We start from the raw sequence: 72089 nt of genomic DNA, 5'->3' as shown, positions 1-72089 counted from the left end.
AAGGCACTGACCGTAGATTACTATTCAAACTCACATGAGAAGCCAAAGAGCTAAAGACGTTCATGAACGTAAAAACAAAATAGAACAATCACACACATCCTTGCTTTTCTCTTCTGAACTCTGTTTTAAAATCATTTGTTTCACAGGCACACACACACAGACACAGAGAAAGAGACAGAGAGAGCCAGGTGTTCCACGTAGATGGCAGAGCCCCTACCATTTGAGGCAATACCTGCTGCCTCTCACAGTGCACATGCGCATCAAGAAGGAATTAGGAATGGAGGCAGGTCTCAAATTCAATAACACTCATAGAGGATGCATTTGTTCCAATTAGCATATTAACACTAGGCCAAATGACGGGCATCTTCTCTGAATTGATTTTAAAAAATTAATAAAATAATATACATACAAATGTGTTGTGGTGACAATGATAAATATGTATTTATTTACATATCAACTATAGCAGTATTAGAGTGAGACTATTAGATGATTATTCAGATACAGAGGAACTAATGTCGGCAGTCAAAGATAATAAAGACATTAATATGTATTTATTAAACTGTCTACAAATACACTCATGTTTTCCTGTCTTCTCTTGGTTTCTCTGAATGAAATATAATCACAAAGCAGTAATTATATAGCACGATAGCTTAATTTACTGCATAAGCAGATTTGAGCATATGCACAAAAGTGAGAGAACAAAAGGTAGTATGTAGGAATAAAGTTCCCATTCCTTACTGGAATTAAATTGGTATACATCCAGAACAAATTCTAATAGGCTCAAATAATACTATAAGTCTGAAAACTATGTCAGAAAACAAATGAAATGTAAAGCCAGAAAACCTTAACAATGCTTAACTTCATTTATTAAAGTACATTTTAAAACAGCCAGGAATCATTAAAAATATAGTAGCACACAACAATTAAAAATTTGCTTGACAAAGATTTAAAATATAGTTTGAAAAAATAGTATATTGGCTGCAAACCTGAAGTTGAACATTATTTGATCGTTGTTTATAGCCCTTGTCCTAATGGTCTTGTTATATTTTATTTGTTGATATCTTTATTTAAAGGAACAGTAAGCCTTTGACTATCATGCAAATCAGAAACTTGTTATTTTAACAATAATAGGGGTTGGCGCCATGGTGTAGTGGGCTCTTCCCTCCACCAGTGGAAACCAGCATCCCCTATGGGCTCTATTTCAAGTCCCTGCTTCCCCAGTGGTGATCTAGCTCCATGCTAAAGGCCTGGGAAAGCAGCACAGGATGAGCTAAGTTCTTGAGATCCTTTAAAAAAATAAAATCGCTAAAAACATAAAACAAGTCTGTAATTAAAATGATGCACTGGAAAATGTTCACTTGATTTGGAAAAGGAAAAAAAAAAGGTAGTAATAAAAGAATGGAAAAAAGAACACAAAAGAAAGAAAATGTAGGAAATGCAAAAATTTGCCAAACATTTGGCCAAGAAGTTAAGATGTCATTTTAGACACCCTCGTATCAGAGGGCATGGATTAGAGTTATGGCTTCCCTCTTGCTTCTATATCCTGCTAATGCTCACTTTGGAAGGTCACAGGCACTGCCTCACTTGGCTATGTTCTTGGAATCCACGTGGATTAGAACCAGCTCTCATATGGGATCCCAGCACATTCAAGGCGAGGACTTTAGTGACTAGGCCACCATTTCAGTTCCAAGAGAACATCTTAAAGTATCATTTGTAGGGCACTGGACAAAATGGCACCCAATGTGGCACTGGTGGAGTTTGGGATCTGCTGACTGGTCTGGTGGCTACCTGGACCTATTTTGGGTGAACATGTAGCATGCAACATTGGTACTGTTTTCCCTGTGGGGCTAGTGCAACAGATGGATCCATAAATGATTTAGCTCCTGACTTAGTGGATGTTCAGCTTGCTGTTGTCCTTCTAGTCCCACAGCCTTTGTCTTTGACACAATGGTACCTGATGTGATACTGGTGGGGGGTCTGACCTGTGAAATCCACTCTGTTCTTGCACTGTCTGCTTGGGGTCTGCTGCTCTGTCTCTGCTTCTGATAAGCTCAAATAAATCAGCAGGATGGGCAGTTCTTTGCCTGGGTTCACCTCCTAAGCTGCCAGTGAACACTCCTTGCCACCTGACTGCCAAGGAAGCTTGAATTGCCACTCACTTACTGCCAGTGTGGTATCTGGTCACTGCAAAACCACTCCATTGTTGCTGTTGCTTCCCCATGTCAGTCAGGTTCCAGGTACCCCTTTGTGGTTGGCCTGCCCTCTTCTATATCCTGGAATCTGCCCTTTCTGCTTCACCCTTGCTTACGATCCTCTGTCTGTTTAAACATGTCCTTATCCTATTCTGCCATCTTGATTCTCCTGGAGTAGAGACTGTCATTCTTCAATTATGCAAGTCAAGAGGTATATAAGGAAAGACTAGGAATATGTCAATAGATTAGAAAGTGAATAAAATGAGAAACAAAATTGTGGCAAGACATAAATCACTGAACTCACATGGAAAAATCTAACTGATTTATATGCAAATTTTAGAGGTAAATTAATATATCATCATTATAATTATCATCAACAAAGACAAAAATAACTGCTAAGTGAATGTGCTAGATTAAAGACACTGATAAAATGAGACACATATATAGAGAAGAATTGATAGCAATTGTTTTGAACCTCTTCTGAAAAATATAAGAGGAGAAAATGCTTTCTAGCTTATTCTATAAGGAGATTACCCTGTATATGATGCTACATAAAGACACTACAAAAAACACAATGAACTAAAAGCCTATAAGGGCATAAATGTGAGATGAATGCATCAAAATATAAAATAGATATCTGACAGATATGATTTATCTCAGAATGCAATGTTTTTTAGCATTCCCTTAATTAATCCAGGCTATATATAATACAAATCAAAGGAAAGATACATGATTATTTTAATAGTTGAAAGAATACTTTGAAAAAAATCTAAAACTCTCTAATGATCAAAAAGGCCCAATAAAATATTAAAACAAGAAATTTCCTCAACTTGTTATTAAACGGTGTCAATGAAAAATTCATAGAAAATGCCATATATATGATGAAAATATTGAGCAGTGTGCCCCTAAGTTAGAGGACAAAGCATGGATGAGAGCTCTCACGACTTCTGGAAGTATGAAATAAAGCAAATATGAAAAAAGAGAAGTAATCAGAATTAGAAAGCTGAATTTAAGAGTATATTCACTCTAAAGGATCAAACATAAAGTATCAGAACAAACAACAGCTGTAATAGGTGGAGCTAACAACCACAACAAAAAATGTTCAACAGGCTTGAAGTATATAAGGGGAATATACAAAAATACATTACATACCATAGCAATGAGAATTCTGAAACATAACTTTAGAAACATAAATATGACAAGATGGAATGAAGTGGTAACTAAGATGCTTCTCCAATTTTTTTCACCAAAGAGCAATAAATTTGAATGTCTAATCAAACCAAATCAACAACCGCAGTACCTTTCACTAACATAATAATAAGAAAAGACAGGTTGAAAATGGCAGGAAGAAAAGAGAAATGCACTATCACTCCTGCTTCAAGTAAAACAGCACAGACTCTTATCTGGGGCCAGGAGAAACAGCTGCCTTTATATCAGGCCAAGTATCAGGTTTAATGTAGTGAAATTCAGTGCCAAGCAATATTAAGCATAACTTCATGTCTCCTGACCCCAAAAATATACCCGCAATCTTGAGCCTCTGTAACTGCATTAGCCAAGTGGCTACGTATGACACTGCCTTCACTATTGCTCCTACAAGTTTGTTTTATTTATTTATTTATTTATTTTTTATTGGAAAGTCAGATTTACAGAGAGAAGGAGAGACAGAGAAAGGTCTTCCCTCTCCTGGTTCACTCCCAAAGTGGCCACAACATCTAGAGCTGAGTTGATCCAAGTCCAGGAACTAGGAGCTTCTTCTGGGTCTCCCATGTGGGTACAGGGTCATCCTCTACTACTTTCCCAGGCCACAAGGAGGGAGGTGGATGGGAAGTGGAACAGCCAGGATACAAACTGGGGCTCCTATGGGATCCCAGTGTGTGCAAGGCGAGGCCTTTGCTCCTAGGCTGTCATCCCAGGCCCTCTCCTACAGTTTTATCAGTACTGAGGAGACAGTTCAGGAAGCTTAATTTTGGTCTAGATGTTGGTCTAGATGTCTATGTGTTTCTCTTACAAAGATGCTGAGTACAAAGCATTTCCTTTCCATCTCTTAAGACCAACCCTGAATCAAAAGAAACTTTGCTGAGTGGGTTTAAACAAGGAAGAAGACTCGAATAATTCCCATTCTAGTATCAAGCCATGAGAAAGTACAAATTGTTTGACACTTCAAAATAATGATATTTTAAAAGACTATTTATTTGTAATTCAGCTACACAAACAGGAGAAGGAGAGAGAAAAGGGGAAGGGCTTTATCTGCTGATTTAATCCCCAAACTGTCATAAACCACAAAAGGAGCTTCATGAGGATCTCTCATATGGGTAGTGGTGTTGTGGTTTAAGTTTGAGCCAAATATTTATTTCACAGGTTCTTACTCTTGCTTAAAAAGCATTCAAAACACATGCAATGATACAGCTTATGCAAGTGGTAAAGTTTATTTATAGGTAAGGAATATAGACACACATGTGCCATTTTCAGGGAGAGTGACCCAGAAAGTAAAAGGGTAAGGGAGAAAGATCGCTGCCTTCTGTCCTTATAGTAAGCCTGCAGGAATCCAGTTAGCAAGTGGGTATGTGCGATGCTGAGAGTCTGAGCCATAAAGAATGCACTGAGAGTTAGAGAATGACCCCTCTCAACCCCCATTCGGGCTTTAAGGGGCTTGGGAGTGTAGTGGTTATGCAACAACACAAATATCACCCCACATCAGGTTCCAGGTAGTGATAAGTGAGTGTCATTTGACTCACAGGTGGGCAGAAAGAGGTACATAGGTGGAAGGGGTGTGACGTCCAAACTCCTGACCCTGAACTAGCTGCTTAATACCATAGCAGAAGAAAGAATTTCTAAGTTTGAAGCTAAATCTTTAGTAATAATCCACTCAAATAGGAAAAAAAGAAAGTCACAAGGAATAAACAGAAGCTTCTGAATGTATGGGGCATTGTTAATTGAGCAAATATTTACATTATGGGTACTTTAGAAGGAGAAGATAAGGGAAATGCATAGAAAATCTTTTCAATGACATAATTGCTGAAAATTTTCTAAATATTTGGAAAGATATAATAAGCATCAAAATCCAGGAAACCCATAGATTTCAGTTAGCCCCATAGATTTCACCAAAAATAAAAACTTCTGTGGCCTATTATATTCAAATGATCAAACATATAAAATAAAAAACTAAAGCAGCAAGAGAAAATAAAATCACTTGTAAGATAATCATTATAAGAATGGCTCAGCTGGCCAGGTCAAGGGTGAATAGAACAAAACATTCCAAGTCTTAAATGAAAACAATTGTCCTTCAAAACTACCACAGCCTGAAAAATCTATCCTTCCATTTTCTATTTTTTTCTTTTTGAAGAAGCATGTACATTATAGAGAAGTTGCCAAATTTGTCATAAAAATTTAACACTCTCAAAATGAAAACAGTTCACTTTTTGGTCTCACAATTGTATTATTGGGTATATAGCCAAAAGAGATGAAATAAATCTGTCAAAGAAATAACTGAAGTCCCATGTTTATTTCGGCACTATTCACATTAGCCAAAATATAGAACCAACATATGTGTTTATTAATAAATGGAGGGTATTACACAACATTCCTTCCATAACCATCCAATTTCAGGTCCTTTTCATATTCCAAATATATGCATTTTATCCTGACAGCCCCCAAAGCTTAACTCATTATAGCATCAACACAAAGTATGTCTCATCTAAATATAATTTAACTCAGAAATGAATGAGACATCCCAAATTCTCCAGCTCTAAACATGTTAAATCTATTACATGTTACATGTCTAAAATATGATGGTAGAACCGGCACAGCATAGTAGAGAAAAACATTCAAGTAGAGAATTAAATTCCAATAAAGAAAAATAGAAAGAAAAAAAAATAATAAAAAGGAAGGCTATGTCCCTGGCAAGTTGAAAACTGATGAGACAAATTCCATTAGATCTTCCAGCATGGGAACAAATTTTTTTTTTTTTTTTGGTTAGAAGCTTCATTTTCTGGCTACACCTGTGTTCTAGTTTCATTCCTGAAGATACACTAGAAAGGGGATTCATAACCTAAAACTTGACAGACCTGGAATTCCAGATACAAAGCTCTAGGCAGCCTTCCTCATTCCCCATAGCTCTGGTTAAGTGATGTTTAGAGCCAAAAAGACAAGTCTGATGTATTTGAGAAAAGGTTCATCCTTCCCTTTTCTTGAACATAAGTGTATATTTACAGCCCCATAGTTCTAAGCAATAGTTCTGTAGTATCTAAAACATCTGACAACTTTCCTTCTTTTATCTCATTTTTTCCTATCTTGTTTAGTCCAGAAATGTTCCTGCTGGTTTAGGTTTATATTTGCAATGTTTGTTATCTTGTTTATACCAGCAATTTTCTGGTATAAACCAATATTCATTCCTGGCTTCTCTTGAGATGGTTAAGTCCATGAGTTGCACCCATGATTTTGTCATCAAATAGTTGTTCAGCTGCACACTTAGCATTCTTTTCAAAATCTTTTCAAAAAAATTTTATAATGATTTTGTGCTTTGTTTTAAAGATTTATTTATTTTTTATTGAAAAGGCAGATACACAAAGAGAAGGGGATACAGAGAGAAAGATCTTCCATCTGTTGGCCCATTCTCTAAATGGCCACAAGGCTGGAGCTGAGCCAATCTGAAGCCAGAAGCCAGGAGCTTCTTGCAAGTCTCCCACATAGACACAGGGTCTCAAGGCCTTTGGGCCATCCTCCATTGCCGTCCCAGCCCACAACATGGGAGCTGGAAAGAAAGTGAAGCAGCCAGGACACTACAAACCGGTGCCTGTATGGGATCCCGGCTATGTATTCAAGGCAAGGATTTTAGTCATTAGGTTATCACACCGAGCACAATAGTTGAGCTAGTTTTAATCCCCATCAACAGTGAAACCGCCACATCCTTGTCCAAACGAATGGATTTTGATATTTGGGTGGTGGATATCGACCTAGATATGCAGATAGAACAATCCATAAGTCATTTACAGAAATCTTTAACATCCTTATCTGAGGTTGTCCTTCAGAATAGATGAAGCCTCGATCTTTTTTCTCTAACAAGGCGGACTTTACCCTGCTCTCAGAGAGGAATGTTGTTTTTGTACTGATAGGTCAGAAATAGTTAAAGATTCTATGGCCAAGTTTAGAGAAAGTTTAGCAAAAAGAAGTAGAGAATGCTATCAAGACCAGGGGTGATCCGAGTCATGGTTTAATTCCTCTCCGTGGCTCAACCACCTTGATTTCCACTCTTGCTGACCCTTTGATTATCTTATTAGTTCTACTCGCCCCCTGGTCCCTACATTTTAAATAAACGTGTTCAGCTTATTGAACAGCACTTTAGGACTGTGACCTTATTGGCTGAAGTGTTTGAATTCTTGGCCGCAATCACTGCCTGCCCAATGCCTGGGTTCATGCCGCCCTTCAATAAATCACCAAAATGGCCTAGCACCCCATAAGCCCTTAAAGCCCATCTCATCGGCTTGGCCAGCTAGCCAATGATGGGTAAGACCCACAGAGGAAGGCAACCTAAGCCAGGCACAGCCGCTGTGGATCCCAGCCCCATTTAACAAAGAAAGGGGGAGATGTGAGGCTCAGGGGCAAAGAGGTCACTAACCCAATAAGATGGTGACTAACAGTCAAGGTCACTGGGTTACCTGTGGCGAGCAAGATGGTGGCCAAGGACAGAGCCCTGAGCATGAACCAAGGCAGGGGGCACATTGTTTCAAAGAAAGACTGATTGGCCAGGACCATTTCATTCACCTACCCCTGGCCTATGGGAGGTGGCTTCTGCAGTCATGCTCCTAGCAATTGGCTCCTAGTTTCTCCCCTCCTGGAAGTCCTGAAATTCCTGGCCTGAGGCTATCCCTTACCCTATATAAGAAATTGAATTTCCCCAATAAATCGGAACTGCTTAGACAGAACCCCTGTCTGTCTGTTTGTCTCTCGCGGGCCGGGAGGCTGGGTGGCGGGCAGCAGGCTCATCCCCTCCCGCAGTGGGGTACTAGAGGAATCTGTGGGGAGACCCTGCAGGGATGAGCAAAAACCTCTTCATGGTTTTGATTTACATTTACCTATGACAAGCGATCCTGAACATTTTTTTTTTCATCTTTCTGTTGGCTACTTGTATTTCTTTTTTAAAAATTGCCTTTGTTGGCATCCAACAGCATGCGTGTGGGCTAGATAGTGGAGCTGGTTAGGTTAAACTATGCTTCAATGCCCATCAACATGTATGAGAGCTGAATGGGATGTGGGACAGACTGGACTAGTCTGCTGCACATACTGGCAAGCACGGGAACCAGGGGGCGGGCTTAGTGGGGGACAAGTCAGTCAACTACCTCAGCTACATGTTGGCAATGAAAAACTGGGCAAACGGAGACTCTAAGATGGATTATGTCAATCAGTGGATTCTTCAGCAACCTCATCGTGCTTGGAATGGCAAGATTGACAGCAATTCATAACTATTGAACTATCAAAACCACTTGAGCAAGAATCTCGGAGCATGCCCCACATCAGGGACCTGGCATGAGTGGGAGACTCGGTGAGGCTTCCTCCTCTTATCTCCCCCTTTACCACAGATACATGAAAAAACAGTGTGGAAATAATGGTCTCACCCACTTTCCTGTAGCCCTTGAACCTTTTTTGCCCTAATCCACGATGTAAGGATTGCCAAAAATAAAGAAAAAAATGAAAAAAAAATTGGCCTTTGTTATTTTCTTAACTGGATTTTTAAAATAGGTCAGCTTATAACTCTTTGCAGATCATGGGTATTAATCCGCTATTATTTTCATAGTTTGTAAATATTATCTCCCATTCCATCAGTTGTCTCTTCACCTTTGCTCAGTGTTTTCTTTGCAGCGCAGAAAGCTTTAGAACTTGATTTAACATCATTGTTGCTTTTAACCATAATTGCCTGTGCTTCTGGAGTCTTTTTCAAGAAGGCATTGCCTACATTTATGTCTTGCAGAATTTCCATGGTGTGTTCCTCTAGTCATTTTGTGAAATGAAATAAGGTCATAGATTTCGATCCTTGATCCATTTTGAGGATTTTTTGTTTGTTTGTTTAAGGTGTAAGTTAAGGGTCTTATTTTGTACTTCTATTCGTGTAGACCCAACTTTCCCAGTACCTGAGACGTATAGGACTCAAAGGGGAAAAAACAGCCATAGGATGCGACGAAGCTCCAGAAAGGGACAAATCTTTTGGGACTCCCTTATTGGGAGTCTGATTAATTACTTCAAGGAGGATTGCCTTTTGCAATGGGAGACCAGAGACTCAGCCTATTTATATATATATGCACAACTGAAACATATTAGTCATTACTGTCACTTTCATCTTGTATGGCAATAGAGTTGGTGCAATGCCTGTTCAGTTGAGGCTTTTTGTGACCTTGAGAAATCTTTGTTTAATAAATAATGACAAGCAGAAATAAAGACAATAACTGATGATGATTTTGTGTATTTGATTTATTACAAACAAGAAAGCAGGTGAAAATCAAAGATGTGATTTCATGTTGAATATAATTTGCACACCTAAACAACTAGGAAAACGAGCCTAAAATACATAAGTCCTTTCCAGATTTAAAAATGGTGATAGGTGGAGTAGCACATGAAATCTGAACAGCTTAATCAACAAGAAGTATAAATGCCCAATTTGAGAATATATATTCTATTCTGCCAGAGTTTTAAATTTTTCTAATATGTAGCCCAAAGGGGTTTCAGTAGCAAGGTACAATGGAACCAGTTTAGGCCAGCTCTCTGAGCCAAGGGATACTTTTTCCTTATTGAACATTCTTTGTTTTATATAACACAAGTGCTCACATAGTATATGAAGACTATACCTATAATAGAATATTTTACCTCCAGTGTCCCCAAAAATAAAAGTTGTATAATTTGCTTCTCTTTGTAAGATTCAGGGTACTGACTGAACAGGAGCATCAATATATAGCGACTTACAGTTGCTTAGCCTTCCCAAACTATTCATCTCATTTCGGAGTTCTGTGAAGATCTGAAGAATACTACCTATTCCAGTTCTTCACTCTCACCAAAACCACCATGCTTACTATCTCCACCTTTAATCAGATGTTCTTTACCACTGAACTATCAGACTTGGTATTCTTTTTATAAGTAGCATTTAATTATCTTCATTATTTTTTCCTCTGGTAATTTTTTTTTGTCTCCCCCCAAAAATATATAATGCCAGGGATCAGGTATCAATGTTGAGTTGACAGTTTCCCATCAGAAGCAGATACAATTCCAAAAAATACAGGTAATTCAAAATTAGTGCTGCAGTTGTGGCTTTGCAGGAATTCGTATTTTATGAGTATTCATATTCAAAGTTTTGTTTGAATTAGAGTTTTCTATCAGATTAATTCACTATGAAGTTAGATGGCTTTCCAGTATCCTAAGAAGTATCAGCAAGTGATTTCTAATTTTACATCGTACCTTGAATGGGTCCCTTATTTCTTACCAAAGCCAACATCCTTTATAAGCTATAATATAAAAGAAGTAACCAATCTTTGCTTCCACTAAAAATCTTCTAAACTGAGCCACCCAATATCTAGCATAACCCCTTCCAGGCAGCTTCTGTACTACTACATCCAGAAATTGAAATCTCTCTTTCTGTTTCTCCTCTGTCATCTTTCTTTTCTTTCTTTCTTTCCTTCCTCCCTTCCTTCCTTCCTTCCTTCCTTCCTCTCTGTCTCTCTCTCTCTCTCTCTCTCTCTCTGTCTCTCTTTATCTCTATCATCTATCCATCTATGCTCAATCTGCTCTACCTGGTATACAGATCTATAACTCCAGGTTAAGTCATCCAGCTAATTTTCATTAAATGTACCAGAAAACAATAAGAGACTTGAATCAGGCAGGAAGCTTAGACTTTCTGCAACAAAGCCTGAAGTATCTGTGATAATCTAAAGTCATATGTATTGGGAGTTGGATGGAAACCACACCATTGCTTTTGTTGGAATATTCCCATGGTGTAACTGGGCATTGCTTTTAGCTGAATTGTCCCTGTCTGTGTGGCATCTAGGCTTACATACTTATTTTCTCTAGGAAATTCAGTGATTTATCTAAGTAATCATTTTGATTAGTCTTAAGATAATGCAAATAATTTGAATAAAAATTGAGAATTTTTATTCCAGTCTTGGCTTTTCTCTTTACTAGCTATGAGAATATGAGCAATTTCCCTGTATTCTCCGGACCATTATTATATTAACTGGAAAATTAAGATAATGACTTCTCAGTTTTTTTGCAAAATACCTTATTAAGAAGCTTATGACAGGTAAGGACTATTTTCCTAGTAAAATGCACCCAGAAAATTAACATAAATACATGCACTTTACATAAATCGATGTATAAAAATTGTGTAATTTCAGAAGTTCTTTAAGCTGAAGGATCTCTACTTTAAAATTATTTTCAACATCATGGCCACAGCCCTGATGATCCACATTTTCTTTCCCCTTTTACCTCCTTTTTTCTGCCTTAGCCCAGATCTGAAAATATCAGCATGCACCTATATCCAACACATTGAACATTTACTTCATCACCAATAATGACCCCCAGGATAAACCAAGGAAAAATACATGATAAGGGCAAATCATCCTCCAGAATAATTTCCATTGAGCTTGTCTTGCTTACCTAAACCATATTTAACCGAATTGTAACTCACTGGCCTTCAATTTCATTGCATGTAAATGAGGAAGTTGGACAGATCAGTGGTTTGTAACTATTTGGGGGAATTATCATCTGAAAACCCTTACTACTGGCTTCTTCCTGTCAGGTTGCACTTCCTGGTTGCAGACAAAGGTAGCAATGCTTGTTAGCTCAATTGTTATTTTTGTCTCGACTATAAAAGTTCTCCTAAAGATGTACAGATGAGACACATAGAAAATTCTATAAACGTTTCCAGAGATTTGAAGACATGAAGTCCACGAATGACCCTTAATAAAAAATATCCATGTTCAACATGTCCAAGAATTCTTTTACTTCCATCATTCCATGAATTTCCAATGTGTTGAACATTTTTGACTCAGGGAAAAATTGTATTGGGAATGAATCTGTACACTTTTTCTATTCCTATTCAGCATTTCTTTCCTACTAATTTACCTGAAATTTCCAGAAGTTTTACTAAAAGTTTATTTACTTGATAAATCCAAACTAATTAAAGAATTTGAGGCCATACATCATTTCTTTGAAACAGAGTTTATTCATATGAGAAGGAAATAAAAAGGGAAGAGCCAAAAGGAAAGAACACACATGGCATGGGGGGAAATGGTTGTTCAGATGGCAGCATGTGTATGGATGGGCTTTGGGGAGGTATAAAACTTGCATTGAGAATTACACTGTGTGCATTAGACAACCTTTAGATCTGTGTCTGGATAAGGGGCTTTCTTTTACTGTATGACTATGGCCATACCTGTATCCCTGAATATCAGTTGTGTAATGTGACAGTTCTAGGTACCAGTCAACTGAATATCCTGTTACCAAAGGTATAGATTCATTAATGGGTTGTTAATGACTGTAAGGACTCAATGTCAATAACAATAAGACAACTGCTGACTTGAATACTGTTTTGATCGTCTAAACACAAATAGCACTCCTTTGCTCTGACATTCAATATCATTGTCATTGTGAAAGCTAGTGTTGATTTGTACTTCATACTTGTGATTTTCAGTGTAATGCTCTCTGGATATTTTTCTATAAAATTTAGCTTCCTTTTATACATCAAACTTGCAATGACATGACGACACCATCATTCTAATATTTTAATTTTGCGTACTTCAGACCATTTTTTTTTTCTTTTAAAGGAAATTGAACTTACAGACACACTTTGCTGTCTTCGTTTGGAAAGTGAATGCAATCCTGAGTGAACCAGAACTTTGTATTTTGTTTCTGCACTATTTTTCAGGGATAGAAACAACTCTCCACCCATTCTCCTCAACAGTCTTCCTGGACTCAGTGAATTTCTATAAAATGAATTTCCATAATCAGTTCAGAGACTAGGTGTTAAGGTAAGAGAAAATACACAGACTCAGAATTGAAAATTTTTGACAAGGAAAAAACTGAGTAGGTGGTATCATTTGTAGATGCTTATAATCATGGTGGTGAGGATTATTTAATATTATGTTATGGGAGTTCCCTAAATACGGGATATCCCTACGGGCACTATAACTTCGGTATCTCAAAATCTGGAATTTTTCCATCATCCCATTCACTACCCAAATTCCTGCATCAGTCAGGCTAGGATAGGCTGAAGCCATAGGCCCAAAGATCGATTTAGATCTCTCATGTGAAGCTGCCTCCCAGGGTACACATTAGCAGGAAGCTGGAGCTGGAAGCAGAACAGGACTTTGAACCCAGGTAGTCATTTTGTAATAAAGACATCTCAAGTGGCAACTTAATCACCTTGGCACATTACTGTCCTTGAAGTTCCACGTTATTTAGGACGATTGATAGAATTAAACTTTTTTTTTTTTTAAAGACTTGCTTATTTGATCAGCAGAGTTATAGAAGGGAGGAGAGAGAAAAAGTACTACAATGATCAGGGTTTTTCCAGGCCAAAGACAGGAGCTTGGAACTCCATCTGGCTCTGCCAGATGAGTGTGGGGGCCCATCTTCTGCTTTTCTCCAAGGTACCTTAACAGGAAGATGGATTAGAAGTGGCGCACACATACTCAAATTGGTGCCCATATGGAATGTCAGCACTGCAAGCTATGGTTTAACCTTCTGAGCAACAATACTGGCCCCACAATTATATTTTAATGTTACAGTTTACTAGTAGGTACTAGAACCTGTATTGTTAGTATGGCCTAAACATCGGCAAGGATGTTCTCTGGCTTGAATCATTTTTAATTACAAAACAGAAGTCAATACTCAGTGTTTCTTGATTTTCAAGTTTCCACAACAGTGAAGAAATTATTTAACATTATGAACATGCTTTCTCAAGCATAAAATGTAAAGAAAACATTTTTTAAAACAATTCTTTTGCTGAGTAAATTAGATAATAAAGAAAATACCTAGCACAATGCCTGGCTAATTGCCAACTTTAAGCTATAAAATATTGTAAAATACCTTCCCCTTCATAAACAAACAAACTGTTTTAATTACACAAAGAACAAGTAGAGTTAGCATTTAAACAACTGATGCTAAAATAATTAGGGTAACCATTTCAAAAAATGCATTTTAATGCATTCAATGAAGCACTATCATTAACTGGGCCAGTGTATGTCAAGGCATAAAGTACTTTTCAGTCCATAGAGTGTTAAACAAAATTTAATTGTGACTAAGTAATATCCAGTATGAAAGTTAAATAGGACATTTTTAAAACGAAAGAACCTCTTAAATTGCAGATTGGGTAGTGTGGATATGCTTTAAAAACATATCTTAATCACTATCTCTATCATAACATTCAATGTTCTATATGCAGCATGGCCAGTAAGCTAAGTGAAAACAGTAATTTTAGCATCATGAGGTAAGCATTAGATGAATTCTTTTTTTAAAGAGATAATGCATAACAATAATAATAATACTTCACTTCTATTTTAGTATATTTTATATTTCTGAAATAAATCTGAGAAAAAAATTTCAAATTGTTTGTGTCTCTGTTCTTAATTTGAGTGAGCTTGACCTTTTTCTTTTCTCAAGTACATGTAAATCAGTCAGAATATCTATTCTTTAAGGAAGAGCCAATAGAGCTCAGAGTCCATTTGATATGTGACTTTTCCTCTGTAACCAAACAAAACAAAGCTTTGTCACAGATAATGTAACTGCAAATAAATCACCCATTTCATAGATGCCACTTGGTGTTGGTGCATGGAAATGATTTTGGTGAGGACATTGTCTTCAGAGTTTAGAAAACAGATTTCAGTTCCCAGTTTTGTAATTAATTTATTGTGAGATTGAATTCACTTCCTTCTGTTGTTTCATTTTCAAAATGAGAATATGATCTAACTCATCACTGACACCCCTTTCAGCTCTGACATGCTATGAGAGGGACAGTCCTTTAATTTTCATCAGTTCTTTGACCTAAACACGAAACGTAAGCGCAGTGTAGTTCAATTTCATCATTGAGTGTTTTATTTAAAACTACATAAAGATTGACTCCTGTATGTTTTATCTGAGGCTGAACATTCGAAAGATGTGCGTTCTACATAAAATGACTGATATACCTGCATTCAAAGCTTATTTAGTGAAGACAACTCAGAGGAAAATAAGCGTTTTAAGAAATGACCCTTTCAATGCATCAAAATTTGTAGTTTAAAGAAATCCACATTTGTCCACGTCTAACAGACTCAGCTCAAAATTTATTCTTCCTGGAAGACTTGCCAGCCTGCCATACTGAAGTTATAGCCTTACACCACTCCTCTATCGTGCTTCACTTCCTCTTTGAGATCTTACAGCATTAGATGTGACACTCTTACCTTCAAATCCAAAGCCACTGCAGACTATCTTATCTGCTTAACTGATGTCAGCAAAATAAAAAGAAAGAGAAGAAAAGGGGAAAACGTTTGGGGTGGTGCTTTATCAGCTCTTTTCTACTCTTGTCTCCCATTCTTCTTTCCCTAGGTGTGTAAGACCCACTGCTTTGCCAGTAGCAGTTATTCAATAAGTACTTACTGACAGAGGTAAGGCAGTTTGACGAGGAAAAGCACCAAAATAAACACTGGACACAGCAAAACCAAGTAGAAATGATTACCTAAGTGAAGGATTACCCATGTAATCTTCCAGGGCTCAGTGGCATAGTTAGAAAGACAAAGTAGGAACACTGTTTTCATAGGCAATCAATATGTCTGGCCCCCTCAACATCTAGATCCTTTAGCCTGCTTCTCCTTTAATCGTAGCCCACATTCTCCAGATCAGCCTTACCTCAGTTATCCTAGAGCAAAAGTTCTGTCTGCTTTTGGCAGTTCAGTTCCCATCTTTGGATATTTTCAGTTTTCTTCTATATCCTGCCTTTCCAGTTATTATAGTAAACTCCTTCATTCTGAAGTTTTTAAACCGGTATGCTATTTTCTGGGAACATCCATATTTTAAAAATCAAAAGTTCAGGGTGAAGATAAGGTTTCCCTCCAGAAGACTAGTGTTTCTGAAACAATGGAAGAGGTAGTTTGGTGTTTTTTTTTTTTGTCTATTTGTTTGTTTTGTTGTTTGTTTGCTTTGTTTTTTTTAGACAAAAGTGTTTTCAACCACTGGTTATGCCCTGTTATCGATCTGGACCCGCACCAGTGCCTTTTCCCCAAACATCTCATCTGAAGGTGGCTTTGTTCTAATCTAGAGCTACTCCTCAAATCCTGGGGTTTTTCTCCACCTACCCCCTGTTAATTTTCTTGTGATTTTCTGGAGGGGCATGCTGGGTGCCTAACATACTGTGTTTTTCCTCTCCAGGGCTTCTGCATCCAGAGGCTCTAAATTTAAAACTTCTGCTTTAAGAATTCTCTACTGAACCTGGGGAACAGGATATATCAGTCTTCTTTCACCCAACCCACCCTACCCACAAGCAGGAAACACAGTCTTACCTATACTTCCTGGTTACAGGGACCCTTAGGGCAATGCGAAGTAGGGAAACAAAAAGTGCAAAATGTGTTACAGCACCAAATTCGTTTAAAGGGGTAGGGTATTTATTTCAATGTTAACATTTCAGGAGTTTGTGTGTTCAAGATGTGTTCAAGAATAAACAGAGGTTATCCCTACCCTCACCTATCCTATTTTGAGCTAGCAAAAGGTGAGTAGAGAAAAATCCACTCTCACAAAACAAAACTGAAGACTGCATAAAATAATCATACTGAAGACTGAAGTGTTCCACTGTGGAAGGAGCCAGAGAGCATCTGACATCAGCAAAGGACCTCAAAAGCAAGTAGGCTGTGTGTTAACACAAACTCAAAGCTGAGTGCAACCACAAAATTGGAAGACAATGCTCTGTGGCCCTATAAATAGAAAGAAGAGTTTCTTTTGCTAAATGAGAAGCTTTGTCGACTCTATGTACAGCCTATAGTGTAACTCTGCATCATTAATCAGACAGAGAGAGAGAGAACGCTGCCCCCTGGAATACGGAAATATTCAGTGTGCACAGAGTGTCTCACATATTTCACTCTGACATCTTACTACCATGTTTTTCAACATGGTAGTGGTTAGGTAATCCGCAAAAATTAAGTTCCTTCTTTTTAATTTATTTTTGCTTTCATCATTCTTTTTTATTTATTGCTTTTACTGTTTTCTTCCTTCCTACCTCCCTTCTTCCCCTTTATTTTTTTTTTTTATTTTTTGTTTTCTTTTTTCTTTCTCCTCTCTTTCTGACAGTGAAGAGAGATTGGATTGGTTGTTCTCAGAACAGAGTGCTGGAATTGATGCACACATCACTGGCGTCCTTGTTGGAGTGGCTGTCGCATGAATTCTTTGGAGATCCCTGGAGGAAACAGAAAGAAAGTGAAACGGTATGCTCCAAATTTTAAAAGCATAATTAGTTCTCACTTGTACATTTCAGTGTTATTGTCCTGAATTGGACTCTTTATGCCAGGTTCTGGGTAACGTGTCAGATTTAAGGGTAATTGTGGACCATCCTCACATGTCATTTCCTTGGTATTTGCACAAACAAAAATGATTATATGGTTGACTGATTGAGGTGGGAGGGGGAGGTAACTTAAAACTTGGGGAAATGCAAGTTTGACATGGAGAGATTTTTTAAAACGTGCTTTGCTCCATTTATATTCAATTGAATAGTCCTGTGAGCCTTTGTAATTTAACTTACTGCATTAGGGTATTTACCTGAATGTGCAAGGTGAATTTTATCCTTTACCATAAATCTTCGGGGATGCTATTTTTGTCTATCAAGGGTTTAAAATGGCTAATATTGCCTCCTTCTTAAATCATCTATAACCTTAAAGCTGAGAACTAGAATATATGAGAATTTGTGCCACTGTAAAAGCATCTTCCTGTCTTCCTGTGTAAATTACATATTTTCATTCTAAAGGTGAATTTATTGTTGTAGCTAGTGATAGCCTGAAAAAACCCTGCTTTCAAAGAAGGTGGTCCAGAAAATAATGATTATGAAAGTCAGGAAAAATAAGATAGAAGACAGGCACAGTTATTCTGCTTCTGATGGATAAGCTGTGACTATCAGAGTAAGTAATCAGTACATTAAAAATGAGCTAAATGATTGCAAATCAAATTTACATTTCTAGATACTCATAATTGCCTTACATTATTTTGGTGAAATGTAAGGAAATTTGTTTTCTGGTTGGTGTCATATTTCTTTTTTGTGCTCAAAAGGAAGGTATTTAGAAAAGGTGCTTTCTAACTCTAAATTGAATGATGAGATTATCAGAGGCGTGCAACTGCCCGGAGGTGTATTGAGAGTGTGAGAGAAAGGAAAAGATGGCTTTTCATTTGTGATAATAGCAACAAGAGGGATGCAGTACACCATGACCCAGGATTAAATCTCAAATAAATTTCCTGCTGTTTTCTTTGCTGTTAACTGCAGTGCACACACATCTTACCTTTACTGTTCTAATTCTTCTAGGAAAGAGAAAGCCGTAATTGTTTGCAATAAGGACTAGATATTTTAGAGATCTTCAGAGTACTTAACATGGAGTATTATTTTCTTCTAGCTGTTGTAAATATCATATATGAAGCAAAGATATATATTTTATGAATAGAACTTGTGTTTCTTAGCCAAGGAAAGTTTCTACCAGCCAAAATGGCAGATTATTTGGGTCACACAAACACCATTCTCTGAAAAACTGATGTCTGAGGGAGAATGTATTTTTAATGATAGAAAATGTGCTTTGAACTTGTAAACACATGTGCTGTTCCATCTTCTTATATGTTTGTAGTCATGTTTTCTTGTGATTGGAACTACCCAGTATATCTACTGCTTTGAGGCCAGTGTGATGTGGTGCTAAGTAATGTGAAGATGAATAAATACCAAGTGGACTATTGACTGCTCTAAAATTCTCATGAAATTTTATCTGAAGACCCTTAGGGATGAATGAGCTTTGCCATATTCATTTTCAGTGACAAGGAGAGGAAAAAGAATCCTACTTCCTATCGTCCTCTTGTTGCCATTTTTGGCACTACTCAGATACCCTGGACTATGAAGGGAATTGAACTTCTTTTCCTGACCTGTATACAATCTTGAATGGAGGGGCAACATACAGCCCTATTTCATTTGCTTACTGGCATGACCTCCTCATAGCCTTCCATTTTCACAAGCTCTGCCAGAAATCAGTCTTCAGATTTCTAATAGAAAAATAAAAAGTTATCAGAAATAGATTCAGATCCTGCCGTTTATGGAATCAATAACAGATTATCTGTGATGTTTGTGTCAGGAAGGTGATGTTGATTGACAATTTACATTTCATTGTTGGAACAACTCAGACTCAGAGAGCAGAAGTTTTGGGGGCAAGTACTTCTGTGAGTAAATGAACAGAGGAAAGGTCAGGGCTTAGGTCTGTTGACTCCCAGTCCACAGTTTGTTTTGTTATTCTTTGCTGCCTAACAAGGCTGTGGATTAAGAAGCATGCATTATTCAGTGGGAAGTATTAAAATACATCATTTTGCAATCACTGAAGAATCTCTCAAGACCAAGGTACACATCAAGATTCTCCTAGAGGATCTGATATGAAAACAGATCTTGATTTACTGGGCTTTACCACTATTTCATTGTAAGAACAGGGAATAATTATCTCTGCTGTACCAAAGAATATTAAATGCAAATAAATATGCGCTAGTGCTGTAATACAACGTTAAACTAGACTTCGCCATGTACTGGATGCTTATCAAGCGTTAGGGCACCAGTCACCAATTCAGAAGACAAGAGAACATATGCAGGATGTCTTGATGTGTAAGAATTTCCAGGCTTCAGAAAGGAGTCAAGGTCTCAGAGTAGCTCTGAAAAACATGTTAAGGATCTAAGCAAGTACAAGTTTGGTGGTTTGTGAATCCTGATGAAAATACAGTAATTAGGAGCTTGACGAATACTAATGAATATTATATAACCAAGTGTTACCTGGGTCTTAAAAATCAAAGTGGGCTGTCTCGGTGTAGGTTGTGGGAGGGACGCAGGGAAAGTGTGCTTCTGAGGTATGGCTTTCATTTGTAGCAATGATGGCATTAGCATCAGCCAAGAATCAATATGTAGACAAAGTTGCTAAAAAAAAAAAATCAGAATTGCAAAATATTATCCAAAATCAAGTCTGTATAGACTATTGAATTGTAAACAGGGGCAAGAGTTTCACTACATGATTTCATGAGGAAACCAAAGTTTAAAGAATTTATATCATCAGCTACAAGTGTTATGTAGAAGCATTAATTGTGCCCAGGGTGAGAACATGGGCTACCAGGTCAGGCTCAGTTGCACCTTGGACAGTACAATTAGCATCTCAATGGCAAACTTAAGCACACGCAAAGGTCTGCCATCAGGTCAAGAGCCTCTCATCCCCAAACTTACTTCCTGATAATGTATCTGTGTCTTGCAAGAATTTTGGTTCAAGGTCACAATGCTTGTGACAGATAATACCAAGGATTTCTCCGCATTCTGCAATAACAGACAGAAGAGTTTAATACTATTATGATTACTTGTCTAACATCAGTTTCATCTTTAGTTTGAAGATCAGATTCAGATACTCTTATAAACTGATTTTGTGCTTTTGTAAAATTTGTAATTACTTTTTATAAATGAGTGTACTATAAGATACACTTAAAAGCAAGAATATTTAGGACATTTATTCTATTTGAAACCTCAGATCAAATAATGTGCTGATATACATAGTGTGTAGAAGATACACTGATTTATTGTTTATCATATGTGGCACTACAAGCTAAATATCATTGCCCAACTAATTATGAAAAGATCCAGTCCACAGAGGGGATTTTTAGAAACTGATATTCCATTTTAGTCTATACTTTCCTGCCCTCTATTTTTATACCAAAACGATTATTTATTCTTCTAAAGACACATTTCCTTGACTTTTTGTCATATTATCATGATAGTAATATCTTGCTTTCACGTATCTAGGCCCAGTTTTAATGGGACCCATTTTTCCTTTTTGCCCCCCTTGTAATCCTACAATTCTTCTAACTTTGAGGGTACTAGGACACCTCCTCTTCTGACAAAGATAGGGCTAAAAAATAAGTGGTGATGATTTTTTAACACTTCATAAAATTAATTCTGCCAAATAAAGGGTAGCTTAATATCATGACCTGGAAGTAGTCCCCCTGAAGAAGAACCAGAGGACAATAGAATTATCTGGTCTAGTTAATCAAAAAGCAGGCACCATCCATAACATGACACCTGATACAATATGCCTTTCCCTCTGAAACTCTAAGGCCTCCAAAAGATAGTCAAGGCTAAAAAGAAAAACCTAACTAACTGAAGCAGAATGTGAACATGACAACCTGGACACTAAAGCGCCCATCCTAGATAATTAATGACGATTAACTGGGAAAAGAACTTTTGAGTCCTAAGTGGGGGATCCTATACTGGATTTTGAATTGCTCAGTTTTGTTTCTGCCACCTTGCTGAAAGATCGCTTTGGTCATGCAGTAAATGTCCTTCCGTTAGGTACCATGAAATTTGATTAAGCAAACACAATGAGGACATTTTGCAATTTGCAGGCAGAAAAGGGCTGTTTTTCAGAATACAGAATAGGACCAGGATCAGTCTGACACAGAATGATGTGGTAATAACCATCTAGGTTCTAAGTTACAATTGTAAGAATTGCACGTTGGGATATGTAATCCACGTGCCTGTTTTGATTTTTCCTAGGGAGTAAAGCAATAAGGAATTCTAAAGCTATCAGATTTCTGGGAATCAAATTTGAGAAATCCCTGTGACACAGTGCAAAAGGAAAGAAATATTAAGGTTGATTACGTTGGGTTATGCATTACTCCCTGACTGGGACTTGGGCCAAACACATATGACCAGAGTAAAACTCCATATCCATAAAAAATCTGAACTTTGGCATGATTGTTAATCATAATGGCTCCTCACCAGATGCTGTGGCATCTCCAATAGGTGGGTTGCTTTGCCATTGTTTCCCTCACTCTTCACATTTATTGACAAACAAGGAGATTTGGAAATATTTTGGATGCATTTAGAATTAAAATTGATGATGAATCATCCCAATGTATTTCTCCCTAAAAAGTGTATGACACTGTTAAAAAAAATTTTAAGTCTATTTTGGTAATTTCGACATGTTAAGTCACTTCTCAAATTGGGACAAAAATATGAAATCCTTCTAAAAGGGTGATCATTTCCATATTTTTTCTTGAATTTAAAAACATTAATTTAAAAAGAAATAGGCTTATACATAAAATATGCTTTCAAAGTAAGGTTTTAATTCCACATAGCCCTTTGATAGATTTGGAGTCACGTTTAGGTTTGAAAAATGTAGCTTGGAAATGTAAATAAGATTTGGTTTGCTCAGTCTCATACATAAACCCACTGGCTTCATTTTTCTCATGGAGAGTTCCAAGCCCTTGCTTTGTTTTATTACCATAGTTCTAAGGATTATTCAAGTGTCCATAGCAAAAAGGAAATAGACAGAAATTTCCATGGTGATGCATGGTTCTGGAGGTGTATTTAGGATTTCCCAGAGCATCTGCACATCTTCAAAGCATGGCCAAAGTCCCAATCATAAATGAAAGGTTTATATCAGATTCAGAGAATTCTTGAGCTGTTTATTTTGCTCCTATAGAATCTTTGCCAATTCTAAATAATATATCTTCCTAATACTGACTCTAGAAAAAGCTACAACATATATACATTGTAACTGCAAATCTAGTTAACATTAGTTGCCAAAGCTCTTTCCTTTTTGCTTTGCTGTTGCTGTATGATTAAGCCATAACTTGTTGTCTTATCCTTTTCCATTTGAGGATGAAGACAGTTCATAACAGAGATTCAAAGTGTACCAATTTAAAAATAGGCTTTTTTCAAAGAGAGACTTAATTTACAGTTGAGTAAGGAAATGGGGAGCATATGGAACAGAGAATAAAATGATTAAGAATAGTGTATTATTATATATTATTATTATTCTCTTCAATGAATCATTGCAATATGTTTACTTCTTTATCTAGTGAGGTACGAGTAACAATAACAGTCCCTTCCCTCGTGGAGTTTATTCATTTGTGGAGAAAGATCTGATGCATATTATATCTGCACAGAAGGAATTTAGTATGAATATATGTAAGTTTATGATGTTTTCTACCTTAAATAGAGTCACTACCTCATCTATACTTACACTGATTGATAGATGAAGGGTCTCACATTAAAACCTGTGAAAAATCATTTCAGTTCGTATCCCTTTTGTAATCTGTAACACACTAAAGTTTAAGAGTAAAGGTCCTGAATTGCAGATATAGAGCTCTTTCAAAGATTAAAAAAATGTGCTTTTATATGCAAGTTAAAATCAACAACAACAACAACAACAAAAGGCTTTGAAGGGGAGAAAAACTACATGTAAAGCTTCTCCTAAACAAATCTGAGGCAGTAGATTACTTTTTATGCACTCTCATTTGGTGGTTTCTTACTGCAGTTTATGTTGGTTACAGGATATTAGAATTGGAGAGAATAGCATGTAATCATTGACCCCAAAAGCAAAGTTATGTGTCAATCATTAGAGCACGGTTAGAACTATTATTTTTTATATTTAAGAGTAAGATCTTTCCTTATGAGTTGGAGTAACAGCATGCAAGTACAAGGTTCACAGTACAGTCTACAGCTATATTAAAGACAGCATTAACTAGAATCCAACTAATATGGTTTTTGTTTGGTGATTTAGTTTGATAATCATTCTATCCAATCTGCTTTAGAACACAACTGGAGACCATTGTGCTTTGAAATAAGCCAGTCCCAAAAGGACCAATATGTTATCTCTGATATAAGGCAACCTTCATGCAAGGTGTAAAAACAGATATATAGGTGAACAGGTACATACTTACGTTCTCATAGATGAACTGCATAATTGACAGTTGCATACCAGGAAGTGGGCATATGTTGCAGCATGCATCTCTATTTCCAAATAAAAGGAGGACTCTCAGTGTAACAGTTAAACATGCCTTGACAGTAGTATACTAGATTTTCTCTTTGTCTATACCTACAATGCTATGATGCAGTTAAATAAAAGAACTTTAAACTTCTGTCAGTAAAGGATTAAACTATTTTAGTAACTTTGGGAGTGGAAGGGGGATGAAGAGGGAGGCAGAGAGAGGAGCAAAAGGGGGAATCTCTATGCCTACAAAACTGTATCATGGCAAACAATAACAACAACAACAACAAAACTAAAACATAAGACAAAAACAAGGTATTAGATCACTCCATCTCCTGACCATATTTTTTTCCTTACTATATTTTCCTTCTCTCTACTGCCTCAGTCCCACATGGTTATGATTTTTATACAAGAGGAAAAGAGTCTTGGGATATCCATATCTGAGCCCTGTTCTAAACCATGGTTTCAGGACAAAACCAAGCTTCAGGTCATGGTTCTTCGAGGTTGACTAGAGACAAAGGCCTGCTCAAGACAGTAAGATTCGTCAAATTTTTTTATATTAAGAAAAAAAATGTAATTAAAATATATGGATAACCATGTGACCCTGGACATATTCATTGTATCGTTTTTGGTCTGAACTCTTATATACAGTTTGCAAACACTATATGATATCACACTGAAGCCATATTGCAAAACCTGAGTTGTGACTGTGTTTCACCTGACAGATTTCTTTCAGTGCATGGCAGCATTATCCTTTGTCAATCTCACAGCTTGAAATTCTTATGAGGAGTAGAGTGAAAGGTTTGCAGCTGGATAAATAAGAGGAGCATGGGTTTTGTGAATTAGTGAAATCATTACGTTTTAAAATGTCATATGAAATAACCCAACCACTGTTATAAGTTTGCGCCCTACATGTATGACACCTTTCCTTATTACCTGGCATTTGACTTACTCAATTTAACAATTAATTTAATACAACTCTTGTTTTTCTTTTTTTTTTTTTCTATTTTATCAGTGCTGACAGTCTATAAGTTCTCAAAAGTGGGAACCATGTTTCCTTTCTTTTATATATTATGGAATCTAAAATGATGACTTGATTTGACACAAGGTATTGTTCAGCACTTCATTTGTTTGTATCATCTTAATAATTTAACAGAATATCCTGACAGCAATAGAGAGGGAAAGTAAAACTTTTTTTCCCACTTCAGTTGCTTTATTCCTTTCAGCATTACATGCCACTGGAAATGGATCATTTCATTATAGACACTGAGTGCATACCTCTATACAGGGAAGTAGAGTCAGGGAGACAATGTGTGATAAAAGGAATAGGTGGTAGTTTATTCTGCAAATAGTAGAAAATGAGAGTTTCCATGTCAGTGCAGAAAGTACAGTGACTTTTTTTTCTGGTGATTTGTGCACTGGTTTCTGATTTAGAAAGCTGACAACACTTAAAATAAAAAATCCATATTCAAGTAATTCATGTATATAAGATAAAGAGAAGCATTCACATATACTTGAGGGGAATGCAATTTGGAAAATGAGTGATATGTGCAAAGGAACACAAGGTTTTCAGACCAAATGTTGATTCTATCTCTGCTTCTGTCATCAACTTTTTGTGTAACTCTGGATGCATCCCTTGCTTTCTCTGGGTCTCAGTTATATTGTATCAATGAAAGAGTAAATACAAATCAATGACAGGTTAACAAATGCATAATAAATACTAACGAAATTTAGTCTTTATTTAAAATGCTTTATCATCTCTTCTAGCAGATGAAGCAAGTTATAAGATGCACTGAGTAGTTATTCTTGTCAACATTATGCTTATCAATGAAAACACCATGCTGTACAGATGTCCACTACATATGTGCTGACAAACTTGTTGAATGCTGCCTGAAAGGCTCTAGTGTAACATGTAAGGAGGATTTGGAGCTGCCTGCAACATGGCGGGTATTTTCCCTCTGTGGTATTGTGCTCCTTTTGGCTTAGATCTGCAATGATTGCCAAGACTGAGTTGAGGAAGTCGGCTTGGGAAAATGTTTGCTTGCCCCCCTTTGAAGGTCCTGGATACTCTTTTCTAATTTTGTGCCATTAGTATGTTAGCTTAAGTCCACTTTTCAAATATCAGTGGTTTTGAGCTTAAAAAATGGTTTTGAATTAAAAACAGCTTACCTAAGGGAGATCAGGCAACAACAGGAACAAGTCTGTGCCAACTAGGAAAACAACTTAAGACCATGAGTCTTGGGTTGTACATGGAATCAACATAGTTAAGTTGTGGTATGAGGACTTTTTCTCAAGTGTGGAGTGACAAAATACTAGAAAGAATTTCTCAATGTATTTTTTAATTTTTGTCAAGAATTAGGCTGTGTGTTGAATAAAATTTTCCATGAGGCTGATTGTCATAACTCAAGGTAACCTTAGGAGTAATCTAGTCTACAGAATGAGGAAACGAAAACTGAGGCTCAGAGGTGGAAGGAACATTCATTGGGTCACACCCTTAAACAGTGATAAGACCAAGAGCAGACACACGTAGTCCTGTATTTCTGACTAGTGTTAATTTCCCAATACTCTGTCGTCTTTGGTCTAGTTTAAGGAGTTAGCAAGTAAAACACAACAGTTTTGTGATAAGGATTGTGTTAGAAAAATAGAAAAATATTGGTAAATGACAACCTCAACATCACTGGGCTAATATCTGGTAACATCTGACCCAATTCCTATTCAAGAAATACAATAAAAATGATTAAAAATTTAAAAGTGCTTTAATATATTCACTCTTTTACTACAATCTGCTTTTTGCTAGCTAGATTTGTGGGGATATTTATGATGAGTCGGTGGCCCTTCTCAGTCATTGAACTGTATCATTGTGGACTGTTACTTGCATGCCCTCACATTTCTCCCTCATTCAGGTGGTGCTTGACAGTTATGATTCCACTTCCACACACAACAAACTAGCATCCTGGATTATAACTTTTCCAATTTGTAGGGTTCTATCTGGGTTTTCTTGTCTAGCCTACATGGAAAACTGACTTGCATTCTGGGGCTCTAGGAATACCATTCAAGTACTCATCATCTTCTCAGATATTTCCTTTATTTTGTTACCCTCTTACAAAGACAAATGATTTTTTCACAGAAACATTTTAACATAATTTTCTTTCTCAGTTCATCTGAAAGAATATATTGAATAATTGTCTGTGTCTATCACCATGCTTGTTAATGATAGGGACAAGGTGAAGAAAATAAGTTAGCTATTTTGGGGGTCAAGCCCCATCTCCTTGGAATTTACTTGAGAAATTTTGCATAATTTTAACAACATACTCTAGGAGAAGTTATTGCTATTGTTAAGTTATTTATTCATTTATTTTAAAAGCAGAGTTAGAAAATGGAGAAAGGCAGAGAGAGAGGACAGAGATAGAGATACAGAGAAAGATCTATCCAATTGTTAATTTTCAAAATGGCTACAATGACCCAGGTAGAGCAAGCCAGATATAGAGACTTGGAAATCCATCCAAGTCTGCCAGGTGGGCTACAGGGTTCCAAGCACTTGGGCTATGTTTTGTTTCCTAGACACGTTAGTAGCTAGCTAGATTCAAAGTGAAGCATCTAGAACTCCAACCAGTATCCGTATAGGTTGCTGGTATTGCAGGCAGCAGTTTAATCTACTGTACCACTGGCCAATTGCTGGAGTAGTTGTTTTTTATTTTATTCATTTTATAAAGGATGCAAGCAAGAGGGAGGGGAAGAGGAGTGGGGAGGAGGATAAAGAGAAAATAAAATAGAATCAGCTAGTTCAAGATCTGCAACTGGAGCTGGCATTTGAACTTATGCCATATACTGATTTAGACTCTGGAAATGATTTTTAGGTACTCATCCTCTTATTGATTATCTTTCTCACTTTGCTAATTTCTTTTAATAAAAATATCTTTAAAGATCTGTTATACACTTTTTCAGTAGAAGAAGTCTATATGAGAAACATCTTGCTAAAGGGATGAACTTGAACTAAATTTGTGTAGGGGTTTGGCTGCCTTCACTCTAATCTTTCCTGTCCTTTGCTGGCCTTTGTAGAATCCTTTGTCAGCACTTAGGCAGTAATCTGGAAGTAATCAGGTAACCTTATTCTATATCCAACCTAAACCTACCCTCTTTGTTACTTCTCCTCTTTCTACCAGAAAAAAAAGTATCTTGGTATATCTGTTTATTTCATTGGTTGCACTTTATTGAACTTATACTTACTTATTTTCATTTTCTTTGAAAAGGAGAGAGGAGAGTTTTCTATCTACCAGTATATTCCACTAAATGGCTTAATAGCTTTGGTTGGGCCAAACCAAAGTCAGGAGGTTCAAACTCAATCTGTGCTTCTCAGATCTGTGATTTTTGTCTGGGTCACCCCACGTAGGTGACAGGAACCCATATGATTAAGTCTTTCTATCAGGATGTGTGGGAAGGTGGATCACAATCAGGGTCATGTGGACTTGAATCTGGCACTTGCAAAGGGAATGCAAGTGTCTTATTGCTGTGCCACATGTTTGTCCTACTCCAATTCCGTTAAGTTAAACGGAGCCCATGTGATGGATTCACTATAGTTAATGGTCTCATGTGTAACCCCCTCTTGTAGTATTTTCGCTTTATTAGGAAGTTGCCGGAAATCCAGTTTTTTTTTTTTTAATTGAATCTGTATGGGACATTTCAGGCAAGTTGGTAAGCTTGAGGAAAGGCTTGTTGAGAAGATCAAAGAGAGGTGGGGTACACAATTGGTGTCCCTAATGCACCCTACATAGGAAGTTATCACCATCCTAGCCAAGGTATGTGCAAGATAGTTTTGTGTAGAAATTAATCTGCCTCCGAGGACCACTTATGCTGATGGCCCTCTGGGTCTTGCTTCACATGTACTCACTAATTACTGAAACAAGTTGTCATCACAAAAACTCCCTAGAAAAGATCACTGAGTGAATAAAGACAGCTTTGACCCTTCAGCTATGTTGTGAGATTGACTAGTTACTGTGGGATTTTTCTGGGACAGTTCATCAGAATTAAGATCTGCTTGTGACCAGGGAGTAGCTTGTGAACACTGCTACTGATATTCCTATATTGTCTCGCCCTGCCAAAAGATTATTGAGTCAAAAATGTCAGATAGCTAAGCAAGTTCCACTCATTTGACTTTACTATCACCATCAGCTAGGTGTACCCTCCCCATATTCTTCTTCAACAGTAATCAACGTCTAGTGTCTCAGTATCTATCTGCTAGAATTTGCCAGCTATCTGTGACAATTTTATGTTGCATTTGATCATTGGTTTTCTATATTCTTTCAGGTATGAATAAAGCTATCCATCCAGATTTCTTACTGCTTCCTCAGGAGACTCCACTGTTTTGAATAAGGAGTTCAGCCACTACTGAAGAGAATGGTAGGTACTCAGATATGGTCTTGACTTATTTTTTGGCATGATTCCTAAAACAATTTTCTTGCATCCCCTGGGCATTGCACAGATACTAAGAAAGTCACCTAATCATCTACTGTGGATGACAAAGAAACGAAATATTGTTATAGCTCTAGGTGAATCATGGCAATTGTCAGATAAGTATGTACTTGGTCTTGACTGGTCAACCTCATGTTAGGTATCTAGTTGGGTGATATGAACTTCTAAGACAATGTGTAATTTTTGGTTTCTTTGTATATCCAAGTAATAGCCGAGATATGCAATTAATGCAAAGAGATTGTTTTGATTCTTGACACCACTTTTAAGAATCATGAGCAAAATGACTGCACAAAACTTACACTGGAGATAAACACTGTATCTCTAAGTTGTACCGTTAACCAGGAAGTCAGGGTGCTGCTAACTCAAGTCCAGGAAAACATATGCTGTAGCTGTGAATGTAATATATAGACTTATATATATAAAGCTGATACTATGTTAAAAACCACATAGGCTTCTGCTGATATAATTAGAATTAAAGTTAAATTAGAATTATAATCAGAATTAGAAACAGAGTTAGAGTCAAATTAGAGTTAAAAGCTCGATGGAAGTGGAAAAGAAAAAAAAAACAAGGCCTGTTTAAATTGTATCAGTAATTATACTGATATATGTATATATGTATAATTATACACATATATGTAAGTGCTTTCTAAAAGTTCAGGAAAAAATAGAACTGAAATAATTTTGTTTTGCTACAAAAGAAATTTTAAGTTCACTCATAGCTTTTAAGAACATGCATTTTCCATGAACTTGAGGACAATTTCTTATATGCCTGAATTTCAAAAATTTGCACAAAAACTACCATATTATTCAATTCCATTTTCACATTTTCTTGTATAAAGCTACTCTATCATGGATCACAAAAACAAGGGAAAATTATGACAAGCAGAATTTTAAAATGTTTGTTTTACTGTAAAAAGTTTTGGAATCCAGACATACAAGAAGAGATCGAAATAAAAAGAGGAGCCTTCACAGGCAGTGGCAAGTACAATCATTTTCAAAAATAATCATTGGTTGGCTCAGATATAGTAATATATTTCTGATGGAGGTATTAACAGATGAAGGTGCTGGTTAAAACTAACCTGGGGGTACTCAAATAAAATTATATTTATTCATATTCATGAGAAGGACTAATCAAAATGTAATCTTGAAAGACAGAAAAAGAGCAATACTCAAACCAGTACTACTAACTCAAACCCTAATCAAGGGACAGGCTATATTAACTGTCATGTAAATTATAAGGGTGAAATTTGAATATTTGAAATAAATTCCCTAGCGTTTGCAATGTTAACCATATCATGGATCCTTTTTAATTACTGAAATGTGAATGATTCATTTTTTTGTCTGTTGTATTCAATATTTAACATTTCACATTTGAAATTATTTTCCACAAGGAGACTTTCTGAAGTTTTTGAAAACTTTCATGGCCTCTTAGGATTTTCTACACAATCTTTTTGCTCTTCAAAACAGTATTCTATAGGTTTTGAATAATCTGGTGTGGAGAAAATGATCCTAAAGTGTAAATAAAACGCAGGTAACTGTGTAGGAAAACAAGACTGCTAAACACAAGGACCAGAAGTGATATGTAACTGAGCTGAAAGGCAAAGAATGAAAAAAAAAATGGGTCTGGTTACACATGCTCAAGAAATTCCAAGTTTGCGTGGGGTTTGGACATTCCCAGGGAAAGTTTCTGGTCTACATCTTTACAAGCATGTGTAGAAGATTCCTACCCTAATGTTGCTACATAGGGCATAAAGGTAATGATTCTTAAAACACAACATTTTGGTTCCAGCCATCAAGTAAAAAATATTTTTTTCTGATTTTTTTTTTTTCTTGAAGGAAGACCTTTTAGTTTCTAAAAATCACACCACATTAAGTAGACTCATACACCCCAAATCATAGCTCACCCTGGGGTAAGGCCCTGCGGACTGATTTACATTTTCCACTCTACCCTTTTCCTTTTTACCAGACAATGTAAGACTGGTTTACTCCTCCACTTTCACAGCCTATTAATCCTGTAGAGCAACAGATAGGGCCCACTTTCAAAACGAAATTTATAAGACAAGGACAGAAAAAAGTGAAAAGGGCCAGAAGGATTTGATTATCTTGGACATTAATTTATTTTATGTAGGCTTGGAAGAGCATAACTTTTCTTTAAAGAAAAAAAAAAATCTCTCTTCAGGTCCAAATGCTCATGTCTGATCTAAAAGACAAGGTGAAGATTCAACAAAGCTGAGGAAAATCCCCAGAGCCGTGTCAGCGCTGAGAATAGGAAATTCATGCAGTTTTACCACTGTAACATAACGTGTGATCTTCTCATCATTTCTACAAAGTGAAAATATTTGAACTTTAATGTATAAAAATGGAGCACTCTCAAACGGTATGTTGTCTTCTAAGAAAAGAGTTTGGCTAAATACATGTAGAGTGATAAAACAGCATATGGAGATACCTAAGATGTTTGACTCCATGTAATTCTTAGCTGTTTTCTAAGTGATTTATAGCACTTATCAAAAGTAATACTTGCACTAGTGTTTAACCAGGTATAAATACATAAGGTTCTGAGAGTCGGTATGGATTACAAGTTAAACAATTCTCAACAAAATAGAGCTTTTTCTTCTAATTGTTTACGATCTTCTATATAGGAGATGTAAAAGGACTTCACATTATATTGCAACTCTGATTGTTGTTCTCAATAAACTTAGTTAAATCTTACGCATTCCTGAGCAATTTGGAGGTAGAGAATTATAACAGTGACTAAAGTTCCATCTGCTGCTAAGGAGCTTCACGATTTAGTGGGATACGTAAGAAAATAAAGCATGTTTCTAATACAAAGTCCTATGAGAGTTCACTGTTACGATCACAGAAAAGCAAGGGATAATGAAAACCTTTATGAGGGAGGTAGAATTTTTTTTTTTTTTGATAGTGGCTGAAGTGGGGTAGGTTGAGGTAGGTAGGGGTGCGGAGGTAGACAAGGTTTCAACCAGAAAACATGGAATAAAATCTTTTAAGGTGTGCGGAGATCAAGAACACAGGCAGTGGAGATAAGAAAGCAAAGCCAATGACTGCCAGAATTCTAGTTTGGCCATGCATTGGACTTTATGGTGTTGTCCTAATAAATCAAGGAATCAAGACTTGAATGCTCTCAGATTGGGTCTTATGTGAAACTTGTTAAAATGTAAATCCTTTGACTACATCCTTAGCATAATTACAGTTTAGTCCATCTGAGAATAAGCATTGAGCCCAAGGACCGTATGTTAAGAATCTAAGAAAAAAAGCAAAGAAGAAAAATACACATCTGTAAATCAAGTGCCTAAGTGAAAGACCATAGGGAGTGAAAGCTATGTGAAAATTACCTAGTTTTTTTTTTTTTATGGGTGATAAAGGCAAGAAAGTACATACCAGCTAAAGTACCCATTGATTTCAGTACAGATTTGAGTAGCCTCTGGTGGCACCCACATCCAATATCAACTCTGGTGTGCTGTGTTTCAGAGTGTGAAATAATTCCAAATGAGAATATACAATAGTACTGCAGAAACCGCACATGATAAAAAATACACACATTTCCAAATTTTTTTCCCTTAGAGCAAAAATCTAATTCAACTTTCCACGAATTTTTTTGAAGTGATCTTTGGTAAAGAAAGGTCTTTGTAAAGACTAGCCAGTTGGTTATTATTCACTTATGTTTTGAGCCTGAGTGAAAATCCTGCCGTCTCCATGTAATTAAAAGAGTACTCTCAGAGTAGAGGACAAATGAGCACTGTCTGCAGAAGAGGAAATAGATTTTAGATCTCAGCAGAGACATTTAGACTTAGCTAAATGAAAGAACTTCCTGGCGAAATGGCAATGCTTACAATAACTACATTGTCTGTCCTCACATATATGTTTTCTCCTTTCCTGAAGTTGACCTACAGGGGGTTTGTAGATGACGTCAAACTTAAGTGGGGAGCCTGATTGGATGTGACACCCAGACAGAGCACCTCTCACGTTGTTATTTTGTTTGTTTGTTTTGTTTTTTTAATATCGCTTCTCGGCCTTTTGGCTAAGATCAAGTGTAATATTATGGAACATTCAGTAGGGAAGAACTAGTAAGTTTCCCAAGAGAATTAACCAGGCATTAACTTTCCAAAGTATTGGCTGTCTGTCCTTTATTCCAAATGCACTTCCTGAACAGGTTTCCCATAAATGTTTTAAGCTATTTGCTTTTGGAAATTTTCAAAAATTATAAAAATATTCCTACAGTTGTCCATGTGTGCTGATTAAGAATAAAGAAGAAATCATTCCACTATCTTCTATCCAGTACCAATCACTTTTGTTTCATAATAATACATTTGCCTCCCATATACACTCATATACCTATTGAGCCCCGCATCATTTGCTGTCACTTGTAGCACTCAGTCTTCTTTTTATTTTTTAAGATTTATTTATTTGTATTGCAAAGTCAGATATACAGAGAGCAGGAGACACAGAGAAGATCTTCCATCCTCTGCTGGTTCACTCCCCAAGTGGTTGCAATGGCCCAAGCTGTGCTAATCCAAAGCCAAGAGCCTCTTCCTGGTCTCCCATGCGGGTTCAGGATCCCAAGGCTTTGGATCATCTTCGAATGCTTTCCTAGGCTACAAGCATGGAGCTGGATGGGAAGGAGGGTTGCTGGGATTAGAACCAGCATCCATATGAGATCACAGCACATACAAGGTGAGGACTTTAGCTGCTAGGCTACAGCGCCAGACCCTCAGTCTTCTTTTTCTTGACTGACTATAATGTACACCTAACCAGAATTTTAAAATAAAGTTAGTTTTTGAGAATTTTTGTTTATGACTGGAGATTATGAGAGATTTCTATTTGAAGGGCTCCATTCCTCACAATAGTGTCTCTACTTGCCACAAGTACTTAAAAAAACCACAATGAGCAATTAAGTGATATAGTAATCAAATATTTTAATCATTTATTTTATTTTATTAAACGCAGATAATCACCTTTGTGGGAGAGGTCTTAAAGTTTTAATCAGTTAGTATCTTCATTCATAGTAACAACTTGCTCAGAGAAAATCTCAAAATGATACACAACACTGTGACATTCATTTGAACTTCACCTGAGTAATCAACAAAAAATCCCAATGTCACTGCAAAATAAGTTTAAGGCAAGTAAAACTCATTTAACTTCAGGTTTGGTTGAACAGACATATTACTAAATAGATGTAACAAATTTCCACCAAATTTCCATATGAAACAATTTTGTAGAGCTCTGAAAATTTGGCATGCTAAATTCATGCCGTCATTCTCTTTTTTTATTTCTCTCTTTTTTTTCCCCCTTCCCCATAGAAGTTAGTGCTTTTGAAGAGAAACTGACTCCTGTAGCAAGGAAACAAATTGTTCAAGGATTATAGCATGTTCCCCCAAAGGAATGTCTCATTTAAAATCAAAGTGTATTTCATTGCTTGCTATAATATGGTTTATTTTGGGGGAAAGAATGGTTTCAAAGAACAGTTATACATATGCTGCAAAAACATGTGTCCTTGAGCTTTTGCTCCTCTAACTGTTAGATAAGGGAATATTTATGGTTATTTAAACACAGTAGATTAAAGCTTTCCCATGCTGGACAACACCGTCATTCATCCCAAGTAACTTTTCCTCAGAGAAAAATAATGTTATCTAAACGAAGGGAAGCAACATCAACTTTGGCAGGAGGAAGCCAGAAAAATCTTACACTTGCTCTTAGCCAAAAGGCTGAGAGGCAATAGACAGAAAAATGTTAGGGGAAATGCTCCTAAATGGTTACCAGCTACCGTATAGAGATGAGAAAGCATGAAGGTGTGCTCTAGAGGGAATGGCCACCAGGAAAATATACACTTCAGCAGGGGCGTCTTGGTATAAAGTTCACTTCACTTTAGGGCGGTATGTTTTCACAGTTTTGGTGACTTCCTTTTGTGTGCTTGTTAAGGACATTGCACATTACTTGGGATTACACATTTTACACTACATGTTTTTTTTTTCTTTTTTTTTTTGCTTTAGATTGTAAGATTCAAGAAAACAAAAATCATGTGCCTTTTTCAGCTGTCTAGATTCTGAAATGATTATTAGAAAATTGTAGAAGCTGAGCAAAGAAGTGATGAATAAATACTTAACGAACCACAAACATGGCTATAGATGCCCCAGTGGATACAGGGAAATATGTCTCAGGCCGTAATTTCCAGGAGGTTCTAACAGGGTTATGGTGAAGCCGTCGCAGCACAGTGGTGTAAAGAAGACGTAGACACAAATTATGCCACAGGGCAGAGAATGTTAGGTTCTTTTACAGAGGTATAAATGGGGTTCATAAAAAGGGATTAAGCATAAGAGTGTTAACTACAAAATGTCACATGAAGAACAGGAAATTTGAACTGACACAAATATTAAGGAAATTGATAGGTTTGATAAGCAGAGAAGAAGATATTCCAGGGGTAGAAATAGCAATATAAACAAATATTGTTTGTAATGAAAGAAAAAAATGAGTGTTTGAGTAGTGGGAATTCATGCTGATTGTAGTGCTGGGCATACTGGTGAAATAGTGGGAAGAAAGCTCTAAAGAGGAGCTTTCTCTCTCTCTTTTTTTATTTCATTTATGACACAGTTTCATAGGCTCTGGGATTCCCCCAACCCCTCCCCATGCCCTCCCTCTGGTGGATTCCTCCACCTTGTTGCAGTATTACAGTTCAAATCCAGTCAAGATTCTTTCTTTGCAAGCATGTATTATGCATAGAGTCCAGCATCTTATTGTCCAGACAAATTCAACAGTTTCTTGGGGAGATCATCTCTGGTCTGAAAGCAGAGCCGGCAGAATATCATCCCTACCAGTTAAAAGCTACAACATAACATCAACAACAATTTATACAACATTATAGAGTTAATTGACATGGTATTGCTTGACCAATATGTTAGAAAATGCAAGTTCTTAACCACATCCTGTGACTACTTCATTGACATTTCAATTTTAGTTTATATACAACCAACTGCTATACACCTTAAAATGGCTATAGGGTACTATTCAGCTGTCTCGTGTCTATTTTCATTTTTGTATTTAGCAGTTTACAGTGTTGAGCTTTCTTATTAAATGCAACTCAGTGACTATCTACCTTATGATTTGTGAGAAGTAGTGAGCAATTCATTCTTTTTTTAAAAGAACTCATCTTTTTTTTCTAAGATTTATTTATTTTTATTGGAAAGGCAGATATACAGAGAGGAGGAGAGACAGAGAGGAAGATCTTCCATCCTCTGCTGTTCACTCCCCAAGTGGCTGCAACGGCTGGAGCTGAGCCAATCCAAAGCCAGGAGCCTCTTCTAGGTCTTCCACGCGGGTGCAGGGTCCCAAAGCTTTGGGCCATCCTCGACTGCTTTCCCTGGCCACAGGCAGGGAGCTGGATAGGAAACAGGGATGCTGGGATTAGAACTGGTGCCCACATGGAATCCTGGTGTGTTCAAGGTGAGGACTTTGACTGCTATGCTATCACCCTGGGCCCGAAAGAACTCATCTTAAGGAAAAGCATGACAGTATTGTGTGGAAGGGAGTATGCAAGTAACCAATCAAGTGATGAATAAGAAGGGCTTCATTTAGAGTGCAAGGCAAATAAACAAAATAGTTAAAAATCATGAAGTTGTAGACAATAATATGTCATTATAGCTAATATTTATTGATTCATTACTGTGTACTAGATAATATCTAACCACAGTAAGATACATTGATCCAGTTAATTCACATTGATCATGTAGGTTGTGTAGCAAGACTATTCTCACTTTACCAATAACAAAACAAAGGAACAGAGGGGTTTTGTGGTATACGCAGGCTCATATTACTACTAATTGCAGGAGCAATAATTTATAATTGGATCTTTTTGATTCTTAGACATACATTAGTTCTCCAATGGTATGCTACATCTTCCTTGGGAGCCTGTTTAAAAGTGAATGATAAGTAAGAGAGAGCCAATACTTACAAAACTTTGAAACATGCTTCTTCAGAAAAAAGAATTATAATAAAAGTAAACAAATTCAATATAACATATCAGAAACCTGTGGGATACATCAAAAGCAATATTGAGAGGGAATTTTATAGCCTTAAGTGCTTGCATTTCAAAACAGAAATATCTCAAAAGATTGACTGACGAACCTCAAAGAGAGAAAAACAAGAAAAAAAAACCCTCAAAGCAGAAGGTGAGAAATAATAAGGAACAAAGCAGAAATAAACGAAAGTGAAACTTTAAAAAGCACAAATTATCAGCCAATAGAAAATGCGTGTTTTTTTGAAAAGATGAACAAAATTGATAAAAAACTGTCAGTCAGACTAATAGAAAAGAGGAAACAACTAAAATAAATAAAAAATAGAGGTTAAAAAGGAGACACTACATTCAATAATACTGAAATACAATTATAAGAAAGGATCATAACAAACTATATACTAATAAACTGGAAAACCTGAAGTGGATAAATTCCTGGAAACATATAAGCCTACTATGTCAACATGACACAGACAATCCCAACAGCTCCATAGGAAGCAACTAGGTTGAGAGTGTATTGAAAGATATTTCTTCAAGGACAATTCCTGATAACCTTGCTACTGAATTCTACAAAGCTTTTAAAAATGAGCTAACGCTAATGCTTTTCATAATTCCAAGATACTAAACAGACTGGAACTCTACTAAACTTTCTTTATGAGATCAGCATTACTTTGATATCAAAACCAAAGGCAGGACACAAAAACTGCAGAACTCTATACGTAAATCTATTTTATATAGAGAGAATGAAAAAAAAAACGCAAAAACTAAAATAACAAAGAAACAGTAGCTAGTTCTCTCAAATTAGCATGTGAAGACACAGGAAAAAGTTTGTGGTCTGAAATCCAGGAAAGGAACCTTCACCAGAAACTGCATCAGCTGCTTCTTTGATCTTGGATCACTAAACCTCCAGAATCATTAAAGGAAAAAAAAAATACATTTCTGGGCCATGGCACAGTAGCCTAGTGGCTAACGTCCTCACCTTTCTTGCTCCTGGATCCCATATGGGCACCAGTTCGTGTCCCAGAGGCACCATTTCCCATCCAGCTCCCTGCTTGTGGCCTGGGAAAGCAGTCGAGGATGGCCCAAAGCTTTGGGACCCTGCACCTGTGGGATGTCCAGAAGTTCCTGGATCCTGGCTTCAGATCGGCATAGCATCGGCTGTTGTGCTCCCTTGGGGAGTGAATCATCGGACAGAAAATCTTCCTCTCTGCCTCTCCTCCTCTCTGTATATCTGATTTTCCAACAAAAATAAATTAATCTTTAAAAAAATGTTTCTGTTATGTTAGACAAAAATAAAAAAAGTAAATAGCTATAAAAGAAGTTTGTAATGAAATATAGTGAGGAAGGATGATATTTAAAATTAATAACTTACTTGCTAAAATGACTTCATTCACCAAATACTGAGAACTTTGTGTCTTATACATTTCTTGACACTGATATATAGTATGTATTGAAACATACACACATGGTTGCTCTTTAGAACTATTTTTTAAATATATTTTTAGTTTGAATTTTAAATTGTGAGGTACAATTTTGTATAGACTGGGATTCCCCCCAAACTCACACCCCCGTCAGATTTTTCCCATTTTGCTACAATGGTGTAGTCCTTCATAAGGAATCATAATTCTATCAGTCTCTTAATTAAGTGTACCCCGACATTGTTGGTACAGACAATGTTAGAGAGTCCAGCATCCCATTGTCTACACATGTTCAACAGTTTCATTGGGAATCCATCTTTCATCTGGATGCAGGGATGCATGTTCCATTGTACCCCCACGTCTATATATGATAGACCCTAGTACTGTTTTTTGTTGCTTTTTTTTTTCATGGTACTGTAATTTGTTGTTGATTTTGTTGCTGTGGCTGTTCTAACTCATACCAGTTGTTGACCTTGTTTCAGGACTTTTTTTAAAAAATATATATTTTATTTATTTTTATTGGAAAGTCAGATACACAGAGAGGAGGAGAGACAGAGAGGAAGATGTTTTGTCCTATGGTTCACTCCCCAAGTGACCACAATGGCTTGTACTGTGCCAATCCAAAGCCAGGAGCCAGGAGCTCTTCCAGGTCTCCCATGCGGGTGCAGGGATCCAAGGCAGTGGTTTGTCCCCCACTGCTTTGCCAAGGCCACAAGCAGGGAGCTGGATGGGAAGAGGGGCTGCTGGGATTAGAACCGGCGCCCAAATGGAATCCCATCCCATTCAAAGCAAGGAGTTTAGCCTCTAGGCCACTGTGCCAGTACCCTTTAGAACTTTATATTCTGGAATGGAAATATATATATCAAAAAGTACAAAAGATAGAGTATATTGATGAAAATGGAGATGGAAAGAAAAGATGCTAAAGGGAGATAAGCATGCTGAAACATATTTTACACAAAGATCAAGGAAAGTTTCATGAAAACACAAAATTATGTGTATAAATGCATGTTAGTACTTAAAATCTGCTTTCTTGGGATAAGTATTTGGTTTCACTATTAGGATGTCACTTAAAACGCATGTGTATCCAATCACAGTATCTCGATTTAATACCCTGCTTCCATTTCTGAGTCTAGTTTTCTAGTAATGCTGACCCTGGAAATGAGTTGATGATGGCTCTGCTAATTAGGTTCCTTGAATGCACACAGGAAGCCTGGATTGAGCTTGCAACGCTTGTCTTTAACTTGGTTCAGCACCAGGTGTCCTAGCCATTAGGGAGTGAACCAGTTCTCTCTCTTCCTCTTTCTGTTTTCTTTTTAAATAAATCATATTTTAAGCTTTTGGGAATTCTACTTTCCTATCAAATTTCAAATAAATACTAAGTTATCGATCATGGTAGTTCTGCTCTACATTCGATCTTGAGAACTTCTTAACGTTACACCTAGATGTCTGTACCATTCGCCCAACATCTCCTCATGTTTCAATCCCCAGGTGCTGAAAATCACCATTACATTGACTTCAATGAACTTGACTCTTTCATAGTCCATGTATCAACAAGATCATACAGTATTTGCCTTTCTGTGCTTGGCTTGTTTTACATAGCATAGTTTCTTCTACATGTATCCATGTTGTTGCAAACACGATTTTCTTCTTTTTCTGATTGAACATTTTACAACACATATTTTCTTCATCTAGCACTAGAAACATAGGTTACCTGCATATTTTTTCTATTATGAATAATGTTATAGTTAAATGGGGATTCTATACACAAGGTGAAGTACGATTGCTGGATCATATGGTAGTTCTAGATTCAATATTTTTGTGAAATCTGTAGGTTTTGCATAATGACTTTGCAATTTTCATTTCCACCAACAGTGTACAGAAGTTCTCTTTTCTCTACATCTTTACCAGCAGTTGCTGTCTTGTATTTTTAATAAGAGCCATCTTAACAGGTGTGCTGATAACCCATTATGTTTTGCATTTATATTTCCCTGATGATTGGTGATACTCAACTTCATATTTCTGTGTACCTGTTACCTGTCATCCAATTTTGTCTGTGACCTAATCAAGACTAAACTACATGTAAAACTATTTCAAAGCTGTGCTACAGCTTGAGAACTAAAACACCTAGAATTTTGAAACTCTTTCAGTGTTGATGTTATTCTGTGCTTTCTCATGTTGTATGATGTCATCTTTATATGATAAGAAAGATTTCAACTAATTAACTTCTCAAAGTCTTTCCATAGGATTTGCCATGTATCAAACCTTTTAAATAAGGCAAGCAACATGTCTGTGAAAAAAATGGCCTATTTCTCTTGCTAACCAATGGAGTCAAAATAATAATAACAATCTCTTTAACAACTGAATTAAGCATACTTTAAACCACTTGGGTTTGACAATCCAAGACAGGATGTTTCATAATTCCCGTTTCAGTTTTGTTCTCCCCACACATATTTAATGTCACTGAAGTCCTCCTAGATTTCAACAGCCTTGTGGCAACTATCCAGGTCCCTAAGCTAAAATTTGTTTACCTTAGAACTAGGGCCATGGACCCAGCTGTGTCAGCTCTCTGGGGATTTTGATTCTGTGTTCTGGTGCTATGGTCTGTTGTCTTGGATAGTTAAGAGGTGACTGAATGACCAATGTAAGTGGAAGTATGTTAAAAGAGGCTTGTTGCCCACTTATTTTGTGACATCTGGGAAGGATTTGGGCGAAATCAGTGGTCCCCAAATGATGGCTCCAAGACAAATGCTAAGCTGGCTATATCAGAATCATGTGGGAAGTTTTAAAAAAATTTCTAATGCCATGCCCTACACCAAACACATTGAATCAGAATCTCTAGAGAAAATACACAGAAAGCAATGCTTTATATATATATATATATACTTATTTATATATATATACTTATTTATTTATATGTATTCTCCAGACTGTCAGTGAAGTTTGTGACATTTATGTACTTTTTCTGTGATTATGAAGTGCCTTGTTGAAGTATACATATCATCCCCACTCATGTCAAAATTTTCAATTCAAACAAATATATTTTTCTATGCTTAAGCTTTTTTTTCCTTTTTAAAAGATGTACCAAGCAATAACCGGTTTGTTTGCCTTTGCTTGCAGCTCTTCTTTTGTTTCTCATATTTTAGCTTTCAACACGTATCTGAAAACATCCCGGAAAACTGAGCTGTACAAGCTAATCATCACTGAAGAGTGCCAAATTCATCGTGCACTAAAGCAAACCTCCCTTCTGTGTGAGTCAATAAAAGAAAAGCTTTCTGCCAAACACCTACGAAGAGATGGCTATCATCACATGGGGATTTGAGGAACTGCTCTATGGCACATTCATGATGCAAAAAGGAGAAAATTCACTATCGTGATGTCACAGAAGGCATGATAATAGAGTGCATAAGAAAATTATGGATTAGTTGTCATCTGTGTTTGCACACTAGACACCTGCATCGTTAGTATAGATGAATCCTAAGCAAATGCACAGTTCTTCCATGAGTTTCCAAATCCTATGCAGAGGCTTACAGATGTAACACAAAGATTATTTTATAGTCTGTCTCGCTGAGCCATTGATGATCAGTCTTTAAGGAAAAAAAAAACAAAACTTTTTTTTTTGTGTGTGGATTTACATTGTAAACCATTATTTGGCAATGACAACTTCTCTAGAAAGAATCATGCCAGCAAATGACACATGTGTCGGGTCAGATGGAGATAATACAGATTTTCGATACTTCATCTACGCAGTTACATACACTGTCATTCTTGTGCCAGGTCTTATAGGGAACATTTTAGCTTTGTGGGTATTTTATGGTTATATGAAAGAGACCAAAAGGGCTGTGATATTTATGATAAACTTAGCCATTGCTGACCTACTACAAGTTCTCTCCCTGCCATTGAGGATCTTTTACTACTTGAATCATAACTGGCCATTTGGGCCTGGCCTTTGTATGTTCTGTTTCTATCTGAAGTATGTTAACATGTATGCAAGCATCTACTTCTTGGTGTGCATCAGTGTACGGCGATTTTGGTTTCTCATGTACCCCTTTCGCTTTAATGACTGCAAACAGAAATACGACTTATACATCAGCATTGCTGGATGGATGATCATCTGCCTTGCCTGCTTACTTTTCCCTCTCCTTAGAATCAGTGATGACACTCCAGGCAACAGAACTAAATGCTTTGTGGATCTTCCTACCAGGAATATCAATCTAGCCCAATCTGTTGCCATGATGACTGTTGGCGAGTTGATTGGGTTTGTTACTCCTCTTCTGATTGTCCTTTATTGTACCTGGAAGACGGTTTTATCATTGCAAGATAAATATCCTGTGACCCAGGACCTTGGAGAAAAAAAGAAAGCCTTGAAGATGATTCTGACATGTACAGGGGTATTCCTAATTTGCTTTGCACCTTATCATTTCAGTTTTCCTTTAGATTTTCTGGTCAAATCCAACGAGATTAAAAGCTGCCTCGCCAGAAGGGTAATTCTAATATTTCATTCTGTGGCACTGTGTCTTGCTAGCTTGAATTCCTGCCTTGACCCGGTCATATACTACTTCACCACTAATGAGTTCAGGAGGCGGCTTTCAAGACAAGATTTACATGATAGTATTCAACTCCATACAAAATCCTTTGTTAGCAATGACATCATTTCTACCACAGCAACTGAATTATGCTAAATAGAAAGATTCCCTGAATGTGGTCTGGAATCAAAGCACACATTTGCAATACACCAAGCTATAGCAAAGTACACACGAAGCATTCTGTTTTTCAATTATTTTCTGTCTTAACTGCATGGAAGACTCACATTTTCATGTAGGTCTTTTTGGAGCATTATACTCCACCATCATTCAGATTAATGTGTCCTTGTAGTAATTTGTCAGCAAATATGTATGTCTTAAACTATAAAAGTCCCTTAAACTATAAAATACTTTATGCATATATGCTGTCAGCTGGGATCAGCATATAATGTGTGATATAGAAAGAATCTTTCACAGAGTGATCACTAGCTTGGGACCACCACAAGCACATAGTTTGTTACAATGGATACGGAGTCTCTTTATGGAAATGTCATTGTCTGCTTATACTAATAATCACACTTTATGCTCCAGTATCACATTTGGGGTTTGTTTTAAGGATGATGGGCAGCATATGCCTCTATAAAATATTGTAAATATGAATAATTTTTATTTCTTATGTGTATTCGAATACTGGGGCTGAAATGTCAACTAGCAATATTCTTCATTCAGTGTTAATATGAAACATTATCTGTCACACCTATTCACTGAACAGATGTCTTGATTCAAACCTCTGGTATGCTTAAACAGAATACACAGATTCATATACAGTATCTCTCCATGACTGTATAAGATGCCAAGATGCCATCTGAATCTACTGAGGGCATGTAGTTTGCCAAAATCCATACAAAGACACCTAACTGGCATCTAGCACAGGAAAAAGCAAATTGTCACCTATTAGTGATGATCAGAATTCTGATTCTCATGACTTCCTATCACTCCTGGAGATGCATGGACTTTCACAGTAAAGGGAGTTTTCATTGTGCTCTTTGAGTAGAACCAAGGTAATTCAGATTATTGCACTTTCTGAGCCTATGGAAGTAGTGCACTAATTAATTACTAAGCTTTGATCAGAGTAACAAAATGAAGCAAAGTTGAGTACATTTCTCCAATCCTCACCATGTTGTATTTCTTAATGTTGGAGTCCGTGCTGATTGTCAAATGACCTGTATAGCAAGAGTAGGATTTATAGGCAGGAAGTGATGTAGACCCTAGAGTTCGCATTGATCTCTAGGCCAAATGTGACTGAGTGATAGCATTTTGAAGCTTGCACACCTTATCTCTTACTAGCTAGAGAAGATAATTCCTAACCTTTCAAGGAAAACGCAGAAGGTCCCTTCTGGCAGCCCTAGGTATTCCTTTCAATGCCTGTCCTGCTACTCGTTTGGTAATATTGTAAAAGAAATAAACCTCAGGATAAAACATGAGGTTGTAAGTATTAATTGAAACATGTTTTTTTCAAAAAAGCTCTAACTTAAAAAAAAATTGTTGTACTTAAGATCTGTGTGCTGTATAATGAAATTAAATTCTATTCCTCACCTAGAAGGACTGTAGAAACTATTCATGGGTTTCATCATATTTACTAGAGAATAGTTCTAGATACTGAATTATAATACTAATGTGCTTTGTGGGGAAAGTGGTAAAATTAAAATTAATTGTTATATATGAGATTAATGGAATTTTCTTTTTTTTAATTCTCTGGACAAGAGTTAAATTGACTCATAGCTTGTTAAAATATTCTAATAGAAAAACTGACTTTGTGCTGCTAGCGATAGTTTATCTATGTATCTTCTCATTATTCCTTATAAAGTACATGTTGTGATGTGTTAAAACAGTGGCAAAAGGTATTTTTAAAAGGTTGCTGTAACCATGTCTGGTCTGTTTGCTTCAAGGTAACTGTGTTTGACTGCAATTTAGTGTTGTTATAAGACTGTATGTAATACTTCTGGGGAATTGTGAACCACTTGTGGCTACTTGTAATCGGAGCACCTTGTCTGTACTATGTTCACTTACCATTTTGGATATTAGTATGAATTACACTCCTTAGGGCTAATTTGGAAGACCATTGATTTAATTTTATTAATTGACTGGTTTAATATTAAAGCTATGTATTTTCTTCTCAAGGGGAGGGAAAAAAACCTGATTTTCCTAGGAGGATGGCTGCAGCTGGTGCCTGTTTATGAAGCAGCACTTCTACACATTTAAGCAAACGGATAAATGGTCAGTGCCCTTTTTTCTCCCGAGTTCTGCCCATCTAGATTTGTATTCGTTGCTTTCTTTTACTTCACCCAAGTCTCCGAGCCATTAAAGCTTTGTCTTAGACCCTGACTCTTGCTTTTCAAAGTAGTGCTCTGATCAGCCTGTTGAAATCAAGATGCTAATGAGTAATGTTAGTTTGGTTTTAATTTATCCACAGGCCTTAAGACCAGGCATTAAGTCAAAGTAGTGACTTTCAAGGCAAAGACTGTAAATATTGACAGACTGGGATGGGGATCTGTTTTAAAGGAAGTGAATCTAACAGTGTTGCCTTTTAGATTAGCTCTAATAAGTGATCAACTAGATTTCTTATCATAAAAGATATGCTGAATTTTAAGAAACATGTCCACAAGCACAGCTACAGTTCCTTTTAGATAACATCTTGTTTCTTTTTCCTTTTGCCTTTGTCCCTTCCAATGCCAGGCCTGATTTCCAGGAAAAGTATTAACTAGGAGACAAGTACTACTCTAAGCTGCTGCTGTCCAGAGTGGCCTCCTCTCTGAGTCTCCTTTCTTTGTAAACTCCTCAGACCTCTTATTTATGTATTTCTAGGGTCCACGAAATTGCAGTACAAAACTAAACAATTCAATCACAGCAAAGACCGATTCAGGATAAATTATGTCATGTTGCCTATATAAAGTCACTTGAATTTTTATTCTGAAGTACAAATAGAATTATTCAGATGAGTGTGATTTCGAATATGGGGTAATTTTCATATCATTTTATTCCATGATTGTTACTGTTATTTATTATTTTCAAACTGTTTTATGTTTTTATTGTCACTCTGTTAAGCAGCAAATCTGATTAACTGCTAATTCCACAAAGAGGACACGTTTGTCCCAGGAATAACAGGCCAAGATATCTTGGTCTGAGAGGGTGCCCCAGTGAAACTTTTGTGCAACTTTAATTTTATGTTAGTTTTTTTTGTTTTTCTTCCAAGATACTGTGAAAATGTTGCACTTGGAGTATATTTACAGCTTTAATTTATAATATAAATTTTAATAATAAAGATTGTTTCCATAACTATACAGAAGTTCTCTGCCTCCAAAAGTCACTGTGTTTTTATTCACTTCTTCCAATTAACTGATAGACTCAAACATCTTTGATAGTATTCTTACTATCATAGATAAAAGTTCCTGGAGGGATTTTTCGCTGCTTTTCTGCCTTGGGGTAATGCAATATATTCTCAAGAAGAAAAAAAAGTGAGTCATGGCTTTCTCCCTGCTCCCCTGTATTCTCCTAGATAGACCTGTATATTATACTCACTCCACCAGGGTTATTCTCCACCCTGTTGCTGTGAGCTGTGTTTCTAATATATAGCCTTGTGTTTTTTAAGTGGGGACAGAAAGAATGTTTTATTTGTAGTGCTAAAGGTTGCTCAGATCTAGATGTCTGATTTTTCTTTTATTTTGACAGTGGAGAAAATTCCCTCTCCACTTCCCCCTACGCCCTTTGAACTAATCTTACTTAAACAACAAAACTGTGTAATCAGCAAAATTGTCAGGGTCCCTCCTATCAGTCTAGCTCTCTTCCACTTGAATGGCTCTCTTCTCATCTCGTTTTTATTCTGAACGTTTTTAAACAGCCAGGATAGCCTCTGTAAAACCTAAGTAACTACAAGTTGAAAACTGAGTTATTTCAGAAAAACTCCTAAGAAGTGGTATTGGGTTCTTTAAGCAAAAATACCTGATGTTTGGTGGACCTGAAGAAAATCATGATGTTAAGAATATGAGACCTTCAAATTTGATAGACATCTCATCTGCACCCTCATGAAGCCAGCCCAGAAGTAACTTCAATGCTTTCGTTACCGTATTTTGTTAAGAGTGGTGGGGTGATGGGGTAAGGAAAGAGAAACTGCTATGTAGATTGTGACAGTTTTAACCATATTCCTCAGTTATTCAAGGATGTGGTGTACGTGGGAGTGGATGAGAATGAGCTGTAACTCTCTTTAGCTTCACAGGCAGTTTCCTCTGCAGCATTTCTTCAGCCTTAACCACTACTAGATTTTGCAAGAAGCATATTTCTTCTTTTATTGTTTCTTGGCCAAATTTTCTTTATCTTACTTTCTGTTGTACATCTTCTGACTCATCTCTAGGTGCAGCCCTTAGTTCAGGCGTTTAATTTGCCTTCCTGCGACTCTTCAAAGAGTGATATGGCAGCTGTTCCATTGGGAGGGTTATCATTAGACCTGACCTTCTCAGCCCAGTGTTACTGTCCTTCTGCTTTTGTTTTTGTTGTTGTTGTTGTTTCTGTAGGAATGCCGGAAATTTGATTCTGGCCCATAACAATGAGATTTTTTTTTCCAAAATTTCTAAGCAATGTTGTATACACAAGACTTAGAAAAAAAAAAACTGACAGTATTAATGGCTTCACAAATGCTAGCATGGGACCAGGTATTGTGGAGTAGTGGATTAAGTTACATGCATGCAGGTGCGTGTACTGGTTGGAGTTCCAGCTGCATCATTTCCAATCCAGTTCCCTTGAATGAACTTGAGAAACAGCATAAGGGGCCTATATATCTTTGGGCTCCTCCACCTTTAATGATGATGCTGGCCACTGGTTTGGTTATCCTAGCATTGGCCATTACGGCCATTTGGATAGTGCACCTGCAGATGGAAGATCTCTCTCCTTCTTAAATAAATAAGTAAAACTTTTTTTTTTTAAAAAAAAAGAAATATTAGCTTAATACAACTACAAATATAAGTGTATATGTGTGATTTTAAAAAAATATATAACATTTTATATGGGGAAATGCAAACATATTCAAAGTAAGAGGAATCAATATAATGAAACTCCTTCATTAAGCTTCAACCGATACCAACATTTGATTAACGTTGACCAAAAAAATCAGTTATTTACTTGCTGGAAAAACAGACAAACTAACAGAGAAAGACATACAGAAAGATATCTTCCTTGGCCCAGCGTGGTAGCCTAGTGGCTAAAGTCCGAGCCTTGCACATGCCAGGACCCCATATGGAAGCTGGTTCTAATCCCAGCTGCCCTGTTGCCCATACAGCTCCTTGCCTGAGGCCTAGGAAAGCAGTCAAGGACGGCCTTGGGACCCTGCAGCCGCATGGGAGACCCACAAGAAACCCCTGTGGCTGTGGATCAGCTCAGCTCCAGCCATTGCAGCCACTTGGGGAGTGAACCAGCAGAGAGAGGTCCTCCTCTCTGTCTCTCCTCCTCTCTGTATATTCAACTTTCCGATAAAAAAGAAGAAAGGAGATATCTTCCATCCACTGGTTGACTTTCCAAATAACTGCAATAGCCTAAACTCTGCTAGGCTTAACCCTACAGTAGCAAGGCAATGAAACAGGATCTTGCGCTGGGGTGTCTATTACTCAAGCACTTAATCTACCACTTCTGTCTTATAGAGTGTATGCGTTAACAGAAAACCGGAATTGAAAGTGGAGCCATGACTCAATCCCCAGGACTACAAGCACAACAATATGGGATGCAGACTTTCCAACTGGCGTCTTAACTCTTGTTCTAAATGCTTGTGCACTTCAATGTGTTTCTTCCACAGATATGCTTAATCCCATGTCCCAGATCATATGAAAATACATCTCAGAATCTGTAAGATTTCATCCACAAATATCTTAGTATATTATTGTCTGTTTACATAAAGTGTTCAATGTGTGATCAGGAGATGACAAGGAGCAAACAGCCATGTAGATGCTTTCTAGTAACATTAACACTAAATTCTACAAGTAAAGTAAGTTACTTTTGATCAGCACAAGTACATTTAAAAGCAGATAAACACATCTAGTAATTTGACATTTTCCATTAGGTAACTCCTCTTTTTTGCTGTAGAATTCTTAACGAGACTAATGTTGAACTCAGTTCACAGATCCCATAATATAAAATATAGTGGCTTTTGTAGAATGTGATCCAGGAACTCAGTTCCACTGAATGCAAAAACACAAATGCCGAAAGGCTGCCTTTCTACATTTAATTCAAGGTGATCCATTAACCAATATTCATAAAGTGGTATTAGAATGCATCAATGTAAATCTATATTCTGCAATTTTTCTGAAACCTATAGCATAGTTTTGTCTACCCTGTGAACACTGCCCATGCTTATGTGGCTAACCTTTGCTGAAATCTCCCTCAGACATTCTGCATTTTCTTCCTTTCAATCTGTACTGACAAGGATAGATTAGTCGGGCTATGTGTCCAGCTGTTATTAATAGAGTTGTGGCTTGAACTACATGCAAATATATTTCTCTTTCACGTAAAAATCTTAGCCAGCATTATGGCTTTTCTTTGAAAGATGCTTCAAGATCCAAACTCTTCTCTTGTAATGCCGGCCTTTTTGCAGTGCTTCCTTCATCTGAATGTTGCAAGGTGTTTCTTAAGATAAAGTTTAACTATGTGCCTTTAAGTTGAGATAACTGAAATGCCTTGGGTTCCTGTGTAAGCAAACTGAAGCCCAAAGTAAACAGTAACATAAAGCTTAAACCAAACCAATCAGAAACTGCCAATTAACGTCTTACTAGAGACTTTCCAACCAAACAAGGCAAATGTTTAGCCATAGTCAAGTGACTTCCTAACTTTGATTCTATACTGAACAGACAAAACTCAGTATTCACACCACCAAAGTGGAACTCTTGAAAACTTTTCTGATTTTGAGTAGTTCATAATTAGTGAATCATTCTCTGACCAGATAAATTGTGCCAAATTTAGTTTGAAGCTTTGCTTGCAACAGTATCTTATCACATTTCCATCACAAATAGCAGGGCTGGGAAATGGAGAAGGAAGCGCATGCTTTTTCCTTCTAAGTGGATGATTGCAAATCAGCAATATGGTCTTGCCAAGTTGTAAGAGAGAGTAGAAATTGCAGTCATTAGTCTTTGTGGTCACATCCTAAGCCAAGAATTCTTTTACTGTAGAAGAAATATAAGATAATATGGGGACACAATGTGACTTTATTTCTTTGTCATTTTAGGGATATCAGATGTACAAAGGAGATGTTGAAAAAGTGGAATAGTGGGTCAAATCACCACTTGCAACATCAGCATCCTGTATCAAAACACAGTTTCCAATAGTGGCTGCTTGCTGGCTAATGTGCCTAGGAGCACAGCAAGCAATGACTCAAATACTAGGGACCCTGTCACCCATGTGGGAGGCCCAGATAGAATTGCAGGTTCCTGGGTTCACCTTGATCCAACCCTGGCTGTTGTGGCCATTTGGATAGCAAATCAGTGGTTGGAAATATCTAAAACGTGAAGCAAATATCTAAAAAGATACAAGGGACATCATCTGTTTTAAGCCTTTCATCTAAACTGCAAATTAAGCAGTTCCTTGCATGCTCATTTCATTTTATAACCTCACTCCCCACACACCTCCATAGTTATGGCTTTGGTACTTTGACTGTTTATAAACAAGTATCAGCAAGATGGATTAAGAAAGGAGAGAATAAAAGGATTCGGTGCAATGGTTAGTGTTCCATCTACATTTCTCTATATCTGGTTTCTAGAAGGGAAGCAACAATTCTTTTTCTAACCTTCCCTGATGAGTCAATTCAGGTCCAGAGCACACCTCAAGCTTGATTACTCCAGGGAATTAAAATTATTTCAAAATTGGTTTGTAATCTGGTCCTGTGGCAGATATCATGTCTTTTACTTCAGTTTTCAAAATCCTTCAGTTATTAAAGATGATCATCTTATCTAAAGACCTTTTTGCTTATACTAGACATAAGTTCATTTTTATTACTTTGAATTTTTTCCTTTCATGACCACTTGCTTATCTATCAGTCTAAGCATCTTCTATATCTCTTCCCAACTTGACAATTATTAGATTTATCTACTTTTGTGTGTGTGATGAACACACAGGAAGCACTCAAAAATTGTATGTTGAGTCTGGGTTGTACAGTGTGTTAAGATACTAACTGCAAAGATAGTATAAAGTATGAGTACCAATTGAGTATTAACTACTGCACTTCAATCCAGTTCCATGTTAGTACATGTGAAAAAGCAGCAGAAGATGACTCAAGTACTTCAAGTACTTGTGCCCCTGTCACACATGTGGCAGTTCCTGGCTTGTTTTGTACCTCTTCCATGCATGTGGGACTGCCTTGTTCCTGTCTTTGCCCTGGTCCAACCCAGGAAATTGAAGACATTTGGGAGTGATCAATGCATGGGAGTGCTCTCTCTCAGAGTTCTCTTTCTCTCATTCTCTCTCTCTCTCTCTCTCTTTCTCTCTTTCTCTCTCTCTTTCCCATCCCTGACCCCATTCTTAATTCTGCATTTCAAAGAAATAAATATTTTATTATATGTATGTTGTATAAATACAAAATGAGTATAAATACATTCAGCTGTTATCCAGTATTCTATGTACAAAATGTCATATGAGGTGACAGCTTATGGCTTACAGTGCACAATAAAAAATCAGACTCACAATGTATATGTAAGAGTAAGTATGTTCGGGCCCGGCAGCGTGGTCTAGCAGCTAAAGTCCTCGCCTTCAACGCACCCGGGATCCCATATGCGCGCCGGTTCTAATCCCAGCAGCTCCACTTCCCATCCAGCTCCCTGCTTGTGGCCTGGGAAAGCAGTGTAGGACAGCCCAAAGCTTTGGGACCCTGAACCCATGTGGGAGAACCAGAAGAAGTTCCTGGTTCCTGGCTTCGGATCAGCATAGCATCAGCCATTGCGCTCACCTGGGGAGTGAATCATCGGACAGAAGATCTTCCTCTCTGTCTCTCCTCCTCTCTGTATATCTGACTTTGTAATAGAAATAAAATAAATCTTTAAAAAAAAGAGTAAGTATGTTCAGCTTTGCTGCATGTGAGCTTACTTTTGTTGATATGGCATAATGAAAGATATACATAGTATCTATTCTGAGTTCCTTTTACCAAAATAAAAAGACAATCATGTGAATAAGCAATTAAGATCAGTCTGGACTCCTGCAATGGGAGAAGGACTGGAGCCAGGATTTTAGTACACGCCCAATAGCCAATAAACTACCTATATATAATGAAACCTGGTTTCCTGGCTACTGATATTGATGTTCAAGATGGCTGGTACATGCTAACTCTCCTAGGACAGAAGCTCCAGAACTCAAGACTCCCGGATCCAGTCCTATGTAATATTTCATTTGGCTGCTCATATTTATAATGAACTATTTATTAATCACAAGCACAACACTTTCCTATGTTCTATGACTTACTCTAGTGAGTGAACTGAAGCGAATGGATTTCTTGTGGAAAGCCCCAGATTTATAATTAGTCAAGCAAAACTGCAAGTGGCTTGAGCACATCTGGAACATATATTTAACATTGAAAGTGTCAGCAGTCTTGCAAAGGACTTGTCGTTTTGGATACTATATTACATCTTGATAGGTAGTGTCAGAATTCAACTGAATTGTAGGGCATCCAGATGATATCAGATTTGGAGCCAGAGCAATACTGGAAATACTAAGATCCATGTTTTCACTGCTGATTAAATAGAATTCAAGAATTACAACCATAGAAATCATCACCATGGTGGGTTAAACCAACACTTGAGACTCCAGTACTCATATAGCAGGTTGGTTCAAATCCCGGTTACTTTACTTCCAAATCATTTTTGTTGTAATGCACCTGGGAGGGCAAAGAAAGACAGTCCAACTGATTGAGCCCATGTCAGCCACGTGGGAAACCAGACTCCTGGCTTCACCATAACCCAGTCTTGATTGTTGTGGCCATTTAAGGAGTGAGTCAGTAGATGGAAGATTTTCTCTCTCTCTCTCTCTCTCTCTCTCTCTCTCTCTCTCTCTCTCTCTCTCTCTCTCTTTTTCTCTCTGCTTTTTAAATAAGTATGTAAATAAATCTCTGAAAAACAGTGGCAATGAGGCTGGCACCATGGTGCATGGCATGCCAATCCTTTGCTTATGGCTGCAGTATACCTTATGGATGCCAATTCAAGTTCTGCCTGCTCTACTTTTGCAACAATTTTCTACTAATAGTTTTCTACTAATGATCTGGGAAGGCAGCAGAGAAGGACCCAAGTCCTAAGGCTGCTGCACCCACATGAGAAACTTGGACGAAGCTTGAGGTTCCCAGCTTCACAGAGGCCTAGCTCCAGCCATTGTGCTCATTTGGGAAATGAATCAGCAGATAGAAGTTTTTATTAAGATTTATTTATTTTTATTTGAAAGTCAGATATACAGAGAGGAGGAGACAAAAAGAGGAAGATCTTCCGTCCAATGGTTCACTCCCCAAGTGAGCGCAATGGCTGGTGCTATGCCAATCCAAAGCCAGGAGCCAAGAACCTCCTCCAAGTCTCCCATGTGGGTGCAGGGTCCCAAGGCTTTGGGCTGTCCTACACTGCTTTCCCAGGCCACAAGTAGGGAGATGGATTGGAAGTGGAGCTGCCGGGATTAGAACCAGTGCCCATATGGGATCCCGGGTGCGTTCAAGGCAAGGACTTGAGCCACTAGGCCATACCGCCAGGCCCAGATAGAAATTTTTAAAAATGAAAAAAAAAATATTGAAAGGAGTAATAAGTATTAACACACCTGTGAATGCTATCAGAGAGCTTGTAGAGCAAATACTATACTCTTATATAGGTAGGCAGTCCTAATACAGGGATCAAATATTTCAAATGCTAGTTGATCAGATCACTGTTGTTTTGGTAAATCAATCAAGGTTAGACATAAATATAACATAATGAATGCAAGCCAATAGTTTAATCAGTAAATTGAAGCTTAACTGAAAATCTGCTAATTGATCCAGCACTGTTCAAAAAGCTAAACCGTGTTTCTTGCAATAGGCACAGCTCTGGATAAAATTATTAGTCTTTCAGAAGTATCCTTGACTTCTGTGTATTTTCAGAACTCAAGGAGCTTTCGGTCTTTGTTTTAAGCTGTCATGTTTGGTTGTATTTTAAACTTGTCTAACCTTGGTGTCATTAAAACCTACAGCTACATGAAAAGGTGTTTGTGAAATTCAGACCAGGAAGAATATCACAATTATCTATGTGAATACTACACAGAAACTTCAAAAGAAAGAGAAAAATGGCTTTCTCAAAGTTACAAGGGTTAGAGAGAAGTCAGCGTTTGGTGCAGTGGTAAAAAGCCTATTGGGATATCAACATCTCATATTGAAGTGCCTGGGCTTGACTTCTAACTCCACTTCTGGTCTAAGTTTCCCACTCGTGCACACCCTGAGGTTTACACCTTTGGAGTCAGGCCCAGCCCTGGTTCTTGTGAACATTTGGGGAATGAAACATTAGATTGAAGATCTGTTATTGCTGCCCTTCTGACGCTTTGCCTCTCAAATAAAATTAAAATGTAAAAATGGGGAAAAGGACACAAATAGACATTCTTCAAAAAAGAAATACACATGCCAGTCAATATATGAAAAATGATATCATTAGCCACCAGAGAAATACAAATCAATATCACATTAAGGTATCACTCTACCTCAGTTAGAAAGATTATTATTAAGGATAGAAGTTATAAATCCTGATGAAAATATGGAGAAACGGGATGCCTTCTAAATTGCCATGTGGAATGTAAATTAGTACAACTATATAAAATAGCATGAATATTCATCTAAAAACTAGAAATAGAACTACCATGACCTACTAAACAAAATAAATAAAGTCATAAAGTGAAAAAGATATTCCTGAATACATTTTTTTTTGCATCACTTCATGATACTCAAGACATGGAATCAAAATAGGTTTTCATCAATAAATGAATGGATCAAGAAAATGTAATACACATATTACTAAATGCTGTTTATTGCAATAATGGTTGACATCCTGTTATTTTCTCTCAGGCAGTTGCTTCTGCTTCATTGTTGGTGATTTCTTTTCCTGTAAAGCATCTTGTGAACTTGATATAATCCCATTTGTCTGCTTCTGATTTTGTTGCCAGTTTATTTAGGGTTATATCAAAATATTATCAACTACATCAAAATCTTGAATTGCATCCCCTATGCTTCTATTCAGTTATTTCATAGCTCCAGGTTTTACATTTAAGTTTTAACACTTTGAGTTAATTTTGTTGATTGTAAAGAAATAGATCTAATTTCAACTATGTATGTCTACATATCCAGTTTGCCAGTATCATTTATTAAATATACTGCCCTTTCTTCAAAGTATCTTCTTGGCACCTTTGTCAAAATTTGCTTGGCTATGTGCATATGGGTTAATTTCTGACTTCTCTATTATGCTTATTATGTTTGCTTTTAGGCCAGCATCATGTTGTTTTGATTATTACAGCTTTGTAGTGTCATTCAACATCAGATAGTGTGATGTTTCCAGCTTTGTTTCTGTCTTCCTTTCATTTTTCTTTTGCTGTTCATTAATTTATGTATTCTGTATATTTTACGACTCCATGTGAATTTTAGGATTTTTTTTTCTTTAAAGAATGGCATTGGAATTTTACCATGCTTGCCAATGAGACAATGCTCTGAGTAATACTGAAAGATATCTGATCTATATTAGTGCTTCACATCCATGAATTTGGTATTAATTTTTGTTTTTGCAGCTTCTAAGTTCATTTTCATCATTGATATATAATTTTTCCTGGAGAGATGTTTCAATTATTTGATTAAATATGCTCCTAAATATTTTGACTTTTCAGTTCCTTGGAATATAATTTTTTTAATTTATTTTTCAGTGGGTTTGCTTTTAAAATACAGAAATTGTACTTTATGTAAGCTAATTTTATATCCTGAAACTCTGATGGATGTGCTTATCAGTTCTCACTGATTTTGGTAGGATGTTTAGGATTTTCTATTTATAATCCATGTCATCTGCAAAGATTCATGTTATGACTCCCTCCTTCCAAATTTGGTTCCTTCTTATTTCTACTTTTTCCTCTTCATTCTTGCCATCACAGCTGACTTCTGTGTTGATTTCATTTTAATCTAAGAAGACATAGAAATATGATTTTGTGCTCTTAAAATGTATTTATACTTGATTTGTTGCATGAAAGAGTGACAAGGCTGAAAAAAATTTTCATATGTCAATGAGAACATATTTGGCAGTTGTTGGATAAATTGTTTAGTAAATATTTGTTAGATCTACCTATTCTATTGTTAAGTTCAACTTTGATGTATTTGTTGATTTTTTTGTTGTTTTTTGTTTTTTAATTTTATTTTTGGTGATTTTTACATAGTTAATTTGGGTGGGAAGAGCCAAGGACCAGGGGAAAGTGTGCGAGACCATTGTTTCTACATTCTCTTTTTCCTTCATGCATGTGGAAGAAGGGAGACCGATGAGGGAAGAAGCCACACCCAGTCTCCCAACCACCTCCATACCCTGGGATGTGGGACAGCCACCCAATGCCATCCCAGGGTTCCCGGTGTGGGGCATTCTCTGGGGCTCCTGTTCAGTTGGTTTTGGTAGTTAAACAGGTCTGAATTGCTGTTGATCTTGCCACTTCAAGCACAATGAAATGTCTCTATAATCCACTGGCTAACATAGTCCACCTTAGAGATTCCATTTGCCCAGATATTCACTGCCAAAGCTTGGCTTGGGTAGTTGACAAATTTTTTCCATCCTCTCCTCTCTTCTCTCACCTCTTTTATGGTACCAGGTGTCCTCTGCAGACTCCATCGTACTGCCATATCCTCCATGTGAACCGAGACATGCCATCCACTGCTATGTCTAAGCCACTGAGGAGGCCCAGGTCTGACACATGCACTCCACGGTCAGAGCATGGAACCTGTGATTCTCTCCATAGTTAGGGTTTTGAGTTCAGTGATTCAGTTGAGGGGATACCCAATGAAACCTCCTCTGAGATGATCCCAGACTTGATCCTTGTGTATGCTTGCCAGTATAGAGTCTGACCCACTTCATCACTCAAATCAGTCTATACACACACTGGTGGTTGCAGTTGCTGTGTCATTTATGTCTCCAGCCCTGTCTTCTACACAAACCAATGGGTGATGCAGCCCAGCCCAATCGTGTGAACCACACACTTGGTCTTCCCATATACCAACAGGAGCTGCAAGCCTAGTCAGAGCCACCACCAATAACCCCCACCAGGCCTGTCCCCTGCCCTGGTTCTCATGTTTGCCAGTATATGCAGCAGACTGGTCCAGTCCATCCCACATCCCATTCAGCTCTCGTACATGTTAGTGGGCATTGAAGCATAGTTCAATACAACCAACCCCACTATCCAGTCCACACTGATGTGAGCAGGTGCCACTCTTTATCTAGGCATGCCTGACCCTAATCCTGGTTGTCATGCTCACCAGTCGGAGAGGCAACCTAAGAGGGAGTTTGCCTCACTGTTTCCCTAATGTGCACACTCCCACCCCTGGATTTTGCATTCTCCAGGTGGTTCTGCAGTTTAACTCGACAGAATTTGCCCCCTGTACCAGCATCTGCCAGCTGATGCTGCAGCAAAGCACAATCAACTCACACCCACTCTGGCTTATGCATGCACCAGTAGGTACAGTCACCCAGCCTGGCATTCCCCCGATTCAGCTCATAGGCAGGCCAGCAGGTGTTTTGCCCTGCCCAGCCTGATCTGGCCCCAATCCCAGTTATCGTGTTCACTAAAGGGAGTAGTGATCCAGCAGGGGAGCCCCCCGTAGCTCCCCCACCAGATTTGCACTTCCCCCTACCCTGTCTCAAATGTACTGGTTGGGTGTTGCAGCCTAGTCTGTCATGGTCCATCTCACTTCGACATTTGCCAGTGAGTACTGTAACCTGACCGGGCCCAGCCCAGGTTCAGCTCACGCTGGTGGGGGCTACAGCCCAGCCCTGCCCAGCCAACATTCAGTTCTGGTCCTAAGGTGAACTGGCTGATATTGCGGCCTAACATGGCGTGTCCCACACACCATTCTGGTTTTCAGATTTGCCAGTGGGTGAACTGATCTGGCCCAGCCTATCCTGCTGCAGACCTGAGCCAAATGTATGTTGGTGAGTAACATTACCTTGCCTGGTATTGGCTTCTCTGTTATTGTGGTTCTTGTGCTCACCTGCAGTGACATGTTCCGACAGAGTTCCCCAAACTCTTTCAATACCAAATCTCTTGTGCTCACCAGTGATTCAATGGCCTAGCCCGACTTAATCTACCTCCTGTTGTAGCAGGAACAGTGGCCTTTCCTGACCAGCCTTCACCCATTCTGGTTTTTACTGTTGGGTGTTCCATCCCAGACAAGCCTGTCCCACACCCAGACAGTGCTCACACATGGTGCAGCAGGGGCAGAGACCTAGCCTAGCCTGTCCTATACCTACCCTGGTTCACATGAGCACCAGTGGGTGCTGGAGTCTAGCCCAGTCTGGTGCATCCCAGATCCAGTCCACACTTGTGCGCTGAGTATACAGAGTGGAATCAGTATTTTTTTGGCAAGACATATAGCATGAGTAAATGGGAGAGCCTGGGAACACATCAGCAGTCTTAGAGTGCAGTAACCGATTTGGGTTTTTTTGTTTTTGTTTTTTTTTTTTTTTTGGTGTTGTTGTTTGTTTGTTTTTAGTACTGTGTTTTCCTAGATCCCATGCAAGGTCTAGATTCATTGACAGCTGCTTGTGGAAACTTGTTCTACAGCCATGCTCAGACTAGACAGCAGCCCCACCTTGGCCTTTGCACTCACCAGTGGGAACCACAACTCAGCCAGGGAATCCCCTTAGCTCACCAACCAGACCTAGATCTTGTATGTGCCTGTGGTTGCTCTGACCCAGCTTGACAAAGCCCCTTACCTGTCTTGGCCTTGCCTTCGCATGCAATAATCTGGTCCCTAGTCCCAACTCTAGTCCCAACTCTCATTGGTGTGTGCTGCAACCTGGCCCTGCTCAGTCTGCTCCCATCCCTAGCTCATGCAAACAAGTAGGTGTGATAGCCTAGCCCAGCATGACCTGCATTCCATCCTGGTTTCTGCACTTGTCAGTGGGCTAAGGTTGGCTCAGCCCTGCCCTGTTAGCCTCTTTCCCAAACACTTGCCAACTAGTCCCAACTTTACCTACTAGGTCACCATGCTGGCCCACCATCCCAACTCTTAAGCATTAACCAGTGGGACTTGTAATTCCATAGGGCTGAGCCCACCTCTCAATGATTCTACCCTCAGACCTGGTTCTCTGACATGCTGCTTAGTGTCATGGTCCAGCCTAATGTGACCCTTCCTCTGTTCTGACACTCACTTTCAGGTACTGGGATCTAATACTGCCAGGCAGCTTTTGTGTGGGCTGGCATGTAGTGGCTAACAGTGTTCCATGCTAACAAGCCCAGCTCAAGACTCCCATGTAGGCTGGTACATCAGTGTGACCCATAAAGGTCTTCCATCCTTTCCTCTCTAAACCAACAGGTCTCAGTGTCTTTGCTTACCTGCAAGTACTGGAGCCTTGTCATTGGGAGTCACTCAGGAGTCATTCCTCACATGCAAGATACCCCCATGGCAGTCATCCCTATCCCATATTCTATTGCCTCTTTATAATCCTTGCTCCCAGGATATGGGTTCTCCAGCCCAGCCTTTGCAAATCCAACGAGTGGTATGCTGCTCCAGAGCTCTACCTGCTCAACAGAGTTCCAAGTTCCTGGTATATGTGCTGGCCTGGTGCTTTACTTCTCCACATACCCAAGATCCAGGCCGGCTGAAGTTCTCCAGGACTGGTCCACCAGCACACCAGGACAGCATGCTGACATGGGGCTTCTTCCCCCTCCCCTCTCCTTCACCCTGCCCAGAACCAAGCATGTGGGGGAAATCCCCAAGTTCACTTCATCTTCCTGGAGGTGATCTTCCAGGTCCCCACATACCCCACCAGTGCTATGTCCAGAGCCCTCCTTCATTCCAAATCCACATCCTCAGGCTCCCACAGGCTGATGCTGCCCCTCTGCCATCTCAGCGCAGGAATTTGCTGATTTTTATGTCTGAATAATTTGTACGATTTCCCGTTTTGTTCTTTTCTTTCCTATAACCATGAATTTTTCTGTCACTGTCTTCCTTTCTGTTTGGTTGAATTTTTTACCCTGTTATTTCTTTTTGTGTGCATTTTACATTGTCTTAATACTTATCAGCAAGATTATACAAAATCCCTTAGACTTTTAACAATTTATTATGCTGTCATATAAATTTAACTTCAATTTTATATAAAAGTCTACTTATTCATAGCTCTGTTCCTTAGAATTTGTTATTCATATGAAACTACATCTTCATTTATTATTTATTGTTTTATTTAATAAGATAAATTAAGGTTATTTATAAACTTTTTATTTAAATTATGTATAAAATAAATAGTGAAGTTTCTAATTAAATTTATAACCTTGTGTTTATCTGTACTGAAGATCTTCATATTGCTGTTCAATTTTTGGGTAATGTCTGTTCTGTTATTTTTCTGTGATGAGATTTTAATTTCCCTTAGTATTTCTTGAAGGGTTGAGTCAGGTGATAATAAGCTGCATTTTATTTATCTGGAAATGTCTTTTTAAATTTATCATTTTTTGAAGAAAATTTATAGTCTTAGAGTGTTTTTTTTCTTGAAACATTCAAAATATGCTATCCAACTGTTCCTGGTTTCCTGTGTTTCTCCTGAGCTATCATCTGATAGCATTATTAAGGATTCCTTGTACACAACAGATTGATTTTGTCATGAAGCAAAACAAAAACAATGAAATATATGAAACACACAAGCTTCTGAACTCCAACTGAAAAAAATCAATACAGTGAGATGACACCCAAGCAAAATTGAAGAAAATATTTGTAATGTACTTATCTCACAGAGAATCAATATATAGACAATGTGAGCACCTCAAGAAATGTGACAATAAAAAATAACCAGCAGTTAAGAAACAGGCAACTCGATTCAGTTGGAACTAGAGGTAATTTGTTAGAGACAGTAGAGGTATTAAGAGGTCTTCCCACAGGTCCAGCAGGGCCCACTTATGACAAATGGTCCTCCTTGGTGGAAGAGACAGAGCAATGGATGGCAAGCCCTGATGCACACGGACGATAAAGAAGCCATTTGGGGCCTGGAGGAAACATTTGGAACTGTATCATAGGAAGGAGAGCAGAACAAGTTGGACAACCATCACAGCCAAATGATGACAGCAAAAATCTGGATGAATGGAGACTCTGTTGACTGTCAGCCAATGGACGTTGGAAGGGTTTCTTCATCCTTGGATTGGTGACCCTGACAGCGCTTCAAAACTATCAAAACCACCTAGGCAGAACCCTTGGAGTATGTGCCACATCAGGACCCTGTGTTCACACTGTGTGGCTGTTCCCCATCCCTGGGTATTGAGGCAGTTGGGCGACTAGGAATGGATTCTCTTATCTCCTCCCTTCCCCCTGAGACAGGAATAAGAGACAGAAAATTTGGAAACAATGATCACACACACTTTTCCCCAGCCCTCAATCCTTCCCACCCTGGTCAACTATGTAAAACATCATCAAAAATTAAAAAAAAAAAAGAGGTGAGGACCTCAATGTTAGCATTAAATGCATTTATACACAGAAATTCTCATTTTGAAAATCTGTCAAATTAGTCCTGGAAAGTTTGCCATAAGCTTTGCTACAGACATGATCCATTTTTGGCAGCAAGGAACCATGCAAAACCTTCTGAGATAGTAAAAGAAACAGAAGGTCATTCCAAACAGCGACCAGGAACTGCAGATTGCTTCTTTTTGCTTTATTTTATTGACTCTTAACAAGCTAATAAGTAGTGTTTCAATAGGATTGCAAAGGTAAGGACATCAACACCATCTTGCCATGGAGGAAAATAAACTCAATAATTCTGTGTAAAAACTAAAGAAAAAAAGTGAGCTCAGAGAATAAGCTGTGCATAGAGTAACTTCGAAAATTATGGATCTTAAAAGTCAAAAACATGCCTTAATGTGTGGTGTTTAACAGTTTGAATTTTGCATCCCCCTATTCAGCAATATGTACTCCTCCCATGGGCCTGGACCCGCCCTCTTCCATGGTCCAGCAAATGTGCTAACAGGATATGCAGAAATATCATTAGTTATTTATAATTGCCTAGTTTCAAAAGCAACTAAAGCACCAGCAAGCAGCATTTTATAGGCCACAGCAGCATACCACGTGTGAAATGGTTGACAAAACTGGATGTAGCATTCAGCCAAACTACTAAGCTGTCATCACAAAAGAATGATTGGAATTATTTTGGGGGCAGCAGCTTTGGATGGCTGCATATGAAATTCCAACATTAGAGGAAAGATAAAGAAAATTCTGGCAACTGATTTGTTTTTACCTTTCTGCTATGTTTGTCAGAAAGAAAAAGAAAAAGCAAACTTGGTTCACTGAACTACTAAAGACTGCAAGATGTTTGTAAATTGTTTTTACAATAATCTGTCTATGATAAGGAAAAACAAAATCAAAGGCTAAAGGCCAAATTATAGCACAAAACCATTTTCTCAGCTTTCTGGAATAAAGGAAGAAGGCAAAATATAATGATTTTATAACTTTTTCTGATAAAAAAGTAAACCAATGTCACTGGCATTTTTTTAATTTTTAATTTTTTATTATGTTTACATATTGGATCAGTGTGGGAAGGGTTGAGGACCAGGGGAAAATGTGTGAAACTATTGATTCCAAATTGTCTTTTTGTTTTTCCTCTACCTGGGGAAAGGGAGGAGATAAGTGAGAAGTTACACCCAGAATTCCAACAGTCTCAGTACCCAGGGATGGGGAATGGCCACCCAGTATCAACCCAGAGTCCCCAATATAGAGCATGTTCCAAGGGTTCTGCTTAAGTGGTTTTGATAGTTCTGAAATGCTGTCAGTCTTGCTGATCCAAGGATGAGGCAACCCTTCCAATGCCCATTGGCTGACATAGTTGACCTTAAAGTCTCCAGTAGCCCAGACATTGCGGTCATTGCTTGGTTTGAGTAGTTGTTCAATTTGTTTTGTTCTCCTTCGTATGCTATAGTACCAGATGTCTGCAGGTGCAAATGGGCTTCTTTATCACCCATGTACATAAGGGCTTGCCATCCACTGCTCTGTCTTTCCCACTGAGGAAGGTACTCCGGGCTCTCCAATCTTGGCCCCATCAGAACTCCTGCCCCCATAGCTCACAGACCAGGCAACCACCACACAGGCAGGCATAAGGTCAAGCCAGGCGACCCGGGCCTTGCCATAATCCCTGCTGCTAAGACACATGGACCTGGGACTCATATCTGTAGAAAAAAATATATGTATTTCTTTAGAAAAAATATGTAACATACATATGTTAACACTGATTTGGCCCTAACCAGGCCTAGGATGCCCATCAGCTATCTCTGAGCAGTATGGTACTTGCCTAGGTACAACGCAATCTAGGCCGTTGCCTATAGCTGGGGTCCCTACCATCATCACTCTTTTTCCAACTATTTTATTTTGGAGAATACCACTTTCCCCTTATACTTTCAATTTTGGATGAGTCTGCCACTCTCTACCTTGACGTAATGTATAGGAAAGCATGTAACCATAGAGTTACCATAAGACTCAAAAATCGTATCCCCAAGTGTATATCAAGGATAATTAAAAATACATTCCCTCAGAAAAACTTGTGCATCAATGATCATTTCAGAACCAATTGTAGTTGTAAAACTAAGAGAAAAGCCCTCCATGGCTAAATTTATTCTTAGTTGCTGTGTTTTATTTTTGTTGCTATTGTAAATATAATTTTCTTAATTTTTTTTAGTTAGGTGGTTATTTGTATATAAAAGTGCTACTGATTTCTATATATTGATTTTGTACTCTGCACATGTATTTAATTTTTTATTTGTGATAGTTTTTGTGAAGTCTGCATATAAGGTCATGCAAATAGGGACATTTCGCTTTTTTCTGATTTGAATGTTTTTTTCTTGTAAATTATTTCGGCTGGGACTTAGAATATTATACTGAATCAAAATAATGAGTGTGAGAGTCCTTACATTGTGCCTCATCAAAACAGAAGCCACTGCAAGGTATCATCTCCTCACACCTGTTAGCATGGCCATAATAGGAAATCAAAAGATGATAGGTCATAACAAACATGTGGAGAGAAAGAGCCCTTGTACACTGTTGATAGAAATGGAGATTGCCATGGTGATTGTAGGAAACATAGAGATTTCAAGGAAAGTTAAAAATAGAACTCCAACAACACCTAGATATCTATCTCTTTGCTGAGAACACAAAGGAAATATAATCACTAACTTTTGAAGATATTTGCTATCTCATGTTATTGCAGCATTATTCATAATAACCAGCTATGGAAACAACCGATGATGAATGCATGAATAAATTAAGAACCTGTGGTACACATATATAATAGAATATTGGTCAACTCTAAAAAAAAAAAAAGATCTTGTGTTTGCATTTGTTATAAATTTTATGAGCCTGAAATATTATGTCAAGTAAGTGAATTCAAGAACAGAGTGAAATGGTGAAAGAGCTCATAAGTGAAACAAAAAGTAAAACTTCAGATACACAGAAAAAAAGAGTGGTTATTTCGGATAAGATAGGGGGATGATATGTGGAGATATAGGTCGAAGAATATGAAGTAGTGGATTGTAGGATGAACAAGTCTGGAGATGTAACGTACACTATGAGGACTCTAGGTAATATGTAACTCATGTTAAATGAGTAGATTATAGGTTTCATTGCTGCAAAAGCAAAAGATTGACAAATTATATAAAATAATGAGTATTAGCTAGTATGAAAATAGTAATGTTTATGATTTATTTATTTTTATTGGAAAGGCAGATATACAGACAGGAGGAGAAACAGAGGAAGATCTTCCATCCTTTGATTCACTCCCCCAGTGGCAGCAATGACTTGAGCTGTTCCAATCTGAAGCCAGGAGCCCAGAGCCTCTTCCGGGTCTTCCATGTGGGTGCAGGGTCCCAAGGCTTTGGGCCGTCCTCAACTGCTTTCCCAGGCCACAAGCAGGGAGATGGATTGGAAGTGGAGCCGCCAGGGTTAGAACAGGAGCCCATATGAGATACTGGCGTGTGCAAGGCAAGGACTTTAGCCGCAAGGCTACCACGCCAGGCCCCATAGGAAATGTTCTGTTATCCACATATGTGTTTCATACTGTGTTTTATACATTCAATATGCAATTTAAAAACTGCATTGAAATAGAAATGATCTCTGTATTGGTAACATAATGAAGATTATCTCAGAAAAGTTACGATTTTGAGATACAAAAGAATTCACATAAAGTTATCACTTAAGATTAGCAAAACTGGGACTAGGATCCAGGTTTACTTTATTCTAAGTCATCTATCGTGGCTATATACTAGTACCTCCTCTTTTCTAATTTCATAAACCAGTATATTAAAAACCTGGGACTGGCGTAAGCTTGTCCATATGTGAAAGGATAAAATGTGATAAAAAATTTTTTTTCTCAGTTTTCAAAAGTTGACAAAACCTTTCTCATGGATGATCACTGAAAGATTTTACAGGCTCTTCATTGGTTCATTGGTGAGCAATCACTGATGGAATGATGAGCAATAAATGACACTGCGAACTTGTAGCAATAATGTTTACATAATTTTCAATTCATTTACTTTGCTATGGTAAAATACTATCAGTCTTATTTGTACATAAGAAGCATATTTTAGTTAAAGCAAATCTGTGACTCACCTTAAAAATAATTGCTGCAAGATTAGCTATAATAATAGTAACTGTGTAAAAAAAATGGTAATGGAAGAAGTAATTTTTGGAACTTGGGAAACTCACCTGGTGGACTATAGCTCCTTTTCTGAGCAGATGTTGGTCAGGCTGGGCATGGTAGCTACACCCATTGGCAAGTGTGTGTGTTGCTTCTGGAATGGTGTGGACTAGGTAGGCCTAGGCCAAACCTGAGCCTACTGGCAAGTGCAGGAGCCAGGCTGGAATGCGAGGAATGCTGGGTTAGGCTATCACACCTACCAGTTTGCATGAGCCAGGGATGGGGTGCCAGGTTGGGTGTACGAATCTTGGCTAGGAAGTATCTGGGTGTAGACCAGGTGTAGCTGGGCTGTAACACCTAACAGTAAGAACCAGAATCCATGTCTCTAAAGGTTGTTGTATATGGCTGCTTTCTTAAATAGTCATTACAAATATAATATTGTTCCAATGATTCAGTTATGCTTCTGTATAGCCTAGAGACAGCACAACTCCATAAACTGTGTTCAGTAATTTGTCTCCACCTTATTGACTTCCAGACTAATGCATGTTGTATTGTATTTTGGTCTCTCTCTTTCTTTTATTGTTGTCAGCTGTAATTTTTGCTTCTGTATTAATGTTTACTATCTTCTCTCTGTTCTAATTTAATGTTTCTATCTTTAATAAAAATGCTTGTTGGAAGATTTGGTGAAATATGATCTAATCAATCTAACCTTCTGTAATATGGATATGAGTTTTAGAAATTTAAAAACGTCTTTGGATGAGAAACCATTGTGTGCCCCTGGGTGGGCAAATTTACAAATCCATTATTCTCCATTACATTTCAGAAAATGTTTCCTTTGGAAATGCTAGGTATTTTGTTTTCACTGGAGCCAGAAATTATCTGAAGAGACAGAAGAAGTATCATGCATTGAGTTGGAAAACAATCCCACCCTCAGAAATGTTGCCAACATGTCTTTTTCGTGTACCAGGATATGTGAATGAGTTTTCTGTGAGGTAATGAATGAGGATAATGGCAATGATCTCTAGGATGCACTGCATGGTATCACAAGTGGGTATTATGCTAGACAGAAAGAGAGAAACACCTCCACCATAGAGCCTGAGTTTTCTGAAGGACCAGAGTACAGCTACTGGCCCCCTCTTCTGGTGAGTTACACATTTTTGGATAAGAAGAAATGAAAACAAACAAACAATAATTAGCCTTAGAGTTTTGGAGAAAAAAAAAAAAAAGATCTGCTATAAAGTCCTTTAAGTCAACATGAAGATGGTAAGTGATATTTTTCTGCAGCTTTGAGCATATTTCTACCTTACTAAAATAATGAAATAGAAGCCAGACATGCCCAACTCATTTGGCTTTAACAAAGGTGTGTTACAAAAAAAGGGAAAAGGTGAGTCTTCAAACCCCACTTCACAGCTTCAGTTTTAGTTTTTGAAACTGCCATTTGCCTATTTTGTTAGAGAAACGCCTACAGAGAAAACTGATTTTGTATTAATTGGACAACCAAGAGAAAGTCAACAAAAATTCAAATCCATGGAGATTTTAACAAAATGCTATAGGAGTTTAAGTAATCAAAATACATGAAGAACAATTCACAAGAGAATGATCTCTAATAAAACATTATAGCATGAGCAAAAATATACTTTAGCCAAATCCTATATTCTTTAGGATAATTGAACTAAAACCCTGAAAGTATCATTGAGTAAGTTTGCGAAGCTCATTGAAGATATGTCAGTGAATGGGGGAAGTAGGATTAATTTAGTGAGGAACAGATGGGACATAAGTGCTTATAATCTCACATTTAGACATAAGCCCATCCTAGAAAAGGTGCATAATAGTTAGTTGTTATCTTTGCTTCTTGACCTCCATCAATAAACGATTATTATCATCACTCATTTCATAAAGCACTTCAGAGACTAAATTTGCTTGGAAGTAATACATTAGGGGGTTTCCTCAACACTCACAGGTTTCAATCATCAATGTATGGGTATATCCAAACAGTAGAAGCAGGGTATTTGGTTTTCCTTGGATAATAATGCAGGAACAATGATGACATTTGGTTGTTGTTGTAGAATATATGACACTGATTAAAATCGTACAATCTTATATTGGCCAAGTTACAGGAATTACAAAATTGAATTCTCAACTAGCCCTTCCATGATTTATATTATCTGGAGTATACCATTTATATATGAGTATATTGAATTTAAAAATGTGAAACAGAATACCTAAGGTGGCATTATGAGGACACGTTTTAAAAGGCAGATTTAGAAAGCAGAGACAAAGAGATCTTCCAGCCACTGCTTCACTCCTCCAAAAGACCACAATGACCATAGCTGAGCTGATCTGAAGCCAGGAGCCTAAAAACTTTTTACAGATCCCCCACATGAGTACAAGGGCCTAAGGACTTGAGCCGTCCTTCACTGCCTTGCCTAGACATAAGCAGGGAGCTGGATGGAAAATGGAGCAGCCAGACATGAATCAGCACACCCATATTGGATTCTGGTGCCAAGGACAGAGAATTAGTCTGCTAAGCCACTGCATCGGCCCCTAAAAATTACTGCTTTTAAGGTTGCGAGTAAGATCCAAGGCAGTTTGACTTTCATAGTCTGAAGAATTCCCTCAGTTACAGCTAATGACTAACTGAGGAAAGCAGTGTTCTTTCATTCTATATTATGATCACTACAGACTATCCCTTGTTTGGTTGTCTCGCTCATAATCATGGCAGAAGCAATTTCATCCTTTTGGGGATAGATCAGTTGCTAGAATCTGCAGGATACAAAAAAAAATCTCACAGCCTAGAATACTCAACAGTATTTTTTTTTCAGGCAAGAGAATGACAATAACCCACTAGCTGAAATGGTTGAGGGAAATTTTGAAGGCGGCCCTCCTAGTCTGAATTGCCATTTGGCAAGTAGAAAGAATGAGAGTTTGTCAGTGCCAGAGGAAACTGGAGCTAGCACACTGTCTTTACAAGTTGGTTTCTCTATGTCTCATCTCACAATCACTTGAGCGGCTGTTTCCATAGACACCCACACTTCAGTTTCCCAGCCTAACCACATTTGAACAAGAATGCAGGCCTTGGTTGCAGCAGCTGTGAACTGTTTTACCATGTGTCTACCAGGCATGGTTTATCTACCTTCCTCTATGTGTGCAAGAAGATAGGTATGGCGTGGCAGGGGGCGGGGGGCTCCAAAACAGTAATGTAACATTACCTGAAAAGTCTTTAGGCATTTCAAAACTAAATACAATTTGTTCCACATAAAATAAGGGGGATAATACTTTCTAGAAGGAAGGAGAGGCTTTTTTCTGTCTTTGGCTTTCAGGGGTACAGATGGATAGTGGCTGTTCCTTAGCTGTTTCACAAGAGCAAAATGAAAGTGCAAGCCTTGAAACAGAGCTGTGGCTCCCTGGAGACCCACAGGGGAAGGTGGTGGGGTGTGGGAGTCTGTGTAGGCACTGAAGTCGATCTAAAAACTAAGTTCATGAGATTTGTAGCCACTGGACTGTGTTTGACTTTAAACTTATACTAGCTACCATGAAATAAATAAGTTAGGTTTAAAAATCACTTGCCTACGGAGAATCTGGAAAAGTAACAGCATAGCAAATGTTTCCACAGAGAAAAAGAAATAATAATAATCCAAAAATTTACTACTGTGAAAAAATATAATAAACTTGTCAAGTGGACTAGCAACTTTGGGTATGGAAGTACTGAAAAATTATGCATGCATATCTACCCAAAACAGCACAATACATTCCTATATAAAGCCTTTTTGTTTACTCGGTACAGAAAATACATTTGTTTGTTTACTTGTGCACACTTGTACATACACACACGCACTAATGTACTGCACACTGAGGAATCATTTGAAATTTAATGTAATCAATGACATATCCTGGGCATAGACAAAATCTAGTTTCAAACAGTATGTGATGCCAAACCACAAGTCTTACAATGGTAATAAACAAATATTCATTTCAACTCAAAAATAATTACAATAACATGTAGATGTTTTCTATTACGATCGCACATCATGGATAAGAAAATTAAGGCACAGAGACATTGACTAACTAGCTAAAAATTATGCTTCCAATAATAAATTGAAACTAATTTTGATCTCAAAGAGTATGACAAAGTTGATGCTTTGAACCAGATTAGTAATCAAGAAGTAGTGCTCTGAGTCCAGTGAAAGAAAGGAAAAAAAAAGGTAAAAGAAAAACTGGGTGCTGAGCCTTTCTCAAACTTTCCCTCTTCTAAATGTCTAGATTTTTTTTGTGAATTTTTGTTCTACTTCAGTATATCAGTAGATGAGTGGGTGGAAATTTAAGAGGTGAAGATATTTTAAGTTGGGAGGTACATGTGGTTTGAAAAAAAAATTCTATTTGATGAGAGAATGAACTCTTTGTAACGAGCTCAGTAAAGACTCTTCGTCTCACTGTACCCTTTGACTGTTAAAACAACACACAATATAGATCTAGCTTTAGATTTTGTTCCCTTAAACAGAGAATAAAATCAGCATGATTTTTAGACAATGCTATTTCCACCAATTCTTCAAGATTTCTTTTCCCTTGGCTTTTACTTCCTGGTTCATGGAGAAAACTTGATTATCCATAAACATCTCCTGGAATTTGCTGGAATTGAGTTTTAGTTGTAATATTTAGATCTATAAATAAGTGAATAAGTGGATTAGTATTTGGTATGAACAGATCAAAGCATTCTTTCTGTTTCCCAGATTGTTCCTTCTTTCTTTGTTCTCAAGGAAAACATTCCCAGCTACTTTAGTCTCTACAAATGGACATGTCATTCCATTTGTTAGTAAAGCCTTTGATAAGGAAAAGTTGTTAGCTTTCATCCAACTTCCCTTCTACACAGATTTAATGTTTCAACTTTCACTATGCATACTATGGAACACTGGAAAGGTATGAACTAAGCACACCAATATTTTTTCTTTTGTCTACTCACCTAACAAACAAAGTAGAATCACAGATTAAACAAAGGAATTAGAACAATTTTTAAAGTGGTATAGTGGCAACATTACCTGTAGCACCAGCAACTCTTTTGAGTCCTGCTTCTAGTCCTGGCTTCTTCACTTCCAATCCAGCTCCCTGCTGATAGTCCTGGAAAGCATCAGGGGAAGGCCTGCCTCGGAAGGCCGTGCCTTGGAAGGAGCTCCTGGTTCTCAAATTTGCACCAATTCAGCTCTGCCCCTTATGGCTGTTTGGGGAATGAACCAGAAGATGGAAGATTATCTCTCTGTCTCCCCAACTCTCTCTCTCTCTGTAACTCTTTCAAGAAAAATAAATACATCTTTTAAAAAATAAAATAATAATAAAAAATAAAATGCTGTTTCTGCTAGTCTTATTATCCATCGTATGTATTGATGCAATGCAGTAAGAAGTATTGATTGAAGTAAGATATGTCTAAGGGCTGACTTTACTGTCATTTTTTGTTTATGCTTGGTAATTTGCTATTTATTACATTTTATTTTTCATATTCTTTAAATAGTTGATAGGGATGCATTACCATGGAGGTCTCCAGTTACGGTGGAGAGGGTTTCAGTATGAGGAAGACATGTGGACAAATATTTTATTTTTTTTTTTTACTGCTGAGTGTGCAGGGGAAAGGGGAGGAAGCCACTCCTTGTCAAAGCT

The 72089-nt window shown here is 37.6% G+C and overlaps 1 protein-coding gene across 4 annotated transcripts; it reads left to right on the top strand.

Annotated features, from left to right (window-relative positions):
• Window positions 1-16786: 16786 nt before the first annotated feature.
• GPR174 (G protein-coupled receptor 174) lies at window positions 16787-46929 on the top strand. Of its 4 annotated transcripts, XM_041000160.1 has the most exons (5): window positions 16787-17318; window positions 17484-17617; window positions 29474-29566; window positions 31818-32015; window positions 42194-46929. In XM_041000160.1, exon 5 carries the CDS (start codon window positions 42730-42732, stop codon window positions 43753-43755), a length of 1026 nt encoding a protein of 341 aa, XP_040856094.1. In that variant the 5' UTR covers window positions 16787-17318; window positions 17484-17617; window positions 29474-29566; window positions 31818-32015; window positions 42194-42729; the 3' UTR covers window positions 43756-46929. The 4 variants fall into 4 exon arrangements, with proteins under 4 accessions (XP_040856094.1, XP_040856093.1, XP_040856097.1 ...); XM_041000159.1 differs by lacking the exon at window positions 16787-17318 and having other exon boundaries at window positions 17398-17617; XM_041000161.1 differs by lacking the exons at window positions 16787-17318; window positions 17484-17617 and adding an exon at window positions 24500-24703.
• Window positions 46930-72089: the final 25160 nt, after the last annotated feature.

Source organism: Ochotona curzoniae, unplaced genomic scaffold (genome assembly GCF_017591425.1).
Source record: "Ochotona curzoniae isolate NIBS_2020 unplaced genomic scaffold, NIBS_Ocur_1.0 scaffold_1852, whole genome shotgun sequence".
Lineage (NCBI taxonomy): Eukaryota > Metazoa > Chordata > Mammalia > Lagomorpha > Ochotonidae > Ochotona > Ochotona curzoniae.
This window is presented reverse-complemented; position numbering and strand designations above follow the sequence as displayed.

Coding starts and splice junctions, on each gene's coding strand:
- GPR174 (XM_041000160.1), top strand. CDS start 42,730: ATGACAACTTCTCTAGAAAGAATCATGCCAGCAAATGACACATGTGTC.